General features: G+C 37.2%; 6 protein-coding genes and 1 long non-coding RNA gene across 7 annotated transcripts; 4 read left to right on the top strand and 3 right to left on the bottom strand.

Moving 5' to 3' along the window:
• The first annotated feature begins 10,307 nt into the window (after positions 1 to 10,307).
• Positions 10,308 to 16,809, top strand: LOC114299227 (Calcium-binding EF-hand family protein). Its single transcript, XM_028243919.2, has 5 exons — positions 10,308 to 10,817; positions 13,570 to 13,872; positions 14,701 to 14,919; positions 15,897 to 16,025; positions 16,391 to 16,809. The coding sequence occupies exons 1-5, from the start codon at positions 10,551 to 10,553 to the stop codon at positions 16,601 to 16,603; spliced, it is 1,131 nt and encodes a 376-aa protein (XP_028099720.2). The 5' UTR covers positions 10,308 to 10,550; the 3' UTR covers positions 16,604 to 16,809.
• Positions 16,810 to 20,736: 3,927 nt separating this feature from the next.
• Positions 20,737 to 23,226, top strand: LOC114299209 (COBRA-like protein 2). Its single transcript, XM_028243899.2, has 5 exons — positions 20,737 to 20,851; positions 21,297 to 21,750; positions 22,020 to 22,179; positions 22,277 to 22,539; positions 22,817 to 23,226. The coding sequence occupies exons 2-5, from the start codon at positions 21,396 to 21,398 to the stop codon at positions 23,119 to 23,121; spliced, it is 1,083 nt and encodes a 360-aa protein (XP_028099700.2). The 5' UTR covers positions 20,737 to 20,851; positions 21,297 to 21,395; the 3' UTR covers positions 23,122 to 23,226.
• A 3,486-nt stretch (positions 23,227 to 26,712) lies between these two features.
• LOC114299229 (Phosphorylase superfamily protein) lies at positions 26,713 to 31,280 on the top strand. The gene is made up of 8 exons (XM_028243920.2): positions 26,713 to 27,186; positions 27,280 to 27,343; positions 27,561 to 27,652; positions 28,645 to 28,751; positions 29,119 to 29,193; positions 30,036 to 30,110; positions 30,644 to 30,736; positions 30,836 to 31,280. Exons 1-8 carry the CDS (start codon positions 27,093 to 27,095, stop codon positions 31,031 to 31,033), a joined length of 798 nt encoding a protein of 265 aa, XP_028099721.1. The 5' UTR covers positions 26,713 to 27,092; the 3' UTR covers positions 31,034 to 31,280.
• A 374-nt stretch (positions 31,281 to 31,654) lies between these two features.
• Positions 31,655 to 34,203, top strand: LAP5 (Chalcone and stilbene synthase family protein). Its single transcript, XM_028243918.2, has 2 exons — positions 31,655 to 32,381; positions 32,999 to 34,203. Exons 1-2 carry the CDS (start codon positions 32,219 to 32,221, stop codon positions 33,994 to 33,996), a joined length of 1,161 nt encoding a protein of 386 aa, XP_028099719.1. The 5' UTR covers positions 31,655 to 32,218; the 3' UTR covers positions 33,997 to 34,203.
• A 137-nt stretch (positions 34,204 to 34,340) lies between these two features.
• LOC114299230 (snakin-2) lies at positions 34,341 to 35,102 on the bottom strand. Its single transcript, XM_028243921.2, has 3 exons — positions 34,947 to 35,102; positions 34,771 to 34,813; positions 34,341 to 34,685 (listed from the first exon to the last, which is right to left on the bottom strand). Exons 1-3 carry the CDS (start codon positions 35,031 to 35,033, stop codon positions 34,504 to 34,506), a joined length of 312 nt encoding a protein of 103 aa, XP_028099722.2. The 5' UTR covers positions 35,034 to 35,102; the 3' UTR covers positions 34,341 to 34,503.
• A 14,210-nt stretch (positions 35,103 to 49,312) lies between these two features.
• Positions 49,313 to 57,008, bottom strand: LOC114299204 (uncharacterized). Its single transcript, XM_028243894.2, has 6 exons — positions 56,339 to 57,008; positions 54,503 to 54,702; positions 53,120 to 53,260; positions 52,948 to 53,028; positions 49,794 to 49,918; positions 49,313 to 49,688 (listed from the first exon to the last, which is right to left on the bottom strand). Exons 1-6 carry the CDS (start codon positions 56,559 to 56,561, stop codon positions 49,640 to 49,642), a joined length of 819 nt encoding a protein of 272 aa, XP_028099695.1. The 5' UTR covers positions 56,562 to 57,008; the 3' UTR covers positions 49,313 to 49,639.
• A 1,942-nt stretch (positions 57,009 to 58,950) lies between these two features.
• LOC145819503 (uncharacterized) lies at positions 58,951 to 62,217 on the bottom strand. The gene is made up of 3 exons (XR_014360253.1): positions 61,975 to 62,217; positions 59,384 to 59,535; positions 58,951 to 59,295 (listed from the first exon to the last, which is right to left on the bottom strand). It is a non-coding gene; the product is annotated as an uncharacterized LOC145819503 (long non-coding RNA).
• Positions 62,218 to 70,932: the final 8,715 nt, after the last annotated feature.

Here is a 70,932-nt window from a genome sequence, read left to right as displayed (position 1 = left end):
TGTCGACGGATCGTCCCGAAGAGAAGGAAGCGGTGCCGGCCTCATCCCCACCTCTCCTGAGGGCGGCTACTTCAAATGTGCCCTCCGTTTCTTGTTTGAAGCAAGCAACAATGAAGCCGAGTACGAGGCATTAATAGCAGGACTCCACCTCGCCAAGGACATAGGGGTCAGCCACCTCCGAGTTTTCAGCGACTCCCAACTCGTCGTCGGTCAGATGACGGGGGACTTTGATGCCAAGGACGACACGATGCGAGCTTACAGAGACCTGGCACTCCCCCTTGCTCGCCTCTTCAATACCTTCCACATCAGGCATATTCCTCGGGCAGAAAACTCCAAAGCAGATGAGATGGCTCAGTTGGCTTCTGCTGACCATCCTACTCTCAGCCATGATGTCCGCGTTGAATATCTATACCACCCGGCCGTTTCACCCGATCTACAAGCTATACAATACATTCAAAATGAACCTATCCCTTGGGCATCCGACATCCTCCTATTCTTGACCACAGGAGCACTCCCAGATGACCAGCAGCAGGCTTCCAAAGTCCGATCCCGAGCGTCCAATTACGTCATTATCGACGATATATTGTACAAACGCGGCTTCTCCCGGCCATATCTACGGTGCCTCAATCCAGCGCAAGCAACTTACGTAATGCAGGAGATCCATGAGGGGATTTGTGGTAATCACTCAAGAGGCAGGTCCCTTGCCCAGAAGATACTCCGTACTGGGTACTTTTGGCCAACTCTCAATCAGGATGCGACCGACTTCGTGCTCAAATGCGATAAATGTCAACGCTTCGCCAACATCCCTCACGCCCCTCCTACAGAGTTAATCACACTCTGCAGCCCTTATCCGTTTGCCAAGTGGGGGATCGACCTGGTCGGTCCGCTTCCCACCGGTCGAGGTCAGACCAAGTTCGCGATCGTTGCCATTGATTACTTCACCAAGTGGGTCGAGGCTGAACCCCTTGCCACAATCACCGAGCGGAACACCACCAGGTTTATCTGGCAATCGATCATTTGTCGATTTGGCATCCCTCAAGCCATCATCTCTGACAATGGCAAACAATTTGATAACGCGAAGTACAGAAAATTTTGTGTAGATCTCCACATCCAACCGTGCTTCTCCTCCCCCGGTCACCCCCAAGCAAACGGCTAAGTTGAGGTCACCAACCGTTCCCTTCTGAAAATCATCAAAACCAAGCTCGAAGCTGCTAAAGGCCTTTGGGCTGAGGAACTGCCAAATGTACTCTGGGCTTATCGAACCACCGCTCGCACCCCCACTGGTGAAACCCCTTTTCGCTTAACATATGGCGCTAAGACGGTTATTCCGGTAGAAGTCGGATTGCCCACCCCCAGGATTTTACATCCGGATCTGGCCGTAGCCGAAGAACTCCACCGAACTGAATTGGACCTCGTCGAAGAGCTCAGAGAGACCGCTGCTGTCAGATTGGCTTCGTACCAACAGAAAATGAGAACACACTACAACCGCCGAGTCCGACCACGAGAGTTCTCCGTAGGGGACCTTGTCTTACGAGAAGTGACTCTTGCTACAAAGAATCCAACCGAGGGCAAACTGGCAGCCAAATGGGAGGGGCCCTACGTTGTGAAAACCCGACCACGACCAGGCACTTACCGACTTCAAGACATGGAAGGCCGAGACCTGCCCCATCCCTGGAATGCGGAACATTTGAAGCGTTACTATCAATAATTCATACTTTTGTATTGACAATATCGTTGTATTTCCCTTTTTATACATAATGCAAACTCCGCCTGGTGATTTCGATTTTCATAATTCAACTGTCTCTATGTCGCTCCTATAACTTTTTCACTTGCAGCATTTCAAAAGCCTCGGCCAGACGGAGCACTTCAAAGGCCTCAGCCAGACTGAGCACTTCAAAAGCCTCGGCCAGACCGAGCACTTCAAAGGCCTCAGCCAAACTGAGCACTTCAAAGCCTCGGCAGACCGAGCACTTCAAAAGCCTCGGCCAGACCGAGCACTTCAAAAGCCTCGGCCAGACCGAGCACTTCAAAAGCCTCAGCCGGACTGAGCACTTCAAAGCCTCGGCAGACCGAACACTTCAAAAGCCTCGGCCAGACCGAGCACTTCAAAGCCTCGGCAGACCGAGCACTTCAAAGCCTCGGCAGACCGAGCACTTCAAAGGCCTCAGCCAGACCGAGCATTTCAACAGCCTCAGCCTGACTGAGCACTTCAACGCCAAGCAGCACCACATTTCCAACACTTAGTCACATTCTGAAGCTTCTTCACAGTTCCAGGACCACGTCTTTACCTAGTTAAATTCTCCACATACTCTCACGTATTACATTTACTGATCAGATTATTTGCCAACTATTTAGTTACAATTTACAACCTGCTTCTTACTCCAATTTTTCCATTATCTTTTCAATTTTCATACAACTCCAATCGCACTCCGCAGGGAGGAACTTTTAACTTTCACGTTGCACGATATTTTTACTGACCCAATCTTTATGACCAGTTTTAATTACAACATTTCATTCATGCTGGCAACATAAGCAAAATACACAAAATTCAACTGGCTATACATTCATTCATTACAATTAAAATAATCTTTGTACACAACTTCATTACAGTTAAATTCTCCATACCTTCATTCATTCACTCCTTTACAATGTGTTTACAAGTTTAAAAAAAAAAAAACAAACAAACAAACAAACAAACAAACACAGAGCACGCCCAGTTTTTCTTCTCCTTGGCTACTCCTCCTCGCTAGATGCCAGATCCTCTTCTTCAACGCCTTCGTCCAGGGGGGTCTGGGCCACGTCATCTTCGCCTATTGTCACACTACTAAGGTCCAAGTGTGGGAACAGCTCTTCAGCTCTGCGCTTGAACATTTTCCAACCGCTGTCCCAGAACTCGGCCATTTCGTGCTTATAGAAGTCTGACTGCTGCAACCTTTCAATCACCTCTGCCTCTGTCCTACCTCCAGCAGTCTTCCTTGATGGGCCCACCCCCCCAGACTCTTGACCAGCCAGACTCCTGGCGACAGCAGCATCCACCACCATCTGAAATTCGGGGGACCCTTTATATTGCTCCACTGCTGCGACGCATAGATCAGGGTAGGCCGCCTTTTCAGACGCCGCCTTCGCCCTCTCCTCGTCCAGCTCCCTTTGCAGGGCCCCCCTTTCAGCAGCCACCATCGCCCTCTCCTCTTCCACCCCCTTCCTCAGACTCTCCAGCTCCGCCGCCGCCTTCGCCTTCTCCACCTCCCACTCCCTTAGAAGCCTCCCCTTCTCCTCCTCTACTCTGGCACGCTCCTCCCCCAACTCCTTCAACAGATCTCCAATTCTGAAGTCCGCTTCATTCTTTTTCCTGACCAGCTCTTCATTGCTGGTCATGGCCTCTTCATGCCGCTCGATTGCCACGGCTCAGGCCCTCTCAGACTCTTCCAACTTTCTCTGTTCACCAGCCAGTTGGAACTCAAGCGACACAACCTTACGGCGTGTGTCCTCTAGTTCCGACTTGACTGCTGGCAGATCGGCATGGGCAGTCTTCTAGTCGGCACTATCCTTCCTTAATTTGGCCAACTGGGCCCTGGCTTCCTCAGCCTTCAACTTGGCAGCCCCAGCCTTCCTAAGAAGGGCCCCCGCCAAGGTAGTTACCTCCATTTGGGCGGAGCATAACCCTCTCAGCAGGTCAGCCTCATTATACCCAGATGCCGCGCGCAGAGCTCCCTCCTCCACAATCTTCACCAGGCGGTCTGCCCCCGCCCTGGCTGGGCCTTCTTTTCCCTCCAACCTTCCAGCCACCGCGCGCGCATGATAAATCGCCGTAGCCAGACGAACCCCTCCTTCCTGGGAGTCAGGCCTCTTCTGGACCTGTTCCCCTCCGCTCGGCGCCGCCTCACTCACCCCAGCCTCCACTTGCACTGGTGGAGCAATCTCCACAACCTCCACCGTTGGGATGATCTCCACCACCTCTGGGGCGTCCTTTGCCACAGGGACCTCCACCTCCGTTGGGGCCACCTTCGCCCTCTTGGCCCCAGACTCCTCTGCAGCTTCCTCTGGGGCACTCTTCTTCTTCTTCTTCTTATTTTTCAGAGGCTCCACCCCCTTTCTGGCCTTTTCTTTTACAGGGTCTACAGGCGGCGGCCGCGGCTCAAAGCTGCTTAAGTCTTTTTCCCCCAACGGCTTGGGGCGCGGTCGGATCCTCTCCCGCGCGATCGGTTGAGGCGGTCGGTCCCTCTGCGCCTCCATCAACTTCGCGGCCTTGGCCATAACGGCTCGATCCTCTACCTCCTGCGCTCTCCTCCTCTCCTCCAACTCCGCCCGGCCGAGGTCTCCACCTTTCGGCTGCGGTCCCAGCCCCGCCTCAAACAGTGCAGACGGCTGGACAAGATCATCTCATTTGGCCTTCTCTCTCTCTCTCCACTCCTTCACTCTCTTCACCCTCTCTTCCGCCACCGCCCCCAGTCTCGACTCCATCGACCGGGTTGGCACCTTCCAGATGGTGCGTACCCCCATCCCCCCATTAACTGCCACGAAGAACCACCATGGCCGCCACCCCTTGATCGACGTAGGCAGTCCTGCCACCAATCCCCTCCCCATCACCGCCTGTAGGGTGACCCAAGTTTCTTGCTGCCCCGACGCCTTGTAACATGAGAAGAACTCGTCTATCGTCATGGCCTCCCCCCCATTCGCCTTAGGCCACGCACTCGCACAGGCCAGCAGAATCTTCCACGCATTGGGCATCAATTGCCCCGGCGCTACCTCCAGGCGATTTAGCACGTCAACCACCACTTGAGGCAGTGGCAGCCTCAGCCCCCCTTTTAGCGCCTCCTCGTACAGGGAAAACTCCCCTGGCCTCACAGTAGACGGCCTTTCCCCTGATGTTGGCAGCCGTAACTCTACCTCCGCCGGAATCTGGTACCGTCCCCTAATCACCTCCAAATCCGCCGCCGTGAGTGTGGATCTATCCGCCTTAGTATGCCACTGATCTGGCTCTACCTGGCTTAGTGGCTGTGGCGCCAATACCAGGACCGACGCCTACAATTCTCCCACCGTTTCCCCCACCATTCACACCTCCGTCCTGTATTGCGCTGCTAACTCCTCCTCATCATCATCCCCCAACGGGTCCACCCTCACATTAACTCCTTCTTCTTGTGCCATTTCTAGGGTTTGCTTGCAACTCACTTCTGACGCAGGAACGACGAAGTTCAAAAAATGCTACACAGGTATGTCGTATGCAGTGAAGGAATTAACACTTGGATATTTTGGGTTTTTGTACACAGGTAGTTGAAACGCATTATACCAACACCCCACGGTTTACCCGTATTCCATGGATCCGCATTAATTTTCGCCCGTTTCAAAACCTTTCAAATCAACCGCCAAAGCCGCCTTTTCAAAACCCCACTCGTGACCTATCGTTTCATTTCTGCTCCAACGCTTCACTTCCCCCACGATATTACTATGTGTATGGCCACGATGCACTGTCCCCTCCCCTTCCCCTGTGTCCCCCCCTTACCCTGTCTTTTCCATTTCAAATCATCACATGGCCCCACCCTACCCTCTCTCCTTTCGAGCCCCGCGCCGTCCTGGTCGGCAAGCCTCTCGGTCGACCCTTCTCACTCGGCCACCCTCGCGGTCGGCAAGCCTCTCGACCGACCCCTCTCACTCGGCCACCCTCGCGGTCGGCACGCCTCTCGGTCAACCCTTCTCACTCGGCCACCCTCGCGGTCGGCACGCCTCTCGGTCGACCCCTCTCACTCGGCCACGCTCGCGGTCGGCACGCCTCTCGGTCGACCCTTCTCACTCGGCCACCCTCGCGGTCGGCACGCCTCTCGGCCGACGCCTCCCGCTCGGTCACCCTCACGGTCAGCTTCTCCCGATTCAATTACCCTGGCGATCGGCACGGCTTCCCGTAGACCTCTCCACTCGGTTCGAATTTCTCTTCCTTACTACTATTCCCTTCGTTGGACTAAAGCTGCACTCGGAAATGGGGGACTACTGACATGGATAGGCCCACGAGGCATACAGATATGGATAGGCCCACGAGGCATACAGCCCACGGCAAACCGCCCCGAACCCATCGCCTCGGACCCATAGCATAACTTGATTGGCAAAGCCCAGGACAGCTGGAGTCCACCTGGACGTGGAGGGCCAAGGGCATTCGGACACATGACAGATGAGACACAGGCCACATCAGCAGACAAAGATCTGCAGAGTTATTGCCACAACACATCACCATTAATGCAGCCCATCACAGCATTTATTACGACAACACCTCCCCGTCGGAACAGAGCCCCCTCACCTTGAACAAGGTAAGCTACGGCACAGGCTTTCGGCGGAAAGGGGGGCACGTCACAAAGGACAGTGAAATGATTACCAAAGGATATAAGCAACAAGAGAAGCACAAGAATAAGGTGAAGCTTTTCATCTCTCCATCTTCTTCGCCACATTTTCCTGTTTTTCTCCTACTAATTCTCTCGCCGGAGGGTTCACTGGGGGACTGCCCCGTTCCCCTTTGGACTTGTTTGCAGGTCATTTGACGGAATCACCACCCGAAACCGGAACCTGAAGAACCTGGGCTAGCCTGACCCATCCACTCAGGACGGACTGTATCATCAGAAATGATAACTCTTACCTTGTCAACAACACATATTTTGATATTATTTTTTGGAAAATTATATACTTATATAAAATTTATACAAAAAAGTTTAATAAGAATGTTGTGATATTGACACTATGTAAATAAATTTATTTTCAACAATATTTTGTTTTGAAATAAAAAATTTACAATAAATCACATTATTATTATGTATAAAAATTATGTATAATTTTTTACTTGTACAATATTATTCTTATTATTTTATTTTTTATTTTTATTTTTATTTTTATTTTTATTTTTATTTTTATTTATTTGAATTAAAGAGGGAGCAACTTCCCGTAGCTAGCTCGCCATGGTTGGTAGGGGTGCAACTTCACCTGTTATGAGACACTTTGGAAAGAGGTTAAAAAAATTAATTTTTTAGTTTTTTAATTTTTTTAGTTAAAAAAGTTAATTTTTTTACTAAAAAGAATCTAATTTTTTGTCAAAAAAAATTATCAAAAAAACTAAAAAATCAAAAAATTAATTTTTTACCAACTTTTCAAAATACCACTATAACCTTTAGGGGTGCAACTTCACATGTTATAACCATTATAAGTTGATTTTTACTGTAACTATTAATAGGTTTTAAAATTTAGGCTTAATTCTCATGATTAAATTTTATTTAAAATAAGTACTAGAAAAATCGTTACTAAAAATAATTTTTAGTGACGATTTTTTTGTATGTCCCTAAAAATTAATAATTAGTAATTTTTTTTGTCACGATTTTTATAAATTGTCGCTAAACCTTACAATTAGTGATATTTTTCGAACTGTCGCTAAAAGTTGAAAATTAGTGACGATTTTTTTAAATTGTCGCTAAAATTTATAATTAGTGATATTTTTTGTGACAAAATTTTTAAACTATCACTGAAAATTAACAATTAATGATAGTGTTTGATGAAATATTATTAATTATTATAGGACCTATTAGACAATAATCTATCTATTAGGAACTACACATGAGTTTTTCTTTATTTTTTTGTTTATTACGAAAAGAAATGCAAAAAAATAGAGAGATAATGTAACCCAAATAAACCAACAAACTGGTCCTTTTTTTTTGTGGAAACTTGGCGATTTTAGTTAGTTTTTTTAGTTTTTTTAGTTATTTTATGAGATGAAATAATTATTTTTGTGATTATTTGTGAATTTTTTTTATAATTGAATAGATAATTATAATAAAAAAAATAATTAATTGATGTATAACATATAATATTTTACCATATTAATTATTTTAATATTTTTTATTTTTATTAGATGTTTTAACCCCAACCCTTGTTTCCAAACAGGGCCAAACTGCAAGCAACAGCCCAAAACGATATTCAAATCACATGGCCAAGAAGGGCCAAGAAGCCTCTAAGGCCAAAAATCAGCATCCAATCACATTTCAGCTCATGCTCGTCTCCTCTTTGCCGGCGCGCCACGTGACTTAAATTGCGTACCCGATACGCACCCATCAAGGTCCACGCGTCACTAACTTACGGGCCAACAAAAGTATACGAAGTCAGACCGAGAAATTATTCGGCGATCCCGTGACCACAAACGTCTTCCAAAGCTACACGATCATCATGTGAGATTAGTCTTTAACAATGTAGGGGTATTTTGATAAATGGCTTAACAGTCGCTTTTTAACTTTTAACCCTACTTTCCCTTTCATATAAAAAATTTAAAAAGTTAATAAACATCAAAGAATTAACATTTAACTACCTTTTCAAAACACCCATAAGAGACTCTTGATGATGGCCTCTTTTTTATTTATCGATATTGAGATAATGATTTAGAATCACCAATTAATTTTACAGTATTAATATTTAGATTAAAAAATTAAACTCATTTTCTAAATTAATGATGTGTCATTCTATTAAAATATTTAAATTAATTATCTCTGATTTATACTTTAATCATCAACCAATCAACTTATTTACATATCATTATGTTTAAAAAGTGAACTCGTATATCATTTTTTTTTAATTTTATATGACAAAAAGAAAATAAATTATAAATTAATTTTTAAGATTAAAACTTAATAAAAATTATGTGAATTCACATTTTTCAAATTCGAGTAGGAATTGACAATAATAAATTTTTGAGGTAATTTAAAAAAATGACTCCAGAGTTTGACTCTTTTAATAAAATAAATCTTAAGTTTTTATTTTTAGCAATTTAAATTTTAATATTTTAATATTTTTTTAATCTAAATTATTTATCAATTTTCACTAACTAAATTTGATTATAAAAAAAAGTATTTTAATCATTAAACTCAATATAAGTGTACATAAAAATACCTAAAATATATTTTTTAAATATTATTTTTTCGTTCTTTTATTTGGCAAAAATAGACATATAGTTTACATTAAGAATAAATTAAAAATTTTAAATTTAAATTGATAAAATTAAAAATTCAAGATTATTTTATTACAATTGTCAAATCTTGATTTTTTTTAAATTATCACTAAATATTTTAAGTTGTAATAAAAATATTACAAAAAAAAATCAAATCATCATCTGAATATAAAATTTGTACAAAAATTTAACAAAATTAAAAAAAATACTTATGGGTAAATATTCTAATAAATATTATTTTTAGCACTAAAAACATAATTATTGAACGGTTTAATCTACCATTGCAATGGTGAATTATTACAAAGAATTGTAATTTCACACAATCATGTAGTCCTTAAAATATCATAGAAATTGTGTGGTTACTATTAGAGATGAGCGGTGAATATATTGATCTGTCATATTTTAAACGGATGCATGATGACGAGCGTATGGTTGCAGATTGATTTTTTTCAATTCGCCTAATTTTGGACGGATAGCGGATTTGAGATTCATTTGGCCGCAATCGAACCGTCAAATCACGAGTACACCTAGTAATTTGTAAAACTTTATATTTTCAATTTGTTTAGATATTTTGTTTATATTTTTAATTGAAAAATAGTTTAAATATTCTATCGAAAAGGAGTTTTCAACTTGAATATATTTTTGAATTGAAAAAAATAAATGTATTATTTATTTATATTTTTTGATTTTTAAATCTAACTCTAAAAATAATAATAATAAAATGATATATGCTAGTTAGTTTTGTTTTCAAAAACAAATATAGATGTAATAATACAGAGGCATACAATCTGTACTACTGCTCTGTTCATGATTTTGGTGGTTTAAATTATTTTTATATTTTAAGAATTACATATTGTAATACTTTATATGAATGAGGTATGCTGTGATTGTAATATGTATATGAAACATACAGTAATTATAATATTCTAAAATTTCAAACTTTCTTTCTTTAGATGAGGCATGCAGTAATTGTAATGCTTTTTTAAATCATTGACTGTAATACTTTTTTTTTTTAGAAAATACACAAGTTGAATTATGTTAAAAATTTATAAAATTTTAAATAACCAAATCGATTCTCATCAATCTGTCAATTCGTTTAATTCACATCAATCAAATTGCCAGACGAATGTGAATTGATTTTTTCTAATCTACCAATCTGACAGACAGATAATGAATTAGAAATTCTGTAACCACAATCGACCCGTACCCACCCTCAGTTGTTGTCAAATTTACTAACAATTAATTTATTTATAAAATAAATGACAAAAGTAAAATAGCACAGTGCGGTAGGCCATACACGCCAGATAATTTCTCTCTCCTCACCGTCCCACGTGTCCCCTCCACACAAAAGAGTCGTGGCCACAAGTGTGTGTATGTGTGTCTCTCTCTCCACCATATTTAAACCCAATGATAATCACACAACAATCCAACACAAAGCAAAAACACTACTCCCTCTCTCTCTCTCTCTCTCTCTCTCTCTCTCTCTCTCTCTCTCTCTATTTTTTTGTTTTTCCTTTTTTTTTTTTTTTTTTCTCACGAGACAATTGCCAAAAAGAGAGCTTTGTAATAAAGGAAAAGTAGCAAAATGGAGGAGGGAAAGAGGAGTTGTGTGATGAAGATGAAGAAGAAAAGTGTAGAAGGTCAGGTGATGGACGGTTCAGATATAATGGAGTTGGTTGGGAATGAGAAGGTGTTTAGTAGCTTTGTGGATCATAAGTTTGAAGAGCTGGATAGAGACTGTGATGGTAAGCTCTCTGTGAAGGAGTTACAACCTGCTGTTGCTGATATTGGTGTTGCTCTTGGCTTGCCTGCTCAAGGCTCTGCTCCTGATTCTGACCATATCTATTCTGAGGTCTCTCTCTCTCTCTCTCTCGTGCTTGTTTTGGTTTCTTCTTCATGCGTGTGAGGAAACAGTCTTCTCTTTTCTTAATTGTCAAATATGGGTTGTGTTCCTCTGATGTTTACCCATTTAAATCGTTCATATTTTTTTTTTGTAACGTCCTCAATATATATCATTCTAAAAAAAATTAAATTGATTGGTAATAATTCAAATTATCGAAACACATAATTCATCAATAAGAGAAACCAACCCATCAAATATCAATGCGTATTCAATCTCTCATATATATTAAGTAATAAAATCGTAAAAAGATTAGGCGAATATTTCTTTTATCTCTTACTATTATGAGATTTTTCATTAATTATCATTATTAAACATAATATTAGTAACTTTTGTTTATGTATAATAATTATTTTTTAAATATTTATACTGATTTTATTTGTGTATAAATATGTTCAAATTAAAGTTGACATTATTACTTGTTTTGTTGAGTTTGTTGAATGGTGGTTGTATTATATTGAAGTTAGGTGTGTGGGATATGCACAAACAAAATATGTGGCCACTATTTACTTGTGCTGCTTCTATTATTATTGATATTATTGTTTTGGAAAACTCCAGTTTTTGTACAAAAGAAATTTATTTTTTAATTTAATTTTAATTATAGAAAAAAAAAGAAGGTTTAGCACTTATATAAAAACATAAACACAGAGAGAGAGAGAGAGAATTGGATGATATAGAGCTACTGCAATGCAAACTATCAAACTATAATTCCCCCATTTCTATTTCTGTTATTACTATATGTCATTATTAATCATAGTGAAATCTACATAAGTCAAAATTAAGGTTAATTGGTAAAAATTTAGAACCATACCCTTAAGAATTACTGAGGGTAGGAATAACGTTGAATAATGCTATACTTATCGTATTTTTATATTATATTATTTTTATCATCTTATTTGGTAACATAATATTAGTGTAATGGGTTTCACAATTCATGTATATTTTCAATTCAGTACTAATAAGATAAGAGATAGAACTAGATGGTCATTATAGTTTTACTCTAAAACATTTGACAAAACGTAACTATTGATGAAAAGAAAGAAGATGAGACTTTTTATTGAATTGAAAATATGTATTTTTACAACTTTTGTTGATCTATTTTCAAGATATTTTTCACTTCAATCTCAAATACTAAACAATGATCTAATGACATTCATTTGCATTTGTCAGAGAACTTTATCTTAAGGAAAGTTACCTCATTTATTTGCCTTTCAAGTTTAAGGCAGACAACAGTAATTGCCTTCTTGGAAGTGACTAGAGAGGTTTATTAGTCTTTTGTCAATAGTTTTGAGGATCTTCCAGTGAATGAACCACAAATATATACGTATGCCCATTTTTTATCCTTCTTTTGTCTACACTGTGTTTTTTTATTTTAAATATTAAAAAATCATATGACTTCATCTTTGTGACTTCAAACAGAGTGTTTAGGATAGAGATGAGTTGTAATTGGGTGCATCTAGGTGAAAGTAATTTTCAAACTCTTTGTTTGTATTTTAGCTTGAGAAACATCCAAAACCAATGGTTGAACTTTGTCGGTGCTGTGGGGACTTCACTTCTCTTTTCTTATTTGACTTTTCTTTTTTTGTTGCTTTCTCAAATCTTCTTATCTCTTGAAAGGAGGAATCTAGTGGAATGCTGTGGAATGATAAAATTTTAATGGGGAAAAAAAAAAAGAATTGCAAGGAATCTAATGAAATGGTATGAAATGAATAAATTTTAATGGAAAATTGAAAATTAATCCAAAAAAGAGTGAAGGTAATTGTAAAAATATTGTGAAATATAACTGTGTTGATCGTTAACATGTCTATATTTTACAATTATTTTCATTTCTTAATGTTAATTTGTAATTCTCACAATTATAATTAATTTGACAGAAAGTAATTAGCATAAAGGTGGTTACAAATTTCTAATAATAGGCTTGGTGGAGCCTCTTTTTGCTTAAGCGATAATGATTGATAAGGACTAGACATTAATCTTGACAAAGTGTACTAGTGCAATAGTAAAACCATGTCGTTTCATTTGATCTAGTTAGTCACCTTCCTTAGTGGACTTGCTTGAACTACTAGTGTAATAACTTTGTGATGAGAATTTCTTTTTTTCTTTTTTTAAATACTATTTTCTTTACCATTTTATAACTCATCATTGAGTTATAACAGAGTCTAGCCCAATTAGTCCAATTAATTGAGGCTAGTCAAACCTCTACACTTTTTTTTTTTTTTTGATCGGAAAAAATAGAAAATTTCATTGAAATAAAATAATCCACCCAAGATTCTTTTTAAGGCATCAAGGCATGCTTAGTGCAAAGTGCACCTCCCTTACATTGTGACTTCAGCTGTACCAAAAGAAAATTAAGACAACAAAATTAGAATACATGCGATTGGTTAAGAATATGATATGATAATAACATATTTCTCGGGCTAAAATGAGTTTGGCACCTACAAGTATTATTTTTTTTTTCTTTTCTATTTAATATTATTTCCACATTGTTCCATTGTTGCAAAAGTTATGGTCGGTTGTAGTTTGAAGCTATGTGCTTTTCAGATGCAATAATCTCTTCATTTTTTTTTTTTAATTATATCCTTTTGGTGTGTATACAATAAGCTCATTGGGTTCTCCCACTACTTGTACTTTGTCATATTTTGCATCTAGTGTAGGCTATAAGAAGTGGACTCCATTCTTGACAATGATAGATATAAATTTACAGGTTCTGAATGAATTCACTCATGGTAAACAAGACAAAGTGAGCAAGACAGAGTTCAAAGAGGTTCTTTCAGATATTCTAATAGGTATGGCTGCTGGGTTAAAGAGGGACCCTATTGTAATTCTTCGCATTGATGGCGAAGACCTCCATGAGTTCATCAAGAGCCCAAGTTTTGAACCAGAGATGGTTTCCATATTTTCACAGATAGTGTTACCTGATGATCAGGGATCCCTCAAAGACTACATTATCAAGGCTTTTGAAAAACTTACAGTTGATCAAGGAATGCCTCCTGCTTCAGACTCTTGGGTAATTTCTCCAATTTATTATACTTGACTTTAAAATTAATAAAAAAAAGTAGTCAAAAATTTCAAATCAAATATTGTTACAGTTCTGAGACCTTCAAGCATGGAGTGCCATGTGTATGAGAAAACATGAGTGCAGAGTGCCACATCGGCGTGCATAACAAGTTTCTGTCATCTGTTAAATTATTAATCACCAACTCATCCTTGGAAAAAAAATAACAATTGATAGAAGGAAAATATAAGAAAGGAAATTTGTATTGTATCATACAGTGATAAGACTTGAACCTGAGCATCACACACAGGATAGGGGTCCTCATCCACTAGACCAATATTTGTTCTTTGTCAAGAAGATAAGGTGTTAGCTAGAGAAGTTATGTTATTATTTGAGCACTGCTTTCGGCCCTGAACCGATTGAGATTGTTCCTTTTCATTGGGCAATGATGGGCCCACTCTCACAATCCAATCAAAATAAAAATGAAAATGTAGCAGATCATTCACTTTCAACCAAACATATCCGGCCAAACATTCGACCTATCAATGATTTTCCTTATTATTTGTATCTTGAGTAACTTTAGACAAGACTCTTTCCATTAACGGGTCAAAACATATGTAACTATAAGGATCATTAGGTAGGCGATGAGGTTTAAAAATATAAATTTTATCATCTATTTTAATACTATGATAAATGGTTTGCTGTTATCTCATCTAACAGCTTAAATGATTAAAAAAATGAGGCTTCCTCCCAATGCCTGCATTTGTTCAATCATTATTACCAATACTTCTCACATTTTTACTTCTTTTTTAACTTGTTGGGGCTCTTTGGTTTGAGTAGGTTATGAGCAATGTTGTTGAACCGGCTCTCCAATCCTGTGGTGGCGGTTATGATCAGCAACCCATCTCTCAGGACACATTTTTGGCTGAGTTTAAGAAAGTAGCAGAGAGAGTGGCTCAGAATCTCAAGGACCAGCCTGTGATTGTTGCCCACAGTGAGAATACCTTCAACGGGAGTAGCATCAAGAGACTATTATCCAACAAATTTGAATTCGATAAGGTTTGTAATTCCAATTTCTGTTTTTGTAAATTTATTTAGGCACGTTTCAATTGATGGTTGGTATTTATTTGTCTGTGTCACTTTCCGCTTGTTAGCTGCATGCTTTCTGTGCTTGTGGACCGACCGACCATGACTTTGGAACCATTTTGGTAGAAAATTAAGTAGATTAAACCTTAAGAAAAGGACAGATGACTAACTTACTGGTCACTTTTGAATTAATGTTCTTTAGTTATAGTAGATTTTGCGCCAAATATTATAAATAGTACTTACTTATTTGTGAAATGAAAAAATTATATACAAGCATATAAATCTCACAAATTATTTTTACTTATTACTTAGAGACTTGGCATAGGACCCACTACAATAATTGATATGAACAACTAGGGCAGGTGGAGGCAATTGCCCCAACTAAGTTTGGAAAAAATTTCACTTATGTCTACAATAGAATTCATTTTAAAATTTCCTCACTGAATATTAAGAAATATTATATTGCTTGTGGTTTTATAATTATTATTTTTTTCTTTCCCAATTAAATTTTAGAAAATATTATTTAACCTATGATCTCAATTATTTTCAATATTATATTACTGAATATTAAGAAAAAAAATTTCTTTCTCAATTATTTTAGAAAAATTTCACTTTTGTCTACAATAGAATTCATTTTAAAATTTCCTATATCCCTATTATGTTGTGTATGTTGGTGATCCGCTTTGAGTGATGTCGAATAGTTCGGAAGTATTATACATAAATGAGAAAATTTCCGTGTATAACTGAGGAAAATTTTTGCCCCACGGCAAATTTCCGTGTATAACTATTGGTTGCGCCAATGGTTTGAATGCCATGCATGTAATTTTTTTTTATCCCAATATGCACTTAGTTTTCATTCTCAAACTCAGAATATGTGCAAAGTTTCCTCCAAATAAGGATAAGATTACTCATGGAATTATTTGTTGGCCATTTGTTTTGAAATTCATCAGACACTGGAAACAGCATTGCAGAATGTGCCAACAGATCGTCAGGGGAAGCTGTCTAAGGAGTATCTGCGAGTGGTGCTCGATGTGGTCGCCCCATCCACGGGTCTACCTCCATTAGGTGCAGTTGATCAGGTACTATATATCCTGTCGACATTTAACAACAATATGATAAAAATTCTAATTATAGCCCTTAATTCTAGATCATTTTTTTTTTTTTTGGCAATAAAGTGTGTGCTCTATCTAGTTTAGCAAATATATGATCCACAACTCCTTTTGCAGAGATTGTTTCATTGATTGATTATGTTGAAGTTTGTTTGTCTAGCATATAGTACATATCCATTCACTTTTCTTTATGTATTCAGAAAATCAATGTACCACTCATTCCCATTTTAGGGAGAGACGACACCCATAACAACTTTGGGGGTTTTTTTGGTTGGTACATTTGAGGGCATAGTCTGTTGCTACTGAATTGAATATTTGCTGATATAATTTGACAGATGGACAAGGTTATCGCGGATGTGTTTAAGATGTTGGAGGTGGATGATGGGAAGGCAGTGAAAGAAGAAGAGTTCAAGAAGATAATGAGTGAAATACTTGGGAGTATAATGCTGCAGTTGGAAGGCAATCCAATCTCAATTTCTACAAATACAGTTGTCCATGAACCCCTTGCACCTGCTTCCACACTCTTGCCGCCATCTTCGTCGTCATAATATAAAAAATAAATGCAAATCAACAAAAAATAAAATAGGCTAATCAAACAACCTTGATGAAGGGAATATTGATCAGCAGTTTTTAAGTAATGTACTCTGTGTAGTTCACTTGGTTTTATATATGAATTAACGGTTTAATCATGCAAATATAGGGTAATGTGGAATCCATATATTAATAATATTTTGTTGATTCACTTGTGTATTCAGTTCTTCCTCCTAAATATTCCAGACTCTTAGTGATAATTCATTTTATTGTTTCTTTTCTAATTTTATTATCCCTGTCTTTGATATGGTTATCAGCCATTGGATGGGTTGGAAGCATTATCAATGCAATAAAAAGCTAGCAATGGGATTGTTGGTAGTCGTGGATTGTACCATGCAGTTTGGTCCACGGAATTCATTACAAGTCCTAATCATCATTTTGTAGCCCTCTATGGATTGATCATCTATGAAAAAAACAAATTATTTTGATAATCATAATTATATATAATTAATATGAATTATACATCTTAAGGAAATATAAAAATCTCTTGTGCGCAAGCCCTACTCAATTTTGGGTGTAAAAGTATCCCTCGAGTCCGGCCTAAAACAGTATTACAATTGCATACCATGAGCCCGTCCAACAAACCCATTTATTAAATAAAAAAAATTATAAAATTAAAAATTAACAATTCTATAGCCCAGTGACACAAAATCTTAATATTTAATCATTACATCTTAGTCATAAATATAGGTAAATACATATTCCATCTTAAGTGAATCTTTTACCAATCTCAAAAGGTTAGGATGAGTGATCCATAAATGTTAGTGTTGTAGATGCAACGGTTAGAACAAATGATATGATCGCCATAAATGGAACTATCATGGGCAGGAAAGATTTAAATTGACGTGGAATGTAGTAGTGAAAGAAACATGAAGTTAAATAATTTAACTGATTCTATAGTCATTTATAGAGAAAAATGGCGAAAAAGATTTATACAATCAACCCTACTTAAGCGTCTCAGAATTTTTGGAGGCAACAAACAAGCAGGAAGAGCTCCAACATACCAACACAAGTTTCAACAATAATTCCTAGGAATGCCACTTGATGGAGAATAGAGTGTACACATGTCACGACCCAAACCCGCCTCCAAGGATTTAGCATCGTAACCCAAACCCGCCTCTAAGGATTTAACATCGTAACTAGCCAGTAATTTGTAATTACCAAAGGTCCGCTTAATAGTAATAACAATAATACAATAATAGTAGCCGACGGAAGCCAATTGATAATAAAATATATCGTCCAATGAGTTGTAAGGACTTAAATGAACAAAACAAACTTGCATATATAGATATTCACATATCACATAAGGCCAAGTCCAAACATGTCATAACTTAGGAAATTAAATCCCAAAAACAAAACGGTCAAAACAAAAGTCTGAAACAAAAATTCCATAACATAGAGTCATAGCCACAAGAGGGCAAGGTAAAAACATCCAAAAGCCAGAACACGTGACGGTTCGGAATCTCGCGGTGAGGCACAGTAGTTGGCTTGACAAAACAGGGTTCGGGTCGACTTTGCTAAGTCCACTCCGGCACTTGCTCGCCTACATACATATATTAAACAGTGACAGTGAGCTAGAACCCAATGAATAACAATTGTGTAAAGGGATATATGAATGATGTCCTTATAACAATTCAAAACAGTCAATTTCAATAGTAAATCAGTTCACAAAGCAATATTTTATATATTTCATAGTCATATGCAATCGTAACAGTCATACGTGGTACATCCAATAGCAGAACTGTACAATAGGTCTTAAAGACCGAATAGTCATTGATGGCCATCAATACAGTAAACAGTAGTTCCAAGAATTAGAACTGACAGAGATCTCTGTAACAGTAGCAGTAAACAGTTGCTATGAATGCCACAAGCATAGTTCACAAAATAGGACAATCATTCATTCAGTAAACTCATTTCAGAATGAAGTATATTTCATTGATCAAAAAATAATTCCAATTGAACATAGCTTTACAACATTGTTACTCATAATGGGCTCTGAATTTCGTCCTAAGCTGCGTTAAAGATGCGGCGTCCGACCTAAACAAACAAATTCAAGCACAACAACTCAATACACAATTCATTCATTCAAACAGTTCTATTCAGTTTGTTGTTTACTTGACCGGTTTCCATTCGATGTTCACTCGTTCAGTTCATACTTTCGTTCTATATCTTATTCGTGTTTATGAGATGCAAAAGCACATGAAAAACACTTTAAAACTATGCAAACGGAGGCCCGGAAGGTAGAAAAATGGAGTGAAAACAAAACCGGGTCTGCCCTGTTGGCCGCTCATGCGGTGGCCTAGCCGCTCGAGCGTGCAGAATGCATGTTGCAAGGGGGGGTTGACCGCTCAAGTGACAGCCTAGGCCGCTCGAGCGGTCTGGGTTGAAATGTGCCAAAAATTGCTCTTGTTTATGGACTTCCTTTGCTTCAAATCTACCTACATAACCATATATTTCAAAGCCCAAAATTCATAAAAACATGTTGAATTCACAACTTCTAATTTCAAACAAAATTTACAAGTTCAAAACAAAGCTCAATTTCCATGCAATGATCAAGTTCTTTGAGTTGACATATAAATTCTTTAAACTTGCATTCTTGTGCTTTAAATCCTCAAATCCCATGGAATTTCCCTTCAATTTTGAAAACTCATGCAAGAATGATGTGTATGATCAAGAATAAAATCATGCATGCCTATAATTTGAGCTAATTCTTCCAATTTAGTTGATCAAAGACTCCAAGACATTATAAAAGCATGAACCATGTGTTTCAAACTTCCAATTCCAAAATTAATGAGGAAAACTCTTTGAAACTTGTAGAATTCATGAAGATCATGCAAGAAAATATGTGTATAAACAAAATATCATGAATTCATGTCATGCATGTTGATCTTGGGCTAAATTCCTACAATTCCTTCTTTATTTGCTGATATGAGTTCCTATCATCAATTTACACCACTAAACTCATAATTATGCATGATCTCCTCTATAATTCAACTCAATTTCCAAAGGATGATAACTATGACTTCTCAATTTCATGAAATTTAAAGTAAAATTCTCACCTTAAGTTGGTGAATTTATGAAGAATTCAAGTTCCCTTTCACTTCCTCTTCTTCCTATCTTCTTTCTCCTTCTTGAGCTCTATTTCTCGAAGTCTCTCCCTCTCTCTCTACGTCGATGACTCAATTCAACACAAGACCCACTATCTCTCTCTCTAGTCCTCTCTTCTATATTCAATTGATGTTAGGCTTAAAATTATATTAGCTAATTTAAATCAAATTCACTCAAATTAATTAATCCTCATCATTTATGATTTAAGTCAAACTAAATTTAATTATATCTAATTGCCTATCCAAATATTTAATTCTAACTTGTTAAAATTACTGAATCAGACAAGTTTATTTCATCCCTATACATATTTGTTACAATAACAATACAATACATATAACACATGGCACATAATTCATGTTTAACACAAACACATGATCAATGCAAATCACATAATTAACTTAATTAATTAAGGAGATGGTTGTCACAACACACCATTCATTAGTCAACAGGAACAGTTCTAGCTTCTTTGAACATACCTATAATATAACAACGTATAATGTTTTGCCATGTGTTCCAAATTTTATGAGTTTGCCGTCCTAGGGTATGGTCCTCCAAATGGGAGGAGATAATAGAGAAGACAAAGAAGGCTCTCTAAAAGCTTGTGTTATGTTTCTTAGTAACCATGGATCATTAGAGAATCTTCTAGATGGGAACACCATAGAAGTTTTTGATTTTTTAAAATTGGCTGTTACTGTCTAGTGATGTTTCCAATGTTTAATGCTCATTCCATTGCTAGGCTTTATATATAACATTTTTTCTTCCTTGTTAGTAAAGTTCAATTATAAGTAACAACTTCAATATCCATCTCAAGCTGCTAATCTCAAGGAGAACATGGGGCTAATCATTTCTTGTGTATGCCATTTTGCACTGATAATATTGATATTGTTAGCTGCCATGTGCAGTTTTTCAGGCATCATACTTTTCCTTTGTTGCTTGTTTTGATTTCACTTTTTTGGGAGAAGGAAAAAAAAAAAAATTTGTTCTTTGCTAAATCAGATGCCTTTTTCTGATTTGCAGATTGCTATGACCCCTTGGATCCAAACGGAAACATAACAGTTACCTTCGACATACTTCAATGGACAAGTGATGGCTATGTGGTTAGTATAGTAATTGACTAAATAATCAATTATGTTACATCTGTTTATTATTAAACATAGATAACTGGGTAACATTGGAGGATAAGTTTTGAGCATCTTATGAAAATTGCAGCTGGATTTGATGAGTTCATTGTTGCTCTGATTCGATTAAGATGAAATTGCAGCTAAATATGAATTATTGTTTCTGATTCCATTTAGCTGACTCTGTTGGTTATACTAAATGTTTGTCAAAACTTATCATAAGTTGATTGCAATGATCAATTGGTTCCACATGGTCAATTTGTCTGTTGCAATGCCATGAAGATGTGTCTAAGTGAACTGAGCTAGTAGACTTCCGCAATGAACGCAACCTTGATAATTTGCAGCCTTCAAATTTTCAAAATTAATTGAAACAGTTCTTATTTTAAAAAAAACCCTCATTCTCTAATGCATGTGTTGGTTTTAGGCAAGGGTAACCATCCAAAACAATTATCAATACCGTCATGTGGACAAACCTGGTTGGGAGCTAGGATGGACATGGGCTAAAAACGAGGTCATCTAGTCAATGGCTGGTGCAATTGCCACCCAACAAGGGAATTGTTCATCCTTCAAGTCCCAAATTCCACACACCTGCAGGAGAGACCCTCTTGTAGTTGATCTCATGCCTGATGCTGCACCAGAAAACAAGTCAGGCGGGTGCTGCCATGGTGGCCTTATTGGTGCCTATGCTATCAACCCATTGAAGTCTTTCTCGTTCTTTGAGATTACCGTTGGCAATTTGGAAAGTAATACTCCTGGGTACAAGCCTCTAAATCTTACTTTAATGGCTCCAGGACCCGGTTACACTTGTGGCCTATTGGTGGACACTAACCCCACAGTTTGGTCAGTTATTGGGGGTAGAAGAGAAGAACAGACATTCAGTAAGTACTTCACTGCCAAGTTTATCGTTCTACTGATGAAGATACAATCGTAGAAAATTTGAGACCTAGTGTGGTTAGAAGCATAAAAATTAAAAAATAAAAAAGATTTTTCCATGTGATGAAATTGTCTGATTGGAAAGGTTCTTTCTTGCCCATTTACTATTATAGGATTAGAAGAAAACTCAAAAAGTTGTTATTTTTCAAGATGATAGATTGCCTTGCCTTCTAATACAAGCCATGATCTCATGATTTGATCTTGTGGTTTTCAGGGACGTGGAAATCAACATGCACATACTCTAGTTACTTGGCTAACAGGACACCAGTTTGTTGTGTTTCGCTCTCAACATTTTACAATCCTACCATTACATCATGCCCTGAGTGCAGCTGTGGATGCAAAAGAGCAGAACAAAATACAACATCATGCATTAGGTGCACCATGTTTTTTCTTTGTGATTTCAAGTTTATGAGAAGACGTTAGTTTTGAATGTTTAATTGACATTCGTGTGCATTTTTGTGTATGTAACAGAGAAGATTATATCTCAACACAGTCGGGTTTTCTCAGTAATCCTGACATAGTGAAGTGTACAAATCATATGTGCCCACTTCAAGTTCACTGGCACTTTAAGAACAATTACAGGGATCACTGGCGGGTTAAATTGACCATCTCTAACTATAATTACAAGAGGAACTACTCAGACTGGAATGTGTTGGTTCAGCATCCAGGTTTTAGCCAGTCCGTGACAACTTTTAGCTTCAACAGTACAATGCTTCCCACTGTTGGAATCACAGGTATTTACGATTACTGCTTCACTTCCAAAATTAAATTTTTTTACTATTTGATAAAGTTCATACAATTAGCAGCAGTTTCAAAAATCAATTAAAACTACTAACTTCTTGATTGATTTCTCTCTGCTTTGTTATTTGTTTCTTTCCAAATACCAAGCTTTTGTATGTAACAGTAGGAGAAGATACGCAAATAAAGAATTGTTTCTCAAAAAACCAAGATTCAAAAAATTACCCACCTAAAACTTGTTTTTCTCAGTAATATTTTTTATTTTTTTTGCAGATGAAGTTGCCCTCTTTTGGGGAATAGAATACTACAACCGTGAGCTGTCGAATGCCAATGAGAGGCAACTGGGTTCGGTCACAACGGAGATACTTCTAAAAAAGGACTCGAAATCGTTCACTTTGAGCAACGGATGGGCATTTCCCAGAAGAATTTATTTCAACGGGGAGAGCTGTCAGATGCCACTTCCAGACACCTTCCCAATGCTACCAAATGGTAGCTCCAATCGAAAAACCGTTCATCGCTACTTCATTCTTCCTTTTCTGATCTACTTGACTTTCAAAACATTAGTTGTTTGGCTTTGATTATCTTCCCACATCACAATATCTCTGGTTGTATTGGCTTGATCTTTGCTAAAATAACCGAGTTCTGTACATGCTCACATATATAATATAATGTGAATTTTTAAAGACTTTCTTTATCCATGTTCAACTTATGAAACCATCTAAGGCAAACAATCTATAGTGTATGAATTAGCAAATTAGTTATAAATTTGGTCACCACCATCATTGAAAGGTCTGAGATTGGTCTCAAATGGTTGATAGAAGATGCAAAAGATATCGAATTTTGTTGGTTTATCTTTGGAGTCGCGTATTCTAGAGTAAGTTCATGGGATTTTTAAAATTTTTTTTTTGGGAAAGGAAGTTGGGTTCCTTTGGGATCTAAGTTGCGTGTATGGCAGTGAAAGAGACAAACAGAGAAATTTTACTGTATCCATTGAAAGAGTTTGGGCTCTTTGATTTTGTACTCTCTTTTGGATTTTGAGTTGGATAATTTTGATCTTCTCTCACATTCTCCATCAATCATTATTTATCATCACATGCGTTGTTATGCAATGATCTTGTTATGCAATGATCTGATTTCAATCACACAATAAATAGTAACGAGAAGAACAATCACACAAACAAAAACAACATATACGTAGTTGAGACAGATACCTATGTTTACGGTAGAGAAACAATTAAAATCCACTATATGTAATAAGAATTACAAGTCACTCCACAGCTCTCTCTGTTTCGTTCTAAACCTAAAATGTATAAATTGATATAATTTATAGGGTAAAGGCTAATGGGCCGAAACTAACCAGGCCCGGCCCTAAGATTGCAGGGATCCCAAGCCGAAATCAACTAATAAATATCACTAAATCATTTTGGGTCTTTCACATTTTTTTTTTCATTCAACAAAAAAAAAAATTGAAGGTAAAGGACAAAATTGTGTCAAAATCACAAAAAATATTTAGTATTACATTACAACAACTAATAAGTATCACTTGATCATCGCTCTTCTTGCATTTTTAAAAGCAAATAAATCAATTATACTTGCATAATCTTGTTTTTTTTTGCAAAATCATTTTCAATGGATAACAATGCTAATCCATTCAATCTTTCTTGTGACATGGTTCATTTTTCTTGATGATACAGATTTGTATAAATACCAATATTATAATAGCAATTGAGCAAAAGACAACAAATATTTAATTAGTTGAATAGAAAAAAAGACCTACTTGTGTTGTGTTGCTGCTCTGAATTCTTCAGAAATTCGTTAGTGTTTTGTTGTACCGCTTCTCTCAAAGTTTTGAAAAAATAGTAATTAGATGGGGAGAGAGAATGGGTCATTTTAATTTTGAATGAGCCGCCTTCGTTAATTTTTTTGGACTTAAAAAATATCCAATATATTAGACTAAACTATAATAGAAGTGACACTTTTTAGACCTATTTTGATGGGGCCGTAAGCCATGGTCCGGTAAGCCTATACCCAGGACCGGCCCTGAAACTAACATTGCAAAACCATAAAATATAGCGAATACAAGGCACCTCACGACATCCGTCACCGCTAAAATATGATAATTTTTGTAATCAAATTTTAATAAATAAAAAAGAACAAAGAATAAAGAAGAAAGAATTAGAGATAGTCCTAGCAAGGCTCAAGAAAATTAAATACTGACAAGATGATGCGTCTGTGACTGTGAATGTGGTGTAGATTATTGCAGAGCACATGGCCACAGAACCAGGACACAGATTCGTTGTGTCCAATGTTTGATTTTGTCGAAACTATCTTAAGAAGAAACCATGTGAATTGTATGCATTCATGTAAAAAATAGATTTGTTATAAGATTTGAAACTATCTTTAGATTCTTAAGCGTTTGTTGATAAGATTTGAAATTATTACCTTCTTATCCGGATAGAAGTCGACGTCTCAAGGAAAGGTCTTGTCTAGTACGTAACGATTAGGTTGTGTTTATCTTTTGAGCACATTTCAAATGAGTTTTAATTAAAACGATCACAATCCGTTACATGCAAAACAAAACAAAAAGGTACATACTACATTGAATTAGGGTTAAAAAATAAAAAATAAATAAAAAAAGAGTTACATGGTACATTGAGTTGCATAGAATTGGTCGAATGATCCAAAGTGAACATGTGTTTCTGTCAAAGGTAAGTTGGTCCTGTTTTTGTCATTAAAATGAAAGAGAAAAAAACAGGGGACATGAAAACCAAGTGGGCACTGAAAGTGAAAGGTCACCCTTCATCACGAATAGTTTGATAGCATTGTTAACTTATCATGTAATTGTAAAGAGAAGCTCAAGTTAGCAAGATAAAGCATTTTTGGACTTATCCAAAGAAAAATCAGAAATGTTTCAAATGTGGTTAATGTTTTTTAGTAAGCATATATATGTTCTTTTGTTTTTTTTCTTTTCATTTTCCATTTATCTTCTTCATTAACTTGAGGATGTGTGTTAGGCTTGCGAGTATGTTTTGATTTTTGTATGCATGTGTTAGACTAATTGTGACATATTTTGGTCGAATGGGGATTGATTGTTTTCATTGCACCATTTATCTCAATTTCATGAGATAGCTAATATCATCATTAGAATAATTAGTATCTACTTGGTCTTTTTTTTTTATCCTTTATTCAATAGTAAAAAATAATATTAATAAATCAGCAATGATAGAGGGGCCCGAATTTCCTAAGCTCGAATGGCTCGAATTGATCAAAACGATGTCGTTTTGGATACAAAACAACACAAAACGACGTCGTTTTGGTCAATTCAAGCCATTTGAGCCTCGAATATTATGGCCACCAAACATTTTTCTTAATAAATGTTATCTTATTGTTATTTCACCCCAAACATAATATAGTAATTTTATAATATATATATATATATATATATATATATTCAACATCGCAATATATGCAAAAATTAATCCCTTTTCATGCTATTATTAATCCCTTTCAATTAGTGCCCTAGTTAAATCGTAGTTCACTGATATTTTCTATAAATAAACTATCATGTTACTATATACAAATTAGTGAATCCTATAATTTTTTTTTTAACTTATTAATTTAACACGTATCATATTATTAAAGTGAATCTTATTTCAATTTATAAAATTTCATTTTTATTGCCACATAATTTATAATTAGTAATTATTATTTGTATATAAAATCAAAGTAATTTATTTAATATTAACTTTTTTAGAGAGTTAAGTAAAGTGGATAAACTATCAATAAGTCATAATAATTATCAAGTCTTATTAAAAATAGGTTCTAATAAATTTTTCGCTAAAAATATTTATTGTGACGATTTTTTACATATGTCTCTAAAAATTAATAATTAATAACTTTTTCTGTCATAGTTTTTATAAATTATCGCTAAAATTTACAAATAATGACGTTTTTCTGTAACAAAATTTTCAAACTATCGCTAAAATCGCTAAAAATTATAATTAGTGATTTTTTTTGTAACAATTTTTTAACTATCGCTGAAAATTAATAATTAATGATTTTTTTAATAATATTTGATTAAAAATACAATTAATTATTATAAAATTTATTAAATAATAAGTGTACCTATTAAGACTTACACATAATTTTTTTTTTATATTGATTTTGTTAACCAATAACTACATTTTTAGGCTAAATTAATCCCTCCTTATCCCTAATCAGAGCCCTAATCAGAAAGCATCACTTAAGATTGAAATCGCGGGGGGCCCTACCTGAAAATAACAGTTCGTGATTGGAAGGACTTGGGCCGTGTTTGTTTGTGTGGGGACGGTCACGTTGGTCCCTACTCCATGGTGATGGTCGTCGTCTTCATTGCATTGCAGAGCCATTCTATTCGCTGATTATTTCCCCAATCTCTCTCCTCTCTCTCTCTCTATCTAGAATTTCATACAATTTGATTGAGAAATCAAGCGCACCACCAGCTCTGGTTCACAACACAAGAAGAGTCTTTCTCTCCTTTGCTGCGTGCGAGCACAACCCTACCTTCGCTATGGCTCCTCCTGAAGAGAAATCAATAGTTTTGGAGGAGTCCGTGGCTTCCGAACCCCTAAATCGACCCATTTCCACCATCGTCATCATCATCGGTACTTAACTCTCTCTCTCTCTCTCTCTCTCTCTCTCTCTCTCTGTGTTTGTGTTTTTGGGTTGTTGATTGATTTTGGTTTTGAATCATCCAGCTATGCAGTCTGAAGCGCTTCCTCTTGTCAACAAGTTCCAGCTAAAGGAGGACCTCGATCCCCTGTGAGTTTCTTCTTTCACTTCTCTCTTTTTATTTATTTATTTAAATCAGGGCTTAAATTGTAATCTTTATTCCAGTTTTAAATGTTATTAACTGTTCATCCCTCTTCTTAAGGCATGTCTTTGCTAATGCAAAGTTTCATTTTTTATTTTAACAAAGTGCAATATGTCTCTTACGTGGTGGTTTGGGATTTGATTTGTTTAACTCAAAACTATGCAGGTTCCCGAAAGGGGTTCCTTGGGTTCGGTACCGTGGTACTTACAAACACTTGAATATTAATATTATCTGGCCTGGAAAAGATACAGTTTTGGGTGGGTATTGGCTTTATAATGTGTTTTCTTCAATTTTATTGAAATGATTGATTATGTGTTTTCACAATTGTCTGAACATTTTTTCATCCATTATTAGCGATCTTTCTGGATTGTTGCTTCGAAGTCATGTGAGTGAAATGCGTTTTAAACAATTTAACTTGTAATTCCTAATTAATGCCTTCTTGCTGGTTGGTCTTTATGCTTAATTATATTCAAGGTACTACCTTTGCCATTTTTTGAAGAATGCTCAGCCATGGGCAAGTATGAGTGCTTGATGCAAGCCATGTTTAATTAAAACTTATCTAGCCTATAATAAGCCCACCCACCAAAAATGAAGACTCAAGTAATTTTGCAGAAACCTTTTAATTTTCAGTTAATTTTGGTCCATTTAATATATATTTTTGGCCACCATCTTGTCAAAGGTGTCTTTTCAGCTAATCAAATGTTCTATAGTTAGAAAGAAATTATGATGGGCCTTTTGGTTAATATGATGAGTATGTGCTTCAATTTGTTATGTTAATTAATCCTTTCTCTGGTCAGGGATTTGAGGGTTTATCCTTTGCTAGAAATATAGAAATATCAAAGATTTTGAAACAATAAAGGAACCTCATTTAAAATGCATTTCTTTGACAGGATCTTTTTTAATCTAATTGTTCCAACAGATAGTCTTTGCAAATTATAAAGGATAGAAGTATGGTGCAGCTTGAAGCAGCAGTAGGGTGGTTAGATTGGTGAATTGGTGAATTTGATTTGAGTGTTCAAGAACCAAAGATGATTTCAAAGATTTCAAAGGGTCGCTATTAGTTTCAATGGATACTCATTCATTCACAGTTATTATATGTATGGATCAAAATGCGATATTGAATTTTTGACCATGAATTAAGAGATGTGTTTGGTAGTTATTGGAATTTATTGTTATTGTTGATGCATGCATATTTCATGTGGTTAGTTCATCTTGGACTGCATGGTGCTGATTCCTTGAACCTTTTCAGGAGTTGATAGTGTAGGCACAATTGTTGCATCTCTTGTAACCTATGCTTCCATCCAAGCATTGCAGCCAGACCTTATCATAAATGCTGGAACTGCTGGTGGCTTTAAGGTATAATCTGTGTGTCCAGGATTGTTTTCTTACTGTTTTCATTTTGTTTTGAATTGAAATCATCTTGGAGCTTTTCTACTTTGTGTTATTGCTGATGTTCCCTTCTGCTGTGAAATGGTTTGATCTTGTATTTAGTTTCTGAAGATTACTAGTAACAACCAGTTCTCTCTCTCTCTCTCTCTCTCTCTCTCTCTCTACGTAATTTCTGAAAACGTGCTTTAGATATTATATATTTGTTTACATAATTTCTGAAACCATGCTTCAGATAACGCTTATTTGTTTACCAGAATCACACCACAAACACATGGATTGTGTATGATTCAGTGCTTTAATGTATAATTTCATATTGATGTTTAGATGTTTTCAGGCCAAAGGAGCTAATGTAGGTGATATTTTTCTTGCATCGGGAGTTGCCTTCCATGATAGAAGGATACCTATCCCTGTAAGTTTTCCTTGGTTTTCAGTTTTGTACTCCTCAAATTGTTAAATATTAAGGAAAGCTCCCCAATTAAATATTATATGTGGTCTGCAATAGGTCTAGAATGGGTCACAGGTTACACTATGGGTCAACTAACATTTTTGGGTGTTATGTGTGGTCTGCAATGGGTCTAGTATCTTCTCAACAATTTAAGTCTATTGGTTTCCTAATTTTAAGTCAGACCTGTTAGAATTAATAGTAGTTGTAACCTATACACATGTCCATGTCACCTTTCTTGTCAATGAAGAGTTGAGTTTTAGAGAATTTTGATTGTGTTTGTGCAATTTTGTTTAGCTCGCAAGCCCAACCAATACACTGTTATTGAGTTACTGTTCACAGGCCACAACAACCTTGATTTCAGCCCCAAAACTCACTCAGTTGAGCTTTATAACCAAAGCCCAAACCTTTCCCCCCGCCTATTTGTTCTTCAATTTTAGAAATAAACTCACAAAATAGCCATTGATTGTTTAGGCCCTTAATTGCTTGAATTTTAAGAATCCAAGAATCTGCAAGTTTTAAAATTGTACCAATTTTAGCCTTCTTCTAGAAACCAGAAATCTTCTTCTACCTTATAGAACCCTAACCCTGGTACCATACCTACCTTAAACCCATCAGAATTTCTATCATAGGCAGCCAGAGGCCCTATTTTCTTAGTATATCTTACATTATTATATGTCTTACATTATTCATCCTTCAAACCTGATGGAGTAACCAATGATGTTCAATTAATACTAATTTCTAAAACTTTTTATGCCAGACTTTTATCATCATGTGCTCAATCATTTTCTCCCTCTTTTCTTTTTCAGGTTTTTGATCTGTATGGAGTTGGTTTGCGGCAGGCTTTCTCAACACCCAATCTCTTAAAGGCACTTAGCATAAAGGTCATTACTGTGCATTCAAATGCTTGGATAACGATTACTCACATTTCAACCCATGTTTGTGTCCTTTTAAAATAACATGTTGATGTTTTGATAACTTTGACCAGTTGTGGAACTATAGAATCTGATAACTTCATTGCCATTCTGTTACTTTGAACTAGTCCCATGGCTGTCTATATGGTCAAAAGCTTCCTTGCAAGCAAAGTACTGAAACCCGGACACGTTTAATAATCCTAGCCAACATAACCAGAAAGTTGTGATGTTGTATTATGTCATGAATATTGTTGTTGTTATACCAATTAAAATAAGTTTAATAAATTGTGAAGGAACTAAAAGAAACCTGCAACATATGGATAGATAGTTACAGATAGTGGTAACTACTTGTTTCTTCTCTCTTGAGTGGTCATCTGTGACTCGTTAGGTTCTCTGCATACAGTGACAATGGAGCTTAATGGGTTATGTACTGACATATTTAATTATTTTCTTCACGACACCAATGATTTCTCATAATTTCATATATATGGGCCATTGTTCAGGTTGGTAAATTGTCTACTGGAGACTCTTTAGATATGTCCCCACAGGATGAGGCATCAATCATTGCAAATGATGCAACAATTAAAGACATGGAGGTAAGATATAAATGACAGTTGTAATTTTTATTTTTTTATTATTATTTTGGCATTCATGCAACAGTAAAGCCGTTTCTTGTATAATTTTTTGGGTTGCAGGGAGCAGCTGTTGGGTACGTAGCAGATCTGTTGAAAGTCCCTGCAATATTTGTTAAAGCTGTGACTGATATTGTGGATGGTGAGAAACCAACTGCTGAAGAATTTATGCAGAATTTGGCAGCAGTGACTGCTGCACTTGATCAAGCAGTCACTGAAGTTGTTGATTTCCTAAACGGGAAGTGCCTCTCCGAGCTTTGATCTATTTTATATGCTACTCCTGTTCGTGTGAAGGATATATGTGTGACAACAGTGTTTGATGAACATTTTTCTATTAAATGTCATCTGATTGGAAGTGCAATTTAGAAGTAAAAAAACTTTAGTTAACATGAGCAGCCTGAAAGTTATTATATGATAGCTGCTAATTTCTCTATGCAATGATATTCCTTGTAACCGACAGTAAATGATTTGAGGTACTTGTTTCAAGGAAAGTTGGTTTGGTTCTTCATGGTATGGGTGCTAATGACTGGAACTGAGATGTGCGGTTCGGTATTGTGTGTGGTTGGCAATATTGAATTAGTATGTTGTCTTTGTTTTGACAAAGATCAGCAGAAACTGAGAAAGCATTGAATAGCATTGTTGAATGATATTTGTACGTTTAATAGTTTGATGGTAGTGATTTTTTTTTTTTGGCTACTTCGGAAATTCCAGAAATTTAACATGCCCGTAATGTAGTCTTCATCTTCTTCGATTTGTTGTCCAAGTACATCATGTCTAACGATTGTTTGGAATAATTTAAATAAATATGTTTTTTGACTTTTTACGAAAAAATATCTAGAAAAATAGAAAAGTAATATGACTCAAAAAAGATAAAAAGATGAAAAAAAAATGTGCTAATATTTAACATGCCAAACAAGCTCTTAATGAGATGCATCATTATCTTTTTAAATATAATGGATGCTCTATGTATATATGACATTTGTTCTATGAATTCGTATGAGAGATGAAAAAAATGGTGAATTTTGTCAGGTGACATGCATAAATCTTTTATAAATTTTCAACAATATTATGCATTCAGAAAAAAGTATATCCAAAATTAAAATATATGGATTATATTTATTCTGGTGTATTTTGTAGGTGAATGATTTTCCACAAACAGACCCCAAAACAAACCAAACCCCTACCAGAACATCAAACCAGAATCATGAACTTCATGCTTTTGAACAAACCCTATACAACTCCGATCGCAATCTGTTTCTCATATGAAATGATAAAACCATAACTCCCTTTGAGCATTATTTTGTTTTAGTACATTAAAAAATGCAAAGCAGTTGTGTATATATTGAGCACATCCTATGCTTGTCTTCATTGCAAGGAAACAGAGCCTCTGTTCTTCAACTTCCTTTGCAGTAAGAGAGAGACGTTTGAGAAGTCCAGAGAGATACCATGCAAGGAGGTTTGAAGAAGGCCAGCCCGGGCAAGGCTACAATTTTAGGTCTTGGAAAGGCCTTCCCTCACCAGCTTGTTATGCAAGAGTTTCTAGTTGATGGGTACTTCAAAAACACCAACTGTGATGATCCAGACCTCAAGCAGAAACTCACTCGACTCTGTAACTCTCTTTTCTTTCTTCCCATCACATTTATGTCCAAAAGTTCTCTTTCCTTTCATGAGTCGCTACTGTATTGATTTTTAATGGGTTCTACCGCTTGTATCTATTACCAATACAGTAGTGACATATGATAAACAAAATATGGTAAGAAAATGTGATTATTATTGTTTTTCTTTTTGTTTCTCCATTATTTATCTCTCTCTCTTATTTTCCTTTTCCTCGACAAATCGTCTTACAAATTGTAAAATCCAAACATAGTTGCGTATAAAAATGTGATGCGTGCATAAATTCCTTATGAAAAAAGGGAAGGGAATAAAGTGAAACCCTAGAAATAGGGCAATTAGTTGGCTCGGGATTATTAAGATTAGAGTAATGCTATACAAACAGAATTTTGGTAACAGGTAAAATATACCACAGTGAATTTAAGTCTAAGCACATCCACTTTAGCAGAACATTCTGCTTTCTTGGATCCAAATACTGCTTTCTAAACTCATCATGTTTTTATACTTCATAATCTATTTATGCTTTAACATTGTACATATATATATCCACATGAAAACCACTGTAAAAATCATAGTAAAACAACAATGATATGGCTCTTCTATTGCACTTTACAGGCAAGACAACAACAGTGAAAACAAGGTATGTGGTCATGTCAGAAGAGATCCTAAAAAAGTACCCGGAGCTCGCCACTGAAGGCCTCCCCACAGTAACACAAAGGTTAGACATTTGCAACAAAGCTGTCACACAAATGGCCATTGAAGCTTCCCAATCTTGCATCAAGAAATGGGGCAGGCCTATTTCGGGTATTACCCACCTGGTTTATGTTTCCTCAAGCGAAGCACGCCTCCCTGGTGGTGACCTTTACCTGGCAAGAGGCCTTGGGCTCAGCCCAGAGACTCACCGAGTCATGCTCTACTTCATGGGCTGCTCTGGAGGCGTGGCAGGCTTACGCGTTGCCAAAGACATTGCTGAGAACAACCCTGGAAGCCGAGTCCTCCTTGCAACTTCAGAAACTACTATAATTGGGTTCAGACCACCAAATCCTGATAGGCCTTATGATCTAGTTGGGGCTGCACTTTTTGGGGATGGGGCTGGAGCAATAGTAATTGGTTCAGACCCAATTCCTAGCATTGAAAGGCCTCTCTTTGAGCTACATACTTCTATCCAGCATTTCTTGCCAGATACTGAGAAGATCATTGATGGACGCCTCACAGAAGAGGGGATAAACTTTAAATTGTCAAGAGAGCTGCCTCAGATAATTGAGGATAACATTGAAGGGTTTTGTGGGAAATTAATGGAGATTGTTGGGTACAGTGAAAAAGATTATAATAAGATGTTTTGGGCAGTACATCCGGGTGGGCCTGCGATTCTGAACCGCCTGGAAAAGAGGTTGGATTTGGAGCCTGAGAAGCTTGGAGCTAGTAGGCGTGCTCTGGCGGATTATGGAAATGCTAGCAGTAATACTATTGTGTATGTGTTGGAGTATATGGTGGAAGAGAACTTGAAAATGAAGAAAGAAAATCAAGAAAACAGCGATGAGTGGGGTTTGATACTGGCTTTTGGACCCGGGATCACCTTTGAGGGCATTCTTGCACGAAACCTAGCTGTCTGAGAATTATGTCGCGTCTTACATGTCACTGTCATTTCTTCTCTAATATCATCCATTCTCATATTCGCTTTATTTAAACTGATGTGTTTGTAATTTGAATGTTCAATCTTTTTATCATTCCCTAATAGAGTCTATAATTGAACCTCCAAATGTTAAGTTTATAATTTGACTATGTATGCATCTCCGGATTCATAAAGTCAGTTCTTTGAAGTTGTGTTGACTCTCTGGGTTGTGTCTTGAGCATCATTTTTTTATAATACGGTATTGGCATCAGACTATATTCTCAGAAAAAAAAAAAAACTAATTTCAACTACAGATGAATAACTTGCATTCAAAGACTATGAAAATTTGAAGGACCAAGTGAACAGCATTTATACAATTTCATGAAATAATACACAAAACAAAGGGCTTTATTCTAGGTTTTCCCTTCATCACAAGTTTTTATTCCAAAGTAGTTCATATATTAACACGCATAGCAAAAATAAAAAATAAAAATAAGCGAAGTAGTTTTCAAGGGCATTTGCGCTGGTTGTTGCGAGTGGTCATGGTGGCGTAGCAAGGACAGGAATCAAGGTTGCCTGAGGTGCCAGGAGGAACACATTGGCACCTACCACAGCAAGTCCCACATGCCCTCTTGCATAGCCTTGGCCTTGATGACAATCGGCACCTAGCTGCACAAGCTGCCCCACAATCTACACAAACAAGCCCAATAAAATTACAAAAATAGATCATGTGATTAATCAAAAACAAGGGTACTACAGTAGAGCGTTGACATACCCATGGGCTTGCCAATAGTGCTGCCTGTCAGAGTGTTGCTAGTCTGTGTCGTCACACGAAGTACATATAAAATGGTTAGTTAAAATGTTAGGAAGTTGTAAAAAGAATGAAATGTGTTTTTTTTGTTTGTTTGTTTGTTTGTTTGTTTGTGTGTTTGAAGGGATTGAGAAATTTACCTCTTGATTGGTTTGCACAGCCTGAACAAGATCAAGAACAAGTAGAGAAAGAACCATTACTGCAATGAGGGCTTTAGAGATGGCCATTGATGAATTGGTTGCAGAAGATGGTGATCAATTGAGCTTGGTGTAATGTTGGGTATACACAATGAAGATAAGAAGTGTATTTATAGAGAGAGTAGAGAAGGTGGCAGTTGGACAGGCTCATGCAAGGTAGAAGGGATAGCAAACTCAAAAAAAAAAAGGCAAGTAAGTGGAAGGTGGCAGCATTGCATGCATAGCTATGCCAGGCAGGCAGAAAGCAAAAGCAGGGGATAAAGCATAGGCTGACAATATGGCCTATCTACCCACCTAAAACGTGAACAAAAAATAATTATAAATAAAGTGATGTGTATGGAATTAATGAACACAAAGAAAACAAAACTAATATGAATTAGAGAAAAATCTCGCTTAATTTTTGTTAAACTCAATTAATGACTGACCAGTCTCTATGATTTACAATCCTATTTCTATGAAAAATGGTTGCTAGTCAAGCTAATTATAAGTAAATGTGTTACGCTCAAATTTAGACTTTAGAATCAAAAATAATTTTTTTTGAAAAATCATTATTCAAAATAGATTTGACTGGAGCTCTGAATTAAGTAGTCAAATCTTTTCAAAAATAATAATTTCTCAAATTTGAAAGCATGAATGAAATACCTCGTAACAGTGAGTTGTGTTAGTTGGGTTGTTTTGGTTCAAATGTGGATTTTTCGGGACTGATCTGATAATCTTGAAAAAATTTTAAATTACCATTTTATCAATAAACAGTCGAGTACTCTACACACTGCATCAAAAAGTCCACCATGGTGTAGATAAAATTTGGCAATTGTAAATTCGTAGTCACAGAAGTCAACCATGCAAGTGAACAATTATGTCAAGAAATGTTTGATTAAACATCTAACAAGCTCATGTAATTCAATGAAGTCATTGACGGGTCTAATAAAAAAGTTATTCTATGCTAATATCATGAACACATATGGGTCATTCATTCCATATAAATGGACAGTCCAAATTTATTTCTGACATGACTACATTATTGTCACGTATAATAGTTAATAATTGAAGAGTCTAATGTATATATTAAACAATCGCACTCATGGTTGGTGATACCTATCCCATATCATAAAGCAGGGTGAACAATGATTAACATAAGATTAACATGGATGATTATATAAATAACATATGTATATGTATGTGGATAGCCATGGACTGTTTAGATAGAGTCAAAAGATGAGGGGGGTTCACTACAAATTAATATGCAACTTGTTTGGTGTGCAAACTAGGGAGGGGTTTTCCAACACCAGTTTAGAGTATGTGTGCTTCCCAGCTGTGTTATTCTAGAAAACTCTTGTACCTCGTGAGCAAAGCCATCTAGGGTAGGGAAAGTGTACCAACATCGAAAAAATTCACTTACTGAATCATCGATTTCAATACAATCAATGAACCTTTGTTATTCTTTTGTTTCAATTATCTTATTATGGTAGACATGTCAACAAAAAATATAATTCAATGATATGAATTTAAACTAAAAGCAAAATAATATATGTGGGAATATATTTTATGAGTCCCAACACGTGGCCAAGGTGACGCCGACGTGTCAGCGGAGGTGCCACGTGTCCAGGACATAACGCCGAGGTGATCTCGGCAAGGCCGAGGTTATCTCCAAAGATATCGGAATCCAAAATAAGCGGATAAGGCACAAGAGTCCTAGAATGAGGAGAGACTATAGCATGGATAAGGATAACACTCTTAGGGAATTTATCTTTATCTCTTAGAAAGTCCAAGATAAGCACTGAACAAGAGTCGTAGGCTTCTGTTGGGACAAAGATTGAGTTAACTATAAAAGATAGGCACCCCCGTGAGTCTAAGGTACGCAATTTATGTTCTGAACAGTGAATTCAACACTATTGATTATCTTTGAGAGATATACTGACTTGATCGTCGGAGTGTCCCCGAATGGACGAACCACCGCTGGAATCTTCTCTTTCTGTTGCAGGTCAGCCAAGTGTCATCTATTCTGCCAGTTCTCTCCAGCTGAATACTGAGTTAGGCAGTGTGATCGGAAAATCACTCACACAATTTGGCACTATCTGTGGAAAAGAAAGAAGAATAGATGGCCAGTAACGGACAAAAGGAAAAGATTGGGGACGACACTCCTGCTGAGAGTGGGAGACCTATTGACCTTGATATCAAAGGAGACGAATGCAACGCAGAAACTCGTGACCAGAATCACAGCAAGAAAGACGTCGACCAGGATGACGACGTACCAAAAAAGCCATATCGAAGTGGGTACTACAATGAGGATGACCTCCAGGTATGGAAGGATAGATGCCTACAGAGAGATGAAGAGGTAAAGGAGATGGCAAACAAATTGGCAGACCTGCAATCGGTCGTCAATTTTATGATGTAAAACAATGTTATGCAGCCACCATACCCGCTGCAGGACACGCCGATCCCAGCGGCCAATGCCCAGAAGGGAGGGCAGAAACCAATCCCAGAAATCCCCCAACACGCCAGGAGCGAAAAACACTCTCATCGGCCTTCAAGGGAGGTCGGACGAGTAGAGTCGAGGAGAGAAGAATCGCGGAGGACGCATCGCGCCAAAGAGGCAGACCCCAAAGAACATCGGCATGTTCAGGGACAGGCACTCTGCTTCAACACAACTCATAGAGAAAAATCAAAAAGGACCCACCATGAAGCTGAGAGTAGTATGCCGAAAAGATTGAAGTCAGGAGATAGCCGAGCTCCTAGACGGAGCAAAGAAGACTTGAGAGATTACCTCAAGAGGAAGCAGCAGAATGTCGATGCCGAGGTAACGTCCCCAGAAAAGCCGAGAACACCATTCTCGGTGGAGCTAGACAAATTTGAGGCTCCGAAAAAATTCAGTATGCCAAGGTTCCAAATTTACGATGGTAAGTCAGACCCCAACTTTCATGTTGGATTATACTTGAATTCGATGGCATTATATAGTGGGAACGAGCCGTTGCTCTGCAAAGTGTTCCCCTCATCCTTCGGGGAGATTGCATTAGATTGGTTTCATAAACTACCAAAGGGAAGTGTGAAAACCTGGGAAGGCCTGGCCGAGATATTTGTGGCCAGGTTCGTGACAAACAAGCTGCAGCCATTAAGGGTGAACGCATTGATAGCTCTGAAGATCAGTAAGGAAGAAGGCCTTAGGGCCTATGCAAAAAGGTACTATGAGGTGTTCAACCGAATACTAGAGTGTAATCAAGAGGTGGCGGTCGTATCTTTCAAGAACAGCCTGAAAGATGTCCACTATGAAAATCTTTGGCAAAGACATTGCCAAAAAGCATAGAAGAGCTCATGGCAAGGATAAAGAAGTACGCCAGAGCCGAAGAAGATACATCGGGGGCCAAAGAGGCAAAACAAGAAAAGGGAAACGGCTCGCCGAAGCGAAGCTGAGGTAACAACGGATCCAGCAAACAAGAGACAGAGCTGAGGGTTGCACAAGCAGTGATAACTGTGTTCCGAATCCCAATTCACAAAGTCCTGGATCAAATTCGGAATCAACCCTATTTCAGAACACCAGTAAAGGCACTAGGAGAATTCATGGGAAGAAACCTTGGCAGGCATTGTGCTTACCACAATGAAAACGGGCATATGTCTCAAGGTTGTAGAGCCCTGAAAACACATTTGGAAGACCTGGTGAGGCAAGGCCATCTGAGAGACCTTGTTGATGAGGCCAGAACAAGGAAAGAACAGGCAAGATTGCCTCAGGCGACAGCAACTCCACCTCCCCCAGCACAGCAACCACAAGTAGGAAGACCTCGGGTAATTAATGTAATTCAATCGAAGGTCAACGAAAATGAGATTCGGGAGAAGACCCAGAAGGTAAAACATCTGTAGTATGTCTACCAAGTCGGGGAGAAGAGACATCGGGCAGAAGAGTGCCACGGACCAGTAGTGTCCTTTTCTGATGCCGACCTTGAGATGGTGCAGCATCCGCATAATGATGCATTGGTAGTATCCCTCCAGGTTGGAGAATGCCAAGTAAAACGCATCTTGATTGACCAAGGCAGCTCTTGTGACATCATGTACGTCCGATGTTACAAGGAGCTCGGCCTTCACCCCGACGACATGGAGCAATCCAATAGCCCAATGGTCGGATTCAATGAAACGCCAACATGGCCACTGGGAACAACCAGTTTAAAGGTGCAGGCAGGCACCAGGAGGGTAATAACAAAGTTCACCATAATCGACACACCCTCCCCTTACAACATCATCTTGGAAAGGCCATAGTTGCATGCAATGGGGGCTGTTCCCTCAACTTTGCATCAACTATTGCGATTCCCAACAGAGCATGGGATTAAAGAGATCAGAGGAGACCAACTGCAAGCAAAAAATTGCTCCATGGTAGCAATGAAATCCACCTGCAGCATTCGAGAACCAGAGAAGGCAGAGATTGAAGATGAGGACGTGGAGGTCCTGGAGGATGTCGGCAAGGAGCCAGCCGAGAAGAGTGAAGAAGCACTGAAGAAAATCCTCGTCCAGGAGGGGAAAGAAGAACGCTTCTTTCTTCTCGGCTCGGGCTTAGCCGAAGAAGAGGAAAAAGAGTTGGAAGCTTTTTTTAGAGCAAACATTGAGGTGTTTGGGTGGGCGCCTTACGAAATTTCAGGCATTGACCCCAAGGTCACTTGTCATAAGCTGAACATTGACAGGTCGGCCAAACCTGTAATCCAACGAGCAAGAAGACCGACGTTGGTACACATCGAAGTAGTGGAAGAAGAAGTAGACAGACTTCTCGAGGCTAGGGCCATTCGAGAAGTAAATTACCCGACATGGCTATCGAACACAGTAGTGGTGAAGAAGAAGAACGATTAATGGAGGGTCTGCGTAGACTTTATCAGTTTAAACAAAGCCTGTCCCAAAGACAACTTCCCTCTACCCAAGATTGACCAACTAGTAGACGCCACTTCGGGGCATGGAAGGATGAGCTTCCTAGATGCATATAGGGGGTACCATCAAATAGCCATGTACCTCCCAGATGAAGAGAAGACTGCGTTTATCACTCCCAAAGGACTGTACTACTACAGAGTGATGCCTTTCGGATTGAAAAACGCAGGAGCAACTTACCAAAGATTGGTAACCAAGATGTTCAAACACCTGATTGGCCGAACGGTAGAAGTTTACATTAATGACATGATCGTGAAGACCAAGGAAGCTGAAGGTCATCTAGCCGACCTAAAAGCAGTCTTTGGCATCCTAAAAACATATCGACTCCGACTCAATGCAGCAAAGTGTGCATTTGGAGGGAGATCTGGTAAGTTTTTGGGATACCTGGTGACCAGAAGGGGCATTGAGGCCAGCCCAGATCAGATTAAGGCCATCCTGGAGTTGAAGAGCCCGACATCGGCAAAACAGGTACAAATACTAACTAAAAGGGCCGCAGCCCTGAACAGGTTCATCAGCAGAAGCTCAGACAAGTGTAAACATTTTTTCAACTTAGTGAAGAAAGCCACAGACTTCCTATGGACTGAGGAATGCGAAGCCGCTTTGACCGACCTGAAGAAGTATTTGACCACAGCTCCAGTCCTCTCAAACCCAGAACCTGGAAAGGAGTTGTTCCTGTACTTAGTAGTTTCAGAACATGCAGTAAGCGCAGTGGTAATCCGAGAAAAAAAAAGGGAGCAAAGAGTTGTTTACTATGTAAGTAAAACCCTGGTCAATGTAGAAACAAGGTACTTACCCTTAGAGAAATTGACACTGGCCTTAGTAATGGCTTCAAAGAAACTGAACCATTACTTTCAGGCCCATAAAATTATGGTGCTAACTGAACACCCCTTGAAGTCATTACTGCAACAAGGAGACCTGACAGGAAGAATAGCCAGATGGGCAGTCGCCTTGGACCAATATGACCTGGAGTACAGACCCAGAACAGCAATCAAGGGCCAAGTTTTGGCCGACTTCGTGGCGGAGTTCACGCTAGAATCCATCGAACATCGGGCTCCGTTGAGCCAAGGTGAACGATGTCCAAACAAGCAAGGAGGAGCCCAGACAAAGGCGAAAGAACAAAGCGAAGAGGAAAAACTCAGACCCTGCAGCATTTACATCGGCGACTCCTTTCGACTGTTCGTTGATGGGAGTTTCAACCGACAGGGAGCGGGGGCAGGAGTAGTACTGGTATCTCCAGATGGGCAAATACTAGAACAGTCGATTCGTTTGGGGTTCAAGGCCTCAAACAATGAAGCAGAATATGAAGCACTCATTGCAGGACTGAAGCTGGCAGCAGCAGTACAAACAGATGAGGTAATAGTTTTTTGTGACTCACAGCTTGTAGTTAATCAGACAACAGGTGAGTTTGCAGCCCGAGATGAAAGAATGTCGGCCTACGTAAAGGAGGTCATCAGGTTGTCAGCCTTGTTTCAGAACTGCCGACTACTTCAGGTAAGCCAAGATGATAACAACCACGCCGATGCGTTAGCCAACCTAGCTAGTGCGATACAACCTGAAAAAGCAAGGACCATAATGGTTGACTACTTGTCGAGCTCGAGCATCGAATCACTTACCACAGAGTATAAAGTAATGTGTGTGGACATGGGACCAAGCTGGATGGATGCGATTGTTGCATTCTTGAAAGAAGGAAAGCTGCCAAATGACCACAAGGAGGCACACAAGATCAGATTGAAGTCGGCAAGATTCAGTCTGACAGCGAAAGGACATCTCTACAGAAGATCCTTCACTGGACCCCTTTTGAGGTGTGTACATCTTTCACAAGTTGAAGATTTTTTATATGAAATACATGAAGGAATTTGTGGAAGCCACGCTAGGGGCAGATCACTTGCCCATAGGGTCATTACCCAGGGGTATTAGTGGCCTTACATGCAGAAAGATGCAGAAGCCTATGTGAAGAAATACGAAAAATGCCAAAGATTTGCACCTGTAACACACCAACCAGCAGCAGACCTGAACCCTGTATCCAGTCCTTGGCCATTTGCCCAATGGGGCATGGATCTCGTTGGGCAACTACCTTAAACAACTGGGCAAAGGAAGTACTTGCTAGTAGCAACGGATTACTTCACTAAATGGATAGAAGTTGAACCCCTTGCCAAAATCCGAGATGTAGATGTGAAGAACTTCATTTGGAAAAATATAATCACAAGATTTGGGATTCCAAGAGCAATAGTTGCCGACAATGGAACATAATTTGACAGTAAGCTAATCAAGAGCTTCTGTGCAAAGTTCAAGATCAAAAACTACTTTTCAACCCCAAGTTTTCCTCAGAGCAATGGACAAGCAGAAGCATCCAACAAAGTTATCTTGGATGAGATAAATAAGAGGTTGCAGGCAGCCAAGGGAAAGTGGGTGGATGAACTACTAAGTGTGCTTTGGGCATATCGGACTACGCCGAGAAGATCAACGGGGGAATCCCCTTTTGCCATGGTCTATGGCATAGAAGCTGTCATTCCGCTGGAGGTCAGCATTCCTGGGATCAGAACCCAGGGAGTAGAGAACAGGACTAATGATGTACTCTTAACCCGAGATCTGGACCTGCTAGAAGAAAGAAGAGAAAGAGCTGCAATTCAGCTGGCAACATACCAGCAACAGCTTGCAAGAGCTTATAATAAAAAGGTTAACCCAAGGGAATTCCAAGTCGGCAACCTAGTCTTAAGAAAAGTCGTTGGCAACAAGAAGGATCCCAGGGAGGGCAAGCTTGGCCCAAACTGGGAAGGACCCTACAGAATCATCTCGGTACTGGGCAATGGGGCATATCGGCTTGAAGATAATGAGGGCAAATAGTTGCCTAGGCCTTGGAACACTTGCAATTTGAAATTTTTCTATCACTAGAATATTTTGTTCTTTTGTCATTTGCCGAAGTAAATTAATAAAATCTCAGCTTGTTTATATTTATACACTTGTGACTAATAAAGATACATAATGTTGTTTCTGGAATCCATGTATAATGAGAACCCAAGTGGAACTTAGGTTCACATTAGGGGGCAGAGAGAAGAAAAATGATGTTTAACACTTGTTGAAACTTGAAAAAAGTTTACAAGTTGAAGTTAAACCGAAATGATGTTTAACACTTGTTAAAACTTGAGAAAAGTTTACAAGTTGAAGTTAAACCAATATGATGTTTAACATTTATTGAAACTTGAGAAAAGTTTACAAGTTGAAGTTAAACCGAAATGATGTTTAACACTTGTTGAAAATTAAGAAAAGTTTACAAGTTGAAGTTAAACCGATATGATGTTTAACACTTGTTGAAACTTAAGAAAAGTTTACAAGTTGAAGTTAAACTGAAATGATGTTTAACACTTGTTGAAACTTGAGAAAAGTTTATAAGTTGAAGTTAAACCGATATGATGTTTAACACTTGTTGAAACTTAAGAAAAGTTTACAAGTTCAAGTTAAACCAAGTTTGTATAACCGAGGTGTGTCACCCCGAAAAGGTTGCACAAAGATTGAAGTGTATGCGAAATATTCTATGTATAGAATCATGCAAAAGTAGTAAAAAGAAGACAAAGATACAAGCATTCAGGGAAGGAAAGTTGTATTAATATTCAAAAAAGGCACATCGGCCAAAAGCTTACAATTGTTCCCAGAAAAAGAAAAGCAAAAGTACAAAAGATGGAAGAAAATGACATCAAAATTAAGAGTCTTCAGCAGCAGGCTGGGTTTGGACCTCAGAGGACTGCTGAGAAGACATCTCGGCAACCTTCTCGGCCGCAAGTTCAGCATCAATTTCTTTAAAGGTTTCGTCTAGGCTCTTGTCAGCAGGGGGAACATCCGATGACGCTTTCTCTGGAGTAGCATCCTTGGGGACTTCATCATCCTTCTCATCCTGAGTCAAGTCTAGGACTTGCTCATTTTGAGGAGAAGACTTGGTCCCAGCAACATCTTTTGACTTCCTCACCAGAACCTCCTCCTCAGATTCAAAGTCGTCATCAGACTGAGTTGGAGTTGGAGGGAATGGAAGAGGAATGGTGTCGGCGTTCCTGAGGGGCGAGTCCTCGGGGACTTCAAGCTTTTTCAAAAGAGACATCCAACCAAGGGTAAAACCCTTGTTGCATCCCTGCTTCATTTACTTTTCATAGTCCGTCGTGATGTCGGTCACCCCTTCGGTATAGCCCTTTTCGTCTGCAGCCTTGACTTCGGCCTCTTTGGTGGCCAAAGCATCTTGAAGCTCCTTTTGGGCCTGGGCCATCTTTTCTTCGGCCTCTCTCTTCTGGGCCTCAAGAACTTTCTTGATGGCCTTAGCAAACTCCGCCTTTTCTTCGGTGTCGGTTTGAGCCTTGATGGCAGCCTCGGCCTGATCTTCCAGTTTTTTCATTTTTGATTGCAAACTTTTGTTGGTCTTTTGAAGACTGGAGACCTCCCTCTTCATTTCGGCCAGCTTCTTCCGATTCTCAAAAGATTGTACTAAAAAAGAATGGGCATGCTAAATGGCCTGAAATTAAAATAGAACAGAAGTTGTTAAAAAAAAAATTACAAGTATGGAATGAACAGAAAGAAAGAAAAAGTTGCCAGATAAAGACACTTACTTGAACGGAGCGTTGAAGCATCAGGGCGTAATTCTCGTACTCACTCAACTCGCCGTTTCGATCAAGATCGCCGGGAAGAAGCAGAGCGGTACTGAGAGCTACGCCGACGTTAATATCATCGGCACTATCGTTGGCCATAGCTGGCTTATCTTCCAGAGTGATTTTAGGGGCCCAGGGGGCATCATGTTTTTTGGACCCCGAGGTGGTTGCAGAGGATGACCTCGGCCTCTTTGATTTCGGAGAACCGGATAGTTGGGCCTCGGCACGCCTCTTCTCCGTGGTAGACTAGGACTTGTCACTTTCAGCCAGTTTTGAGATTGGCAAGGTGTCCTCAATGTCAACCTGAGTCACCTTTACCTTAGGCTGAGCCTTCTTTATCCTCTTTTGCTTTGGTAGAGGCTGGGTTTGTATTGGTTGAGCGTCAACATCAGAAGGGATGCTGGCTAAGAGGTCCTTGGCAACTACCTTTTAGCGGCCCATCTCGGCGGGAAAAATAGTTCGTCGCCGACGACGGCGCTGGGATATCGGGATAAGATATGGAGCAGAGGTAGACAGTTGCTTAGCTGGATCTGAGGTTGATCCCTGGTCTGTCTGAGATGTGGACGCGACTTGTGGAGTTGTGACAGATGGTGGAGAAAGGCTTTTCTTCTTCCTTCTTGGGACGTCGGGAAGAGCCGACTTATAAGTAGGGATGAAGTTGAGAAGCAGAGGGGCCTTCCGCTTATGAACTGGCAAATTCAGTAATTTTTTCAAGTCTTTGCTGGGAAAGAAAGACTGTCGGAAGCCCTTTGGTGGCTGAGGAAGAACTGCAAAAAAGAAAAAAGCGTGGACATTAGAACAAGATGTTGAAAACTTTACAAAAAAAAGCAAGAAAATTTGTGAAGGGTGGCCCTTACCAGCTCTTTTCCCGAAAACTGTTCGATTTTGGGGATAAAGATGGAGGAGGTCATCGTTTGGCTGAAATTCCTAGTTACTCGAGACGATGAAGTAATCATCCCCCGCTCCCTTGTTGGAGTCAGGGAGGTCGGCAATGATTTTGTATTCAATGGATCTCGGCTTGAGGTAATAGATGTCACCTTTTTCTGATTTCAGGCGACACATGGTATAACAGTACTGGAAATCGGCAAGAGTAATCCCAGCATTCTCTTGTTTGGCTAAAGCTATGGTACCGTTAATAACTCGGTAAGAATTGATGGCAAGTTGCATTGGGTTCAACTTATAGAAATTAAAGGATTTCACAGAAAAAAGGGTCAAGTGGAAACCTAAGTCCGCACTCAATAAACGTAACCACGGGGAAAGGCATAAAGTTTACATCGGGCATAATAGAGTCATCCTCCCCAGCCAACCTCAGATGAACATTAGCTGAGATTTCGAACTCCTGCCTAAAGTATTCTAATTTTGTCGGGGTGTTTACCCTATGCTTCCACATATCCATGGCGTCGACTTAAACGGAGATATCGAATTTCTGGACGAAGTATTTTTGTAGGGTTTAAAAGACCTCGGCTAAAAATCTACAAATATACTATGATAAGGGTTTGTATGGATCTAGAAGGAATTCGTTTCAATTTTTTCTAAAAATTGTGGGTTCTACAAACAAGTCCCAAACCTAAAACTATGGGGATGAAGGTTGAAAGAACGAATCTGGAAAACAGAAAAACAGGGATCCGTTTCAGAAACAAGAATGGTGATGAAGCCATCAAGAAATCAAGACAAAAAGTTTGCACAAGTATATCAGGCCAAGAACAATGGCAGAAATCAACATGTATGTGAACAGTGCGAGTGTTCAAGACATGGGCAAAGAGCAAAATTATGAAATAAACATGCTCAGATACATGATTCACGAATCAAATATTTGGGTAAAACGGCAATGGCGACTAATGATGAAACAGAATTCCGTAGAGCATAACAAGAATTAAAACCAGAAGGAGTGGTGGCTTACCAGAGAAAAGAAGCCGATGCTTGAGGTCGCTGAAGTCAGAAGAGCGGCGGCAATGGAACAAGTTGGCAAGAACTTCGCCGGAAGAAGTGAAACAACGATTGCAACAGAGCTTCAGAACTTAGAACAATAGAGGATGAGAGAAAGCAAGAGAGAGAAAAAGTTTGAAAAAAGACGATGAAAAGTGGTGAGACGAAAGGGGGAAAACAGGTTTTGTCAAAAAACTTGAAACGGCGGCAAAAACAGGGCAATTAATATGCCTGGAACAGCTAATACGTCAGACGGCGCATGTAGGCACGAGACGACTTACAAGCGCGTAACAAGTACGATCCAGTGAGGGGAAGGCACGTGGCTTAAACGGTTGAGTTGTTATGTATAACAGCTCATACGCGTGAAGAAGCCCTTTGGATTCTTAATCTTTAAGAAGACATATCGGCCTATGATGATGATCTCGGCTTACGCCGATGTACTGACAGGAAGTACCGATATAGGTTCCATCACCTCAGGATGCCGAGGTAATAGAACCTAGGGGGCAGTTGTGGGAATATATTTTATGTGTCTCAACATGCGACCAAGGTGACGCCGACGTGTCAGCCGAGGTGCCATGTGTCCAGGACATGACGCCGAGGTGATCTCAGCAAGGCCGAGGTTATCTCCGAAGATATCAGAATCCGAGATAAGCGGATAAGGCACAAGAGTCCTAGAATGAGGAGGGAGTATAGCATGGATGAGGATAACACTCTTAGAGAATTTATCTTTATCTCTTAGAGAGTCCAGGATAAGCACTGAACAAGAGTCCATTGAAGCTAGGCTTCTGTTGGGACAAGGATTGAGTTAACTATAAAAGAGAAGCACCCCCGTGGGTCTAAGGTGCACAATTTATGTTCTGAACAGTGAATTCAGCACTATTGATTATCTTTGAGAAATATACTGACTTGATCGTCGGAGTGCCCCCGGGTGGACGAACCACCACCGGAATCTTCTCTTTCTGTTGCAGGTCAGCCAGGTGTCATCTATTTTGCCAATTCTCTCCAACTGAATACTGAGTTAGGCAGTGTGATCGGAAAATCACTCACACAATATCCATTACACATTCCAAAATTAGATCGTTTTGTTTCAACTTTAAATTTGAATCATTCTATTATCACAAAAGACCATTGCAGAGATCGACGACAGAGTATCCTAATCCTAATAAAACTAATACTTGAGCCTTAAAAAATGTTGGCTAAAGACCCAACAAACTTGTAGTAAGGACAACACCAACGGATTAGTTTAAGGCTTCTTTTGGGAATTGAAGTGGCAAAATGAGCTGTTCAAAAATTCAGTGTCAAGACTCTCGAAAAGAAAAAAGCCAATTCAGCTTTGATGTATAACTACTGATATAAGGCAGATAGTACTCAGAACATATATATATATATATATCAATTATGAAGGCTCTGTTTGTAAGGTATATCAATATATCAATTGATTGAGCTGCTTCTGGGAAACCTACCACTGTTTTCAGAGAGAAATCAACTTCACCCTTGGACAACTCAATTGCAGAAGTCATTTCTGACTTGGATTCTTCATTTTTCAATGGTGGACTTAAGCTAACTATGTCAAATGTGAAATTCTAAATTATTATTTTCAATTCATTGATTTATTTAGCTTTAAAAAAGGGAAGAAAAAAAAAAACCCATGTCTCATTTGACAAATGCAATTCCAACCAGAAAGTCCAAATTAGACAGGTACTGGCTTATTTCTTGCTCAAAAGCCCAATGGGAGAGGGCATCCCATTAGTTTTTAGTAGCTTCCCATTTTGCCCCTACTCTTCTTCCCTATTCTATTTTTGGCCTTGAAGGGTAAATTGATCATTTTGTATTAGAAGTCAAATAGTAAAACTAAAAAACTATGAACGTGCCAAATAAGAAGAAATTCTTAGAGCATGTTTGGTAACGTTTACGTTTTCAGTCTATATTTACAAAAATTTTATAAACTGATTTTTGTTTATTTTTAGAAAAACATAAACTACAAACGCGTTTAGTTTAGACAAAATATTTTAAAAAATTTAAAAATATAAAAAAGAGTGAGAAATGACAAGTGGTGGCGGGTGGTGACAAGTGGTGGCGGTAGAAGACAGTGGTGGAAAATGATGGCAGGTGGTGGTGGCGGAAGACGGTGGTGGAAAATGGTGATAGGTGGTGAGTGCTGGTGGCAGAAGACAGCGGTGAAAAGTGGTGGCAAGTGGCGGGTGGGTGGGTGGTGTATGATGGTGGTGGCGACGGGTGGGTGGCCAGTGGTGATTGGTGGTGGCGAGTGGTGGTTGGTGGCGGCAGGTGACTGGTGGTGGCAGGTGGTGATGGCGAGCAGGTGGATGGTAGTGGCGGGTGGGTGGTGGTGGCAGCGTCGGCGGCAGCAGGGGGTGTGTGGTGGCGACGAGTGGGTAGCAAGTGACTGGTGGTGGTGGCAGGTGGGTGGTGAGTGGTGGTGGCAGGTGGTGTGAGGGATGGGTGGTGGCGGCAGAGGACGGTGATGGAAAATGGTGATGGGCAGTGGCTAGTGTTGGGTGATAAAAAAAAAAAAAAAAAAAAACTTAAAACGTAAACTCATTTTTTGAGTTTACTTTTTTTAGTCAAATTTATAAAGTGAGACTACTAATTTATAAATCAAAAATTTACCAAACAAGTTTTTATTTGAATTTTTAAAATTTTTATAAATATAAACTGAAAACGTAAGTGTTACCAAACGCCACCTTAACATTCTTTTTTATCAGCTTATTTTTACCCAATAAGTTGACTTCTTAGGTTACTCGGGGAAAAAAAAAACCGACTTCGAGCATTGCCAATTTGGCTAGAAACCAGGTTACCTTACCATCTCAACCAACAAAATTGCGTGAAAGAAAAAGCTAAAAGACAAGAAAACCCGGGAAATTCAAGCCCTTCAAAACCGTTCAACATATTCTTGCCACTAGTTAGGTAAACATCATAAAGCTAAAAAAACATCATAAAGCTAAAAAAACTCCATTATATAAAGCCCAGTATTTGTGCTGAACACAACAAAGTTAACCTAATCTTCAGTCAACCAAGTTTTTTTTTTTTTTTTTTTTCCACGATTACCCCCATTGATATTGCCTGTATCCCCCAGATATACAGTCTGCTTCATTCCCAGTCACGGATGAACAAACGAGTAACATAAGCAGAGCGAAAATAACTAAATGCTCATAAAATTCACTGTTACACAACCCCAGAAGGAAGACGGAGCACAAGCTGACCTCCAAAAACACTGCAAACCAAAAGGACTTGTTAAAAATGAATAAATAAATTGCATTCAACGAATGCTTGATTGTCTGAAGAACATGAATATGTTGTCATGAAAAGTTCATTTGACCTTTTTATGTAATAGTAACAGAAGTCTGCTAGTATGAAAGTTTGAACAATTTCAGATATAAGAACCATCGAAGGCCATAATCCATAACCTAGTGCTGTCAGAAGATGCCCACGACTGTCCAAAACCTGTTGAAGGCAATAGAAAATGAAGAAATAATGGCAAATCATACATCCAATTGTGTAGAAGATTAAGTAAAGCAAACTTACACCGCTGCAAGAAAGGTCAAATTCACAAGGATAGAGTTGACAACCATAATGGCACAAGTTATTAGATCATAATTTTGGTAGAACACATCTATTGTCCATAAAGCCAATAAATGTATTAACTCTTCAATTACAATAAGGCAATGTCTTTCAGCTCAGTAAATGAAATTTAATTTCGTTGGTGGTCTTTGTGATGGAAAATAACTTCTTAAATCAAGAGGCGGGGATTCAAGTAGGGGAGGAATATAGAAGTTCAGGGAGGGAGGGACTTATCTTTAAGGTAGATTTTGAGAAGGCATATGACCATGTGAATTGGCAACTTTTAGATTTTGTAATGAACAAGAAGAGATATGGTGAGCGGTGGAGAACTTGAATTAAGAGATGTTTGTCGACTTGTAACATGTCAGTCATAGTTAATGGTAAACCAAAGGATTGTCTTAGGGCTTCGCGGGGGCTACGACAAGGGGACCGATGGAAAATAACTTCTTAAATGTATTAACTTAGCTTTATTCAAAGCAAGAGGTGAATAGACCGGGTATTGAAGGACTTGAGTGGGGAACCGTTGATCAGGCAATTGCAACATGGCTTGAAAGGCCTTTTGATGAAACAGAAATTTGAGAGGCGGTCTTTGATTATGAGAGAGACAAAGCTCCAGGTCCGGATAGTTTTTCCATGACTGTCTTTCAGGATTGGTGGGAGGTGGTGAAAGGGAATTTGTTGAGAGTGTTTTTGAAATTTTATGAATCGAGGGTTGTTAATTTGAGCTCAAATGCCACATTCATCTATTTAATTCTTAAGAAAGTGAATGTTATAAGAATTGGAGATTTTAGACCTATCAATTTGGTAACATCACTCTAAGATTTTGGGAAGGCTCTATCAAAACGACTAAGGATGTCTTTGGAGAATATTGTGTCTAGGGTGCAAGGGGCTTTTGTGAAAGGAAGACAAATCTTAGATGTCGCTTTAGTGGCAAATGAAGTAGTGGAGGAATATAAAAGTTCAAGGAGGGAGACTTATTTTTAAGGTGGATTTTGAGAAGGCATATGACTATGTGGATTGGCAGTTTTTGGACTTTGTAATGGACAAGAAGGGATCTTGGATTAGGAGATGTTTGTCGACTTGCAATATGCCAGTCATAGTTAATGGTAAACCAGGGGATTGCTTTAGGGCTTCGCGGGGGCTACAACAAGGGGACCCACTATCTCCTTTTCTTTTTATTTTGGTGGCTGATGTACTAGGAAGGATGGTCGATAGAACAAAAGAAGCAGCTCTTTTTGCAGGGTTGGAGATGGGGAGGGATAGAGTTTTAGTGTGACACATGTATAATATGCGGATGATACCATATTTTTTTCTTCAGGGCATAAAAGTCAAATAGTTAATCTTTATTCGATTCTGAGACTTTTTGGGGTTATCTCAGGGCTTAAGGTTAATTTGGGGAAAAATAGTGTGATGGGAATTAATATGCAGCAAGATCAGCTTCAAAACAGGGCAACACTTTTAGGATGTGCTATAGAGTCACTTTCGTTTAAGTATTTGGATCTTCCATTGGGGGTAATCCTAGGAATAAAGCTTTTTGGAATCCAGTTGTGAAAAAGATTGGCAAGAGATTAGAAGGGTGGAGCAAGGCTTTATTATTGCGTGGGGGTAGATACACTTTGGTTAAGATTGTTTTGAGTGATATTCCTATTTATTATTTATCTTTGTTCAAGGTTCCAGTTAAGATGGCAAGGTCACTAGAAAAGTTGATGAGGGATTTTCTTTGGGAAGGCAAGGATGAGGGAGAAAATGATCACTTGGTGAATTGGGAGTTAGTGTTGCTATCTAAAGAGAATGGGGGTTTGGCTATCGGTAATATTTTGGCTAGGAACAAAACCCTTCTTGGAAAGTGGTTATGGAGATTTTCACTTGAGACTAATTCACTATGGTATTCGGTTATAAGAAGCAAATATGGGACTCATGACAATCGTAGGGATTCAAGGGTGGTTTTGAATGGTAATTGTTATGCTCCTTGGAAGTCAATTTCTCAAATTTTCACTTGTTGGTCTCGTCATTTTTCTGTAAGGATGGGCAATGGGGAACTTGTTCAATTTTGGGAGGATATTTGGCTGGGTCAATCTTCTTTTGCTGTTGATTTCCCACATCTATATAGAGTGGCTCGATCTCATAATTCTTCAATTGCTTCCATGGGTTGTTCACTTTTGGCTCCAATTTCTTGAAATTTTGATTTTTTTAGGAATCTTAAAGATAGGGAGGCTTCACTGTTGACTTCTTTATTATCCAGAATTGATAGAGATTAGTTGGCGGTGTGTGATATGTAGGCTTTTGCTCGTGATTAGCTTGTTAGGGGTTTCATTTTTTGTATTCTCATTGTCCTTTTGTAAGAGGATGCCTCATCCTCGCTTCCTTTTTTTGATTTATCAATAAAGTTTTTATTGTTGATCAATAAATAAATAAATAACTTCTTAAATCATGCACTCTAAATTTTGTCTAAACAATTTGCATTCTCCATTAAATAAGCAACCAATTCAAAAAACATACCTTCGAACATACTCCATTGAAGAAACAATTTAAATAGTGCCACATGTTTTATAAACACTTTTTCATAATCCGGGCATATTTTTACAAGAGGCAGAGCCATCCAAGGTATACATGAGATTGAAATTTTGGCGGACATTAAATGTGTCAACAACAGGCATTTTAAGGAGCATATGGCACTGCCTAAGCGATTTAAACTATTATCTTTTCCTGTGCCAACTATATTATAGACCATACAAAATTCAGGTAAGGTATTGGATGGTTTAGTTCAAACCAAAATTTAGTACGTAAGATGCTGTTTCTTGACAATCCCCTTACAGTAAATTAGATCAATAGAAAATTTCTAAAACACAAGAATCAGATTGTATTCCTCAATCAAAAATAAATGTAAGATATCCAAAGTTTGCAGGTCAAACCTGTAGAACCCAGTGAGCACAGCTCAAGAACCTTGCAACGCCCAATGCAAACACATAATGAGCTGTGAATGGTTCAACAATCTGAGAGAATAAAAAGAAGAATAAGCATGGAGCTGAGCACTAATACTTGATCCAAAGAAAATCAAGTATCTAAAGTTTCAGAGGATTTTACCTTTGTATTTTGCATGACACGCAGCTGGGGTAATACAGAAACAGCTTCCAAATATACACAGAATGCCCAGAAAACCCTGTTGATAAAATGATGTGATGTGGATGGATGAATTAGCAAAGCCAACACAGCACATGGTAGCACCTACAACATGATGAAAAACAAGGTTAATTTTTCTCGAGAAAAAAAGAATTTCACATAAGATATACAAAACAAAATTAACTTAGAAGTAACAAAAATGAATGTTCAAAATGCAGCTATTCGAATGAGCTAAGCTCATGCCTATAAGCCTAAAACTAGGAGCTCCTTTGATATCACATGCTATTCTACCAAAGCAATTTTGAAAAAATGCTGTCGATTATTTGATTATTGCAGCATGAAAGAAATGGAGAAAGTCTTATGTAATTATCTATTATGCATTTCATTGCTAATAGGACAAATTTCTTAAAACAGTTATATAATTGACCATTCTTCATGGTTATGCGAATCAATAACTAATGAGCATAGATGGCAAGATGTTCTAATCTATAAAAGAACCAATATTCACTGCTTCAATTCATAGTAGTACTTTCAAAATTATTAGCACATTGTCCAAAGCAAGGATCTTGAAATCCATATATGCAATTTGTAACTGGTAACAGCAATAAACACTAGTATTAATCCAGAAAATAGAAAAGACGGCTTCTCATAAATCAGTACACAAGAACAAAATGTTGGTTGCCAACCAAAAGCTGCAGCAATTTGATGTAAATTACATTAATGTATGCATATAGATATTATACGCATTGCAGAAGCTAGATTACTAAACACGGGATACTGAAATTTTGGCAGCCAAGGAAGATCAGAAAGGTCTCAGTAGTCATTACTTCTTCCAATCAAAATAACGATTTAACAAGAAGAACAAAATTAAATACACAAAATTCTAGTTGGACAGCATAGAGAAACAACTTGGCCTTAACCACTCATACACAATAATTAAATTTTAGTAGTGAGTAGAAAAAATGAGAGGGTTAAAGGAATACAGTAGAGTACCAAAGCAAAAATATGAATTTATTATCCATTATGAATGTAGTCCTACAAATGTCTAACATCTGATAATGAAACAGGAAAATATATATATATATAACACCTTCTGGTTCAGTATGACATGAACTTTACTTGCAGAATATTTGAAATTTTATAATCAGTTGTTTAATTTAAGCTTTGATTTAAGCAACAGCAAACTCCTATTCACATATCTCATAAAGAATTAATGACAAATTGGTGCTATTTGAAGGACAACAAGAAAGTCAAATCTTGTTGGTCCTTAAAAAGTTCAGAGTCGTTGATTCAAAAGAAAATATAAGAGGATACAGCATAAAATAGCATGGAAACAAGAAGGCTTACCACATAATATATAGCAAAGTTGTCTTTGTCCTCCATGTAGCTTGATTTCAGTTTAAAACGAATCATATAAATAACCCACAAGGTTGTAGCCAATGTGGACAAATCAAGCAATGTATGTATATCATATTCCATGACAAAACTGCAATACAGCCTAACAGCTAAAAATAAGGCTGTCAGGTCTTGAGATTTAAGTGAGAGTCCTGCAGATAATAACCAAATCCAATCAGTGTTGTTAGCCAATGTGTAATAAGAAAAGTGACTACATCCAAAACACAAGAGAAATAAGTTCCTAAAAGCAATAAATGTTGTGTGGCATAAGCAAACCACATTAACCCAATCAAGAAAGAAAAAGCAATTAACAATTTATATCCAGGGGAAGTATAAGAAACTATTTGAAGCTATATAATTCTAGCTTCAAATGAAGGAATATCGAGTCACTAGTGTTTCAATGAGTTTCAGAGAATAAATCTGTTGTTTTAACTTGCAGGACACAATTGGGTTCTCATGTACTAGATCCAGCATTGGATTCATGATGCCATGTAATGGGTGAAACAATTCATTATTCACTTGTTAACATTACCTCGTATATTTCAATTGCATAAGAAAGCAATGATTGAAAAAGTTGAGTAAATTACCATGAGGCTTTTTACTAAAATGATGAGGTAAACTACGCAAACAACAGCCCTTAGATCATGGTATCAAGCAATGGTAGTTAGACAAATTACGCTGCTGGAATGCATTTTAATTTGAAAATGAACAAAAGTATGTAGGAGTTATAGAATCAAGCAAAAATTTTATTTTTCGTCTTAAAAATAGGCAAACTTATGAAAAACATTTGTGGGCCAAAGCAAAAACAAAAGTAGGTAGGAGTAAACAAACTAAAATGTTTTTTTCGTCTTAAAAATAGGCAAACACATGAAAAACATTTGTGGGCCAAAGCAGAAACAACATAGTACATAGCACAAACTACAAATAACCTAACCTTCACAGGGTAGCCCTTGAATCCTTGATTGTCATAAAATGATATAAAAATTCAAGTATAAAATACACATGCACACGCTAAAAAGAGGAAGACCCCGATAAGACGATAAGTAAAAAATAACAAATGGTATCAATAGAATTCCCAGGAAGACCCCAATAAGACGATAAGCAACAAATAACAATTTTTTATTTTTTTTTTTATTTTTTTGATCAGCAACAACAAGTAACAAATAACAAATGTTATCAATAGAGTTCCCCAAGTTTCATAATGGAACCATGAATTGTGAATATCCAAGAGGACTCCAAGAGGAACCATGAATTGTGAATATACAAGTTCAACATTAACACTTACAACAGAGGTTCGCTGAATTGAGATAATAATGGCCATACTGACACATTATATTCAAAAATAGTTACCAACAAACGAAAATTGAGCCCTAAACCATTGATTGAGTCCACCACTAGATAAACAAAACTAGTTGACCATGCAATCCCCAGAAAACAGAAAAATGTAAAATTACCAATATAAAACTCTGTCCCATAAAACAAAGAGATAAAGACAATATTTCAATTTAGACCCAATTTTTATTTATTTTTTTTATAGAAAAACCGTAATGAGTGCAAACCCCAATACGCGAAACCATCAAAACAAACAAAACTAATTTATTCAACCTCCGTTTGGTTGCTGAGAAACCATGCGCGAAAAAAAATTTGGGATCTTATAACAGTCTCGAGATCACCCAATTGGCCAAAAGCTCCAAACTTTCCATTCTTTTCCTGTAATTCCCCAGCAACCAACCACAACCCATATCACATATACATAATATATTTATAAATTTGAGGATTTTGGATTACCAGCACAAGTTTTTTCCTTCATGAGCTTGTAGATAAGGACACAGATTCCCATTGAGTGAACAGCCTCGGCGGCGACGAAGAGGTTGTCGTGATCGTGTACGATGACTCGCAGCAACACCAGAGCAGCCATGCCGGTGACGACGGCGAGGAAAGCCTTCACCTTCGGGGGTTGTCGTCGGACCCATAACGAGACGGCTTGGATCGACCTTCTGGGTGGTCTCATGGTGGTCTCTGTTTCTCTATTTGGGGATTTGGAGAGGTGGGTGGGCGATCTACGGCGGCGATGCGGCGGCGAGAAAGTGAGAGAAAAAAGGCAGATTTATTGGGTATAGAAGAGGAAACAGTTGGGAGTTGGGAGAGCCCTTGGATTGTTTTTTATTTGGATTGTGATTGTTAAGAAAAATATAACACATTAGTAATAATCTTATTAACGTGAATCTTATTTTATTAAAATTTGTAAATGTATTAATAAGATTGTTAATGATTGTTGTATTAATAAGATTGTTAATGATTGTATGAGTATTTCTAACATTGTTAGATTATTAATGTTGTTTATTTCATTATGATGGACAATTGAAGCGTTGTTAGACCATGACTCTCGAGTCTTTTCAAGAAAATTATTCAATGTTCTTATAGTAAACTTAGTTGGTATTCTAAATAAATTGTTATTGGTTTAAATAAAAAAATTTGTCATTTTGTGTTAGAATTTTAGAAAATAAAATGTTAGGTATCAATCTATAAATAAAATAGAATATTACTCTAAAAACATTGAATAATTTCTTCCTTTTCAAACATGGGGAGGAGTTCTGCTCTATTTTATTTATTTTTTTAATTTGTAAAATAAGATTTTACAATAATAATAATACACAAAAAAAATTACAAATTTAAAATAATTATATTATTTGTATATAAAAAAATAACTCATGTAATATATATTTTCATTTCCATCAATAATTGATATTATCATTATTCACATTAAAATTTATAGTAATTATCGATGCGATTAGACACTAGTTGTATTAGTTTTATTTTTTAATCTTACTAAAGATAATTGGTGTAGTTATACAATTTTTATGAGATTAATTATCTTATTTTTTTAAATTTCAATGGTAATAAATGTAATTTGTCCCTTCAATTCACCTTTTTAATCTTCAAACATTAAAAGAACTTAATAAAATCATAAACTAAAAGGTGCAAGTCAAACAAAATTTGATTAATTTGATAAAGGATCTTAATGGTATAGATCCATAAAAAAATCCTTGCAATCCACACAATTTGAAACTACCATTCACCACCTTCTTAATCATTGGGATATTTTGGGAAGCCCAAAAAAAACTAATTTTTAGTTTTTTATTCATTTTGAATCATATCATCTCTCACATCTTTTATCTGTAAAAAGACAAAATAAATTTAAAAAGTCAAAAAAATAATTTTTTATCAACTTCTTAAAACACTCCATTATCTCCCTAATCATAATCCTCCAATATCCCATAGGTTGCATCATTATTAAGACATTTAGGGCTGGTTTGGATAAACCTAAAAAAGATAAAAAGTTAAAAAAATTATTAAAAAAATAAAAAATTTATCATTATTCACAAATTAAAAATATAAAAAAAATTACACAAAAAAAGAACAAACCAACTCACTTCTGAAGTGATCATACAATCTGACTTTGTTTGTACAAATTACACAGGCGGGTGCACAAACAGGAAGGTGTTGTTCAGCCTCTGGGGGCCATCACGGGTTCCGTTTTGATAATTTGAACCGTCAATATGTAGAACTCGTCGAGTACTATAAGCTTGTAAAAAATCACGTTAATTGAATATCGATAACTATATGATCAAATCAGTTTTGTATAAAAAAATAGACGGTAAACAAATTAACGGTTCACAAAAAACTAATCCGATAAGATAGTTATCGATATTCAATCAACGTGATATTTTATAAGTATATAGTACTCAACAAGTTTTACACATTGAACAGTTCTGATTATCAAAACGGGACCGTGGTAGGTCTCCACAGGCCAAACAGCACCGTCTAATCCGATCTCGAACTGAAGGCAAGCTTCTTCTATACATGTTCTGAAGTATGCTGCCCAACCTAAGTACTGGCCATAAGTCTCAATCACTATCAGTACACCTTGTTTTATTTTAGGGGTAATATGATAATTTTGCTATTTTATACAATATTTTAATACACATTTTTTCGTAAAAAGTCAAAAAAGTTATTCCAAACATACATATTTTTTTCCTCTACTCTTTTTACCAAAAAATCAAAAAGTGTATTTATTTAGAACTGTTGATAAATTACTAAAAGTGAACAATTATAATTTGGTTCATATGCAACAGAACATGTGAAATGTGCCTATGCAAAAAAAACAGTAGCAGATTTCACAACCAACATACATGCAGAACCAGCCTACAAAAAACCATGTCACAGATTGTCCTGTAAATGAAAACATTCCCAAGTTCATAAAATCCAAGTCATTCCCAAGTTCATTAAATCCACTAGGACAATAAACCATATAAAAACCATCTCAAATCATTCCCAACTTCCCAAATTCCATTCATAAAAACATCATAAAGTACAAACATCATAAATCCATAATAACATTAGTCAAATTTTTCGGATACTAACATTACATCATAAAGTAGATTACATCCATAAATCCATAATAACTTTAAATCCATAAATCCATAATAACATTACATCATAAAGTACAAAAGTAAAGCAAATACAATCAAATACACCATCGCCTTCAAAATATTTTCCACCATTCGAAGCCTTCGACCATAGTCGCCATGTTCATTTTCCACGTCATACAGCCTCCTCCTCAGCTCGTTAAAGTCTTCTACTGTAACACCATCAGAAGCTCTAGTGTTGGAACGGATTGTGGAAGTCACATCTTCGTCATCTTCAGCCACGAACTTGAAGTAATTGCAATTGGGATTTTCAGTCTACAATGCAACCAACAATTAGTTAGTCTATTAAAACAAATTAAATTGTGACTACTTACATATTTAATATTTCCAATACAATACTTACATATTTTGATGGGCAAACAAAGAACAAACGCCCTTTATTTCCATTCTCATTAGTTTTTACGATATGTATGGCAGCTGTTCTTCCACAATTGCACATTCTCGGTTTTAATCTTATGTTGCTGTTGTCATTAGAAGAAGAAGCCATTTCTAAATCTACATCGACAATACAACACAAACAGTCAGCCCTCGAGAAACCAATTTAGTTTTGAAACCAACATTGTAGTGGACTCATAAAAACCTATTCTATCTGTTATTCAGCATTCTAGTTCTACATACAAATTGATTAGGTCTCAAAGTGTTTAGTTGCACTGAATTCAGGAAAACAATGCTACTGCCCTTCTCATGATCTAATAAACATATAATTATGTGTTTTTTAAGATTCTTGTCTTTTATAACTAGATTTTTGTCTTTTAAGATTCTTACATGATCTAATAAACATATAATTATGTGTTTTTTTTTTGGTTTAATAATATAACAAAATGTATCACTTTACATTTAGTAAAGAAAATTGAAATCCAAACTAATAATTCAGCAAGACATGATCTATCAGAGTTGACAAAAAGAGAGTGTCGTATAAAAATGAAATTAAAGAGAAGTTCAAACTAATAGGTAAATTACAAAATTGATAAAATTTGGACAATCTCTCATAATCTTAGACTGATTCAACAAATAAATTGATAATTTCATAATTAATAATCTTATAAATATGCTTTGTTATGGTTTTGCCCTGACCTCCTTTTCTAGGGTCAGAACAGCCCAGGTTTCAATTTTAACTTTCATATGGAGTGAACCAAAATTTGTGACACAAACTTAACACTTTCTTGGGAGGCATTTGAATGGATACCTTTTAACCTTGGTAAGGCTGTGGTGCACTGTGCAGAGACACAAATATGAACCCAAAAAAAATAAAAACTACTTTCAATTGTTGCCAAACAAAATACGCTTGCAAGGATTGCCATCAATGGTGGTTGCTACTTTTGAAGACATGGGTGTGCATTAGGAGCAAGTGGGAACTTCAGTTTTTGAGTCAACCATTGAGCTTTCTAATGTAATCCTTACTACGTTGATGATTAAATTTAAATAAATAAATAAATTTGATTAAAAAAATTACATTAAGACATGGAGCAGAGTAATTATGTGTCTTATGCAATGCTTTGATTTTTCACATTTGTCTTATGCAGAGTAAATAAAAAAAACAATTTCACATTTGTTTTGATTTTTCATTAATTATGTGTCTTATGCAATGCTTTTCTGGTATTGGGCTCTTAGTTATTTGTCAAACTACATTTCTTATCAATCAATTGGTTAGTGGATTATTGGAGGTTATTGTCAATATATTTATCATTAAAAACAAATTTTGGCCCTTAATCAAAATGTGCTCTATGAGAGACTTGACAAAATCTTTATTCTAACCTTCTAGAGTGGAGTTGAGTGTATTGACTCTATATACTTTTAAAATCTAGATTCTAGTACTCTTTATTTGGAAATAATGAATTTATCATGTGCCTATTTTTTATTGTGAAATCATAATTCTAATACTCTTATTTGAGATTGTTAGTTCCACACATAATAAAAGAAAATATGGACATAAGGATTGTCAAAAATCCAGATTGCAGCTTGCAGCTCTCAACATGACTTGCACCTTGCAGATTGTTAGTTCAACATATTTGCAGATTGTTAGTTCAACATGACTTGCAGATTGCAGATTGTTAGTTCAACATATTTGTAGTGAAATATGTAGAAAATGTATATAAACAAATAGGTATACCATGATATGACAAATGATCTCAAATAGGTATATAAACAAATGTATATAAACAAATGATATGACATTGCTAATTTTTCTCACAATCTATTCGAAATCATGGTATATCATGGTATATAAATTAGTAAGACATATTAGCAATGCTGGGTTTGGAGTATATAAATCATGGTATACCTATTTCATGGTATATAAATCACATAGTATACAATGGAAGGTCTTACCATTGATATCATACAATACCATGGTATATAAAAATTAGCAATGTTTGGAGTATATAAATCATGGTATACCTATTTCTAATTTTTCTCACAATCTATTCGAAATCATGTATATTCTCACAATCTATTACTTAACAAAACATACAATGGAAGGTTGGCATTAAACCCAGTTGTGTGTTCTTGTTAGCCCACTCCAATCATGGTATACCTATTTCTGATTGTAAACAATATCAAGATTCATACAAGCTGTGAAAATCAAATCCTCATTCTAGACAGATTTAGGACATTAAAAGATCTGTGAAAATCAAACCAATGTGATGCATATGGACAGAGATGGAAAAAAAAGAAGAAGAAGAAGAAGAAGAAGAAGAGGAAACCAAATCAAAGCCCTAAATTTGTAGCCGTTGGAATCCCAAATGACAGCCCTAATTTTGAAATTCCAAATCTAAAAGCCCTAAATTTTTTCAGACGTTTCAAAATCCCAAATCAAAGCCCTAATTTTGAAATTCCAAATATGAAAATCCCTAAATTTGTTCAGAAATTCGAACTCTAAAAGCCCTACATTTTTTCAGACTCCAACTTCTTAATTTCAGACGTTTGAAGACCAACCTGGTTCGTGATCTATGCTGAACTGATGGTGGTCGTCGCGGTGGAGTTCACGCAGCGTAGAGGCTGAAGCGGTGGAGCTGTGGTCGTCGTGGGGTCGCCGTTGGGACTGGTCGCCGGTTCGCCGGTGAGGGTAGGTTCGGTGGACGACCACGATCGACTGTAAGGCTCATTGAAACTGAGAGAGTGAGAGAGTGAGACAGTAAGGCTGTGTTGTTGTTTTGTTTGGGCGGGAACTCAAAAAAATTTAATTTTTTTTTTTTTTTTTTTTAATAATCTCAGCCGTTGGATGACCAACGGCTGATCTGAGCCGTTGCCCGCATGAACTCAAGGACCCTCCTCAAGGAGAGGATCCGAACTCGTTGGGAGAGCCCTTGGATTGTTTTTTATTTGGATTGTGATTGTTAAGAAAAATATAACACATTAGTAATAATCTTATTAACGTGAATCTTATTTTATTAAAATTTGTAAATGTATTAATAAGATTGTTAATGATTGTTGTATTAATAAGATTGTTAATGATTGTATGAGTATTTCTAACATTGTTAGATTATTAATGTTGTTTATTTCATTATGATGGACAATTGAAGCGTTGTTAGACCATGACTCTTGAGTCTTTTCAAGAAAATTATTCAATGTTCTTATAGTAAATTTAGTTGGTATTCTAAATAAATTGTTATTGGTTTAAATAAAAAAATTTGTCATTTTGTGTTAGAATTTTAGAAAATAAAATGTTAGGTATCAATCTATAAATAAAATAGAATATTACTCTAAAAACATTGAATAATTTCTTCCTTTTCAAACATGGGGAGGAGTTCTGCTCTATTTTATTTATTTTTTTAATTTGTAAAATAAGATTTTACAATAATAATAATACACAAAAAAAATTACAAATTTAAAATAATTATATTATTTGTATATAAAAAAAATAACTCATGTAATATATATTTTCATTTCCATCAATAATTGATATTATCATTATTCACATTAAAATTTATAGTAATTATCGATGCGATTAGACACTAGTTGTATTAGTTTTATTTTTTAATCTTACTAAAGATAATTGGTGTAGTTATACAATTTTTATGAGATTAATTATCTTATTTTTTTAAATTTCAATGGTAATAAATGTAATTTGTCCCTTCAATTTACCTTTTTAATCTTCAAACATTAAAAGAACTTAATAAAATCATAAACTAAAAGGTGCAAGTCAAACAAAATTTGATTAATTTGATAAAGGATCTTAATGGTATAGATCCATAAAAAAATCCTTGCAATCCACACAATTTGAAACTACCATTCACCACCTTCTTAATCATTGGGATATTTTGGGAAGCCCAAAAAAAACTAATTTTTAGTTTTTTATTCATTTTGAATCATATCATCTCTCACATCTTTTATCTGTAAAAAGACAAAATAAATTTAAAAAGTCAAAAAAATAATTTTTTATCAACTTCTTAAAACACTCCATTATCTCCCTAATCATAATCCTCCAATATCCCATAGGTTGCATCATTATTAAGACATTTAGGGCTGGTTTGGATAAACCTAAAAAAGATAAAAAGTTAAAAAAATTATTAAAAAAATAAAAAATTTATCATTATTCACAAATTAAAAATATAAAAAAAATTACACAAAAAAAGAACAAACCAACTCACTTCTGAAGTGATCATACAATCTGACTTTGTTTGTACAAATTACACAGGCGGGTGCACAAACAGGAAGGTGTTGTTCAGCCTCTGGGGGCCATCACGGGTTCCGTTTTGATAATTTGAACCGTCAATATGTAGAACTCGTCGAGTACTATAAGCTTGTAAAAAATCACGTTAATTGAATATCGATAACTATATGATCAAATCAGTTTTGTATAAAAAAATAGACGGTAAACAAATTAACGGTTCACAAAAAACTAATCCGATAAGATAGTTATCGATATTCAATCAACGTGATATTTTATAAGTATATAGCACTCAACAAGTTTTACACATTGAACAGTTCTGATTATCAAAACGGGACCGTGGTAGGTCTCCACAGGCCAAACAGCACCGTCTAATCCGATCTCGAACTGAAGGCAAGCTTCTTCTATACATGTTCTGAAGTATGCTGCCCAACCTAAGTACTGGCCATAAGTCTCAATCACTATCAGTACACCTTGTTTTATTTTAGGGGTAATATGATAATTTTGCTATTTTATACAATATTTTAATACACATTTTTTCGTAAAAAGTCAAAAAAGTTATTCCAAACATACATATTTTTTTCCTCTACTCTTTTTACCAAAAAATCAAAAAGTGTATTTATTTAGAACACCCCAAACAACTCCTTACTATGTAATGTCTTTTTTCGTTTTAAACTATTATCGTTATTCACTAATTAACCATGTAAGTATTATTTTCCTCCAAATAGACCCAATCCCTCCCGCTATACTTCAACATTAATTACTCAAATCGACTTAGCTTCTTCTACTTTACCCTTACTTTACCCTTAATCTAAAACCTACTATGTCACGCCCCAAAATTTGGACATAAATATTAAATTAAGACTAAACCACAATCAATTCCATCACCTAAATCCTAGAAGTAAAACAAAAAAAACTAAACATTCTCGTCTCTGTAAGGTTTAAATAAATTTAATCCTCAAAAAATTACAAGGGATTAAAAAAAACTAACAAAACGCCAACCAAACCATCTACCATAATTACATAACTAACATTAAAGTAACAATAACTAATCAAAACAACTTAAATAATGCAAAGTTGAAATATAACCTACAATGTGGGTGTTTGGGAGGTTGCTATTTTAGTAGGTTATTTTAGTTTTTGGCTATTTTAGAAGGCTAAAATTTTTGTATTTGAGAAGAAAATTGGATTTTTTTATAGTTAGATGTGATGTTTGTGAGAGAAAAAATGAAATGATTATGGGTTTTGTAGACACCCCATTTTTGACCGCCCTTAACACTTGGGCGTTACTAATTGTTTACTTAGTGATCAGGTGTGCAGTGCAAAGGTTCAATTTCTGCAACAAGGAGAGAGTCAAATCCCAACTTCATACCCCTCTTAGACCAAAACAATCTTGATTAAAAGATTTTTGACCTTGAAACCCTCTCTTTCAAAATAGTTTTTTTAAAAAAAAAAGTTCCTACGATGTTCCGACGCTCGCATTTTGTTAAATGTTGCGTTTTTTGGTAAACCGAGCAAAGACAAAGTGGAATAAATGAAGGAGAGGTGAAATCTTCGAAAAATCTTTCAAAACACCTTATTTAGGGGTTTGGAGTTGAAGAAAAGAGGAGAAGAGGGAAGAAACCAAGCTGGAGAAGAAGATGGGCATGAATCGCTAAGAGAGAGTCGAGCAACCCTCACTAAAACAGGTCTATCCTCTTGTACACTTGGATTTAAGCTATGATACTACCACCGTTGGAAAGAAGACTTCTGGGGCTTCATTTTTCCCTCAAGAATCTTCTAAAGCCGAGTCCGAATGGGAGAGATATAGTTATTGGAAGTTAGGCATCAATTCGATTAAGCTGAAACTGAGTAGTCTTCACTAAAAGAGGCATAACTTTTTGCACAGTTGAAATTTTGATGTAAGGCTGACACCATTGGAAATCTTACTTCCGGGGCTTAAATTTGGACACAAAAATGACCTGAAAAAGGAATCCATATGAAGGAGTTATGCCCATTTGAAGTTGGACCTGCAGAGCAGAATGTCCTATCAGCCACAAACGTGCACAGTCGGCCATAGAGATGGCCAATCGGCCATCACAAGTAGCAGATCGGCACCAAAGATGGCCGGTCGGCCAAGAGTGACCCAAACTCAAAATTTTTGAAAATATTTCTCCTCCAGCTATTTCCAGCTTGCTCCAACTGTCCCAATTCAGATATTTTCGACCAAGCTTGATATTTTGCTATATGTGAGAGCCTTATATCTCATATTCAAGAGGTTAGAACATTGAAGCAATTTTGGGAACCTTTCTCTCTAAAAATTCCTCTCTCTCTAGAAATTTCAGAGCTAAATCTTTGTCTCTCTCTCATTCTCTTGCCTTTGTGTGCATAACAAGAGATACACTTGGAGATACATCCCTCCTTTGCCTAGGCATCCTTCATCAAAGTTGTATATCATTGGGCTGAGGTCCCTTGAAGCCTATTTTGAGCTCTCAAAGGCTGATTTTGGATCAGATTTTGGCTGGTTTTGCTGCTGAGCTTCAAGGTGCTTCAAGGGTAAGCACTTGTTTCTTTAAACCTTTGCTTTGCATGCTTGTTTTACCACTTTTGTAAACTGTTTTTGGCTTGGTTTTGAACTGAGAAAATCTCTGTTTTTCACTCCTAAATGTGATGGTTTAGGCCTATTTTATGTTAGGGGGTTGTCTCTCCCTTTGCTCTTTGGCTTATAAAGCCTTTAGAGCCAACTTCCTAAGCTTTTGAAACCATCTTTGTTTGGCCTTTTAACCACTGAAATCCAATAGATTTTCAGTGGTAAAAATGTGATTTTGAGGTGCAAAATAGGAGGGGGTGGTCCCCTCTCCTCTTGTCTTGGTTGTATGCCTTGTTAGCCTAATTATTGAACATGTTTTTCTAGCATGTGTTGGCTTGTTCTTAGCTTATTTTTGGGCTTATTTCAGCATGGCATAACTCTGTTTTTGGCTTGTTTGATCATTGGTTGGATACTCCATGCACTTGTAGTGTAAATCCTTTTTGCCATGCCTTGTTAGCACTATAAAGTAGCATCTTTTTGTGGCTTATATTGGCTCTTTTCAAGCATGTTTTTGTGAATTTTAGGACCTGACATAACTCTGTTTTGGGCTGGTTTGGTCACAACTTGCATGCTCCATGTACTTGTAGTGCAATATTGCCCATTAGCCTAGTGTACTTGGTGTTTTGGCCCTTCATGCTAGCTTGTCTTGGCTATACTCCATACATGTTTTAGCATTATTTTGACATGCTTTAGGACTGTTTTGGGTTGCCTTGGTCATATGACTCATTTTTTGTATAGCTATAGTGCAAAAGCCTTGACTAGTCTTGAGTTTGAGGCCCCTACCATGCTATACTTGTGATGTTTGCATGCCTTGGCATCATTTGGTAGGTAATTTCAGACCATAAACTTCTGCCATGCTCTCATGATTATCACTCTTTCATTGTGTTTAAAAGTTGTGCCCTTATGCCTTGTTTATGAGCTAATTTGGGAGCCTATCTTTCTTGCCATCTTTGTTGTGAGTCTAGCATGTTTTTGCTATTATTTTGACCTGCCTTAGGTCTGTTTTGAGTGCTTTAGGTCATTTGAGCATTGTTTGGTATGGTTGTAGTGTAAAGCCCTTGACTAACTTTGTATTTCAAGTCTCTTGGCATGCTTTATTTGAGCTATGTGCATGATTTGGCATCATTTCTTACATGATTTCAGAGCATATTTCATTGCCACACTCTCACATTTTCCACCCCTTCAATGTGTTTGAGGGTTGTGTCTTCATGCCTTGTTTGTGAGCCAATGTGTATGTATGCTTGTACAAGCTTTTGGGCTCCCTTTTCAGCATGTTTTGGCCACTGTTTTGGCATGATTCAGGTCTGTCCATATTCGGTTTAAGTCCATTGAGCATTGTTTTGCATGCCCCTTGTGAGGTGCCCTTTACTAGCTTTAATGCCTTAGCTTCTAAGCTTGCCATGCATGCTTTGTTTGCATGATAGAATTTTGTGCATGCCATCCTAGCATTGGTAAAATAGCATGTTGTTTGCATGTTGTTGCATTGCATTGTATTTGCATGTTGTTTGCATTTTGTTATATTGCATGTTGTTGCATTGCATTGTGTTTGCATGCCATTAGCATTAATAAGTTGATCATATTGCATTGCATAGTGTTTGGATAGGGTGTTAATCCAAACACGAGAAACGAGAGACGTTTTATACTTGAAGTGATGAAACGTGCCTCATTTCTCTGTCGCTGACCCTCTTGATCATGCATGATAAAGGTTAAGGCTTTAAGTGTTATTTGTGCATTCATTTACATTGAATTGTGCAAACTTGGCTTCTCGGCCATCATGCATTGCGATGCTCGGTTGGTGGCCCTAGAGTCGAGAACTACACTCCCTTGAGCTTGAAAAATGATAGGGAGGGTGGTTGTGCACACATACCTTGCAAATACACTGTCATGCCTCTGTTTATGCTATGTTGCAGCAAAAGGAGAAATTGCAGGAAGCAGTGGCCGATCGACCATCAAAGTCTGCCGATCAACCATCAAAGGCTGCCGATCGACTATCAAAATTGGCCGATAGCCATTAGCCTTAGCCGATGACCATTCCTCTTGGCCGACCACCCCTCAGCATGTTCCTAAGGTGGGTCAGAAGCATCTTGGAAGTTAGCACAATTTTCAGAAGTCCAAAAGAGTGCAAACAAGAGGCATCATGAGGCACGGTAGTGGGTTTCCGAGTGAAGCCGATCGAGCATGCATCTCTTCCTTGCCTGTGGGGCCATTTCACTGCTTGTGATTAGTCTGCGTGATTAGTCATTCAATTTGTTGTGTAATAATTAATTAGCTAAATTAGTTAATTAGTTTGGTTGGTAATAATTAATTTAGCTTAGCGTAACTAGTTAGTTTATTATTCGGACCCTCTGTCGAGAGGGCAAATTTCGTAATAAGCGTGCGTGTGTGTGATACATGTCTTCCAACTCCATTTCTTTCTCCATTTTACTTAATCGCTTTTGATGGTTAGTTTAGGGTCATTTTCAATTATCATACTTATGCTATGCATGCATACATCATTCATTCGTTTTGCATGCACCGGGCTCGGCGCACCATACAAACTGCATTGTATTTCAATACCAATTTGAATACATGTTATTAAGTTGCATTCACATGACATCTTAGAATAGCCGAGCCTATCTTAGTTGCAATTTTGCATGTATTGCATTAGGCATTCTTGACATAGCTAGGAGCATGCATTGTTTTCGAACTAGCTTCTTTTTTGGCTCGAAGTACTAGGTAAGCTTTTTTAGCTTTAGTACACTACATGAAATGTGTATGTTGCCATGTATAGTGTGACAACCCTCGCCACTGTTTACTGATATATCACTGATTAGTGCTACTCTATGATTAAGTATGTTAAGTGACTGATTGACTGAAATTCTGACTGATTGATTGAGTATATTAATTTGAATACATGTCTATCTGTTTGATTGCTAATGATCTGTTTATGTTTTATGTTTTAAATTGCAAATTGAAGGCCTTATCGGCGGCCGAATCCAGAACTAATTAGTGTTTTGTGTTAATTAGAATTAATGTGATTTTATGGTATGTTTAATTGAAACGTGATTTGGTATGATTAAATTGGATTAAATAAGCTAAATTACATTAGTTGGACTTATCTACCATTTGCCACTTAGTGGGCCACTACCTAAGACAATGTTGAAGCTTTTTTTACACTTGATCACACATCACTCTTCAGCCATATTGAGGCCATTTCGAGAGAGAGAGTGAGAATAGGGAGAATTGGTTTCAACTAGGAGATTACTTGGAGATTTGGAAGATTTGAAGGAACTTGCAAAATTTGAGCTTCTATACCTTGAATTAGAGACTTGAAGTAGGAGACTCACCCTTTTAATTGTGAGTTTGAGTTGTTCTTGCATGACTCATGGTAAGGTTAGTGATTTAAGGCAGGAATTAGCTTAATATGTTGAATTGAGTAGGAATTCATGCATGCATGTATACATTGTTGAGTTTTGAGGTTGATTTCATGGGAATCCTCACATGCATGTCCATATTCTAGCTTTGGTCTATGAATTCAACATGTTTTTGGAAGGATTGACTCATTTGTTCTTGTATTAGAAGCTTTGAAGTTGATTAAATTCATGCATGTTGCACGTACATCATGTTCTTGAAGTTTTGTTTGGAAATGGATTCAATTAAACTACCTTTGGGCTTTGATTTTGTAAATTGATCTTTGAAACATGTCATATTATGAGTTTTAAAGTGTTTTCCAGAAAATTAGCCCAAAAGGATCGAATTTGATGCTTTAAAGATTGAGTTTTGTGCTTGGAGACAAATCTGGAAATTTCATATTTTGGATCCACGCTCGAGCGAGGAACTTTATGCTCGAGCGTACACTCTGAGTTCATGCAGTCCGCTCGAGCGAGTAAAGTAACGCTCGAGCGTGAAATGCGTGTATCCAGTACTTTACATGTGTTTACAGTCCGCTCGAGCGAGGACTTGTGTCTTACGCTTGAACGGGGGTCGAGTGCTCGTCGAGCGTGAATTTCATGCATCCAGTACTTTGCAGTCCGCTCAAGCGAGGAAAGTCACGCTCGAGCGTAGCTCTTTTGTCTGCATGTCCGCTCAAGCGGAGAAAGCCACGCTCGAGCGAGACCTCTATTTTCTGAAAATTTTGAAAAATGTTTTAAAGTGCATTTTTGCATCCTCATTCCATCCTAGGCATTCCTAGACCATGTTTAAGGTATCTTAATGAGGATATTGATGCAGAATCACACCGAGTCAAGATAAGGACTAAGTCATTGATTCCCAAGTGTGTAACTTAGTGTGTGTTCATTCTGTAATTGTGCAAGGTTGGCATCCGAGGATGCTCACTAGCCTCTCTGTAGCCCAGTACTCTGTGAGTAATAATGTTGTAAAGATATGTTCAATCATGAATATTTTCTGAATGATCAACTGTACTGCTTTTTGAAATGATATTTCTTATTGAATGAATGTTTGTGCTATTTGTAAACTGTATCCGTGGCATCCATAGCAATTTACTATTATTGCACTGTTACTGCTACTGTCACAGAGATCTCTGTCGGTTCCCATGTTGGAACCACTACTATTTACTGTTATGATGGCCATCAACTGACTATTTGGTCTGTTAAGACCTACTGTAGTATTTGCTATTGGATGTACCACATATAACTACTATGATTTCTAAATGAATGATATGACTGTTTAATGAGTGAAAGGACATTCATTCTTAACCTCTTTACATAACTGTTAT

The sequence above is a fragment of the Camellia sinensis genome, chromosome 2 (genome assembly GCF_055761805.1).
Source record: "Camellia sinensis isolate YWXY chromosome 2, ASM5576180v1, whole genome shotgun sequence".
In the NCBI taxonomy this organism is placed as follows: domain Eukaryota; kingdom Viridiplantae; phylum Streptophyta; class Magnoliopsida; order Ericales; family Theaceae; genus Camellia; species Camellia sinensis.
Note: the sequence above shows the minus strand (reverse complement) of the source record. Positions and strands in the feature narration are given on the sequence as shown.

Coding starts and splice junctions, on each gene's coding strand:
- LOC114299227 (XM_028243919.2), top strand. CDS start 10,551: ATGGAGGAGGGAAAGAGGAGTTGTGTGATGAAGATGAAGAAGAAAAGT. Junction 13,873..14,700: donor CTCCTGCTTCAGACTCTTGG/GTAATTTCTCCA, acceptor TGGTTTGAGTAG/GTTATGAGCAATGTTGTTGA. Junction 16,026..16,390: donor CATTAGGTGCAGTTGATCAG/GTACTATATATC, acceptor ATAATTTGACAG/ATGGACAAGGTTATCGCGGA.
- LOC114299209 (XM_028243899.2), top strand. CDS start 21,396: ATGGCTGGTGCAATTGCCACCCAACAAGGGAATTGTTCATCCTTCAAG. Junction 21,751..22,019: donor AAGAGAAGAACAGACATTCA/GTAAGTACTTCA, acceptor TGTGGTTTTCAG/GGACGTGGAAATCAACATGC. Junction 22,180..22,276: donor AATACAACATCATGCATTAG/GTGCACCATGTT, acceptor TGTATGTAACAG/AGAAGATTATATCTCAACAC.
- LAP5 (XM_028243918.2), top strand. CDS start 32,219: ATGCAAGGAGGTTTGAAGAAGGCCAGCCCGGGCAAGGCTACAATTTTA. Junction 32,382..32,998: donor GCAGAAACTCACTCGACTCT/GTAACTCTCTTT, acceptor TGCACTTTACAG/GCAAGACAACAACAGTGAAA.
- LOC114299229 (XM_028243920.2), top strand. CDS start 27,093: ATGGCTCCTCCTGAAGAGAAATCAATAGTTTTGGAGGAGTCCGTGGCT. Junction 28,752..29,118: donor GAACTGCTGGTGGCTTTAAG/GTATAATCTGTG, acceptor AGATGTTTTCAG/GCCAAAGGAGCTAATGTAGG. Junction 30,737..30,835: donor CAACAATTAAAGACATGGAG/GTAAGATATAAA, acceptor TTTGGGTTGCAG/GGAGCAGCTGTTGGGTACGT.
- LOC114299230 (XM_028243921.2), bottom strand. CDS start 35,033: ATGGCCATCTCTAAAGCCCTCATTGCAGTAATGGTTCTTTCTCTACTT. Junction 34,814..34,946: donor CTGTGCAAACCAATCAAGAG/GTAAATTTCTCA, acceptor GTGACGACACAG/ACTAGCAACACTCTGACAGG. Junction 34,686..34,770: donor CACTATTGGCAAGCCCATGG/GTATGTCAACGC, acceptor TTGTTTGTGTAG/ATTGTGGGGCAGCTTGTGCA.
- LOC114299204 (XM_028243894.2), bottom strand. CDS start 56,561: ATGAGACCACCCAGAAGGTCGATCCAAGCCGTCTCGTTATGGGTCCGA. Junction 54,703..56,338: donor GAAGGAAAAAACTTGTGCTG/GTAATCCAAAAT, acceptor TATTATCTGCAG/GACTCTCACTTAAATCTCAA. Junction 53,261..54,502: donor ACTTTGCTATATATTATGTG/GTAAGCCTTCTT, acceptor ATCATGTTGTAG/GTGCTACCATGTGCTGTGTT.